The 72,089-nt window shown below is 37.0% G+C and overlaps 1 protein-coding gene and 1 long non-coding RNA gene across 8 annotated transcripts; both read left to right on the plus strand.

The window, feature by feature from the left end:
• Positions 1-4,893: 4,893 nt before the first annotated feature.
• Positions 4,894-31,156, plus strand: LOC113273093 (beta-galactosidase-like). The gene is made up of 5 exons (XM_026522862.1): positions 4,894-4,899; positions 5,314-5,349; positions 5,517-5,605; positions 5,724-5,829; positions 31,040-31,156. The coding sequence occupies exons 1-5, from the start codon at positions 4,894-4,896 to the stop codon at positions 31,154-31,156; spliced, it is 354 nt and encodes a 117-aa protein (XP_026378647.1).
• Positions 31,157-35,557: 4,401 nt separating this feature from the next.
• LOC113276523 lies at positions 35,558-40,564 on the plus strand. Of its 7 annotated transcripts, none has more exons than XR_003324443.1 (3): positions 35,558-35,761; positions 35,945-37,179; positions 37,830-40,564. It is a non-coding gene; the product is annotated as an uncharacterized LOC113276523 (long non-coding RNA). The 7 variants fall into 7 exon arrangements; XR_003324441.1 differs by having other exon boundaries at positions 37,463-40,562; XR_003324444.1 differs by having other exon boundaries at positions 35,945-36,773; positions 36,965-40,558.
• Positions 40,565-72,089: the final 31,525 nt, after the last annotated feature.

Below are 72,089 nucleotides of genomic sequence, written 5' to 3' on the forward strand. Positions count from 1 at the left end.
CCTGGCCGGGAATGGACTAACGTCGGAAATTTGGTAAGAACGATGAATCCATCCATTTACATGTAAAATTCCTTCGGAATATTCTCCGAAACCTTACACAAACACTATTCTGGCATATTATATGCATAACCTGACTCCGAGATCGAAACCTGGCCGGGAGTGAACTAGCATAAGTCGGAAACTTGGTAAGAACGATGAATTTATCCATTTACAGATAAGATTCCTTCGGAATATTCCCAAAACCTTAAACTAACCCTACTATGGCATATTGTACTCACACCCTGATTCCGGGATCGAATCTTGACTAGAAGTGGACTACTATAAGTCGGAAAATTGGTAAGAACGATGAATCCATACATTTACATGTAAGATTCCTTTGGAATATTCCCGAAACTTTAAACAAACCCTATTCTGACATATTATATGCATACCCTGGCTCCGAGATCGAAACTTGGCCGTGAATGGACAACTATAAGTCGGAAACTTGGTAAGAAGGAATAATCCATCCATTTACAGGTAATATTCCTTCAGTATATTCCCCTAAATTTAAAAGAAACAATATTCTAGCATATAGTATGCAAACCCTGTCTTCGTGATCGGAACCTGGCCGGGAGTGGACTACTATAAGTCAGAAATTTGGTAAGAACGATGAATCAATTCATTTACAGGTAAGATTCTTTCGGAATATTCCCAAAACCTTAAACAAACCTTATTCTGGCTTAGTGTATTCACACCCTTTTTATGAGATGGAAACCTGGACGGGAGTGGACTACTATAAGCCGGAAACTTGGTAAGAACGATGAATCCATCCATTTACAGGTAAGATTCCTTCAGAATATTCCACGAAACCTTAAACAAACCCTATTATGGCGTATTGTATGCATACCTTGGCTCCAAGATCGAAACCTGGCCGTGAGTGAACTACTATAAGTATGCAACTTGGAAAAAACGATGAATCCATCCATTTACAGGTAAAATTCATTCGGAATATTCTCCGAAACCTTAAAAAAAATCATATTTTTGCATATTGTATGCTTCGATGACTCCAAGATGGAAGCCTAGTCGAGAGTGGACTAATATAAGTCTGAAACTTGGTGAGAACGATGAATCCTTCCATTTACAGGTAATATTCCTTCGGAATATTCCCCGAAACTTTAAACAAACCCTATTCTGGCATATTGTATGCGTACCCTGGCTCCAAGATCGTAACCTGGCCGTGAGTGGACTACTCTAAGTCGGAAACTTGGTAAGAACGAAAATCCATCCATTTACAGGTAAAATTATGTTGATGTCATATTTATGAAGTTCAAAAGACAAGTTTTATACTCCGTAATCTAATTTTCTAATACTATGATCATCTGTTATGCGGACGGATTTACCTGAGAAGGTCCGAAACTCTTGTTTGCGTACCTAGTATGCGAAAGAATTTACCTGAGTTGGGTCCGGAACAACTGTTCGCGTACCTGGTTTATGAATAGACGGTCAAGACCAACATCCTGAACTGTTGTTCGCATACCTGGTTTGAGAACTCAGTGGTTATGTTCTAGAATCGGTCACGTATGTTCATCATACCAATGAACTAAAGCGTTTATGATATAACGAACGCATTCTTGAATAATATACTTTGTACAATCAAGAATCAAACCGATTTCGATTTAATTGGTTCATAAATATTTCTATGAACTGATAAAAAATTGATCAACTTCATTGAAACACAAATTGATTCATTTGATTATCATTCATGATTGATTGATCTTCATATTTGATCTAAATGTGTTATATGAATATGGCTACGCGAGAAGTGTTCATGTTCATGTGGCTAATTTCGATTAACTATTGTTCAGCCAACATAATATACACGTTTGGGTACAGTATATCCATATCTAAATATATGTATATTTCATTTGTGTGTAACAAGATAAGACCATCATACGGTGGAGATTGATTGCTTTATTTCTAATTAGTTAGGGTTTCATTTAACATTTTTTCACTGCAAATCCTTCATATTTACATGGATTTGTATTCTTGGAATCGGTTATACCGCACTTCCATACAAGTTTAGAATTGGTTCTCATGTATTCCAAGACTACTATGTGATTCATCAGATACCAAATCACATACATAGGTTCAATCGGTTCTACCGATCACTAAAATCGGTTATACCTAAATATGGAAACCCTTGTGATCGGTCACACAAGTTACTAGGACCGATCACCAACTATACATGGTATTGCTTATGATCGGTCACACCAGTTGTCAGGACCGGTTACACCAGTTACCAGGACTGGTTACCAATTACAAGGATCGGTCACATAACGCTCGTGATAGGTCACACCAATTACTAGGATCGGGCATACCAATTACAAGGATCGATCATACCATTACATAGTGATTACTTAGGATTGGTTACACCAATTAATAAAAACTAGTCATACTAAATCATAAGTCAAGCATTGTGATTAGTTATACCAATATACATAACATATGTTAAGATTGGTTCTACCATCTCACACATGTTGGTCATCCGAAGATATGCAATAAATATCCGGACCAATAAGCCTAATGATTTCCCTTTCGATTCAAGAAACAAGTTCATGAATGTACTTTCTTTAGACAAATGTAAAAAATTGTTTCCTAGGATGAAATCTTCTCCATAACCCATTCACATAATCATAACAATATATACAAGATTATGTTGATATCATATTTAGGAAGTTCGAAAGATAAGTGTTATACTCCGTAGTCTAATTCGCTAATACTATGATCATCTATTATGCGAACAAATTTACCTGAGAAGGTTCAGAACTTTTGTTTGCGTACCTAGTATGTGAAATAATTTACCTGAGTTGGTCCGGAACAGCTGTTCGCGTACCTGGTTTGCGAACGGCCGATCAAGGACAACATCCTGAACTGTTGTTCGTGTACCTGGTTTGGATACCTAGTATTTTTATAACTTGAGCCTAGAATTGTGATCTAAAGCTACTTCATGACCTGTATGACTAGTCGATTTTACTTCATAATCTACGAGACTAGTCGAAATTCAAACCAGAAGCACAAAGAGAAAGCACAAAAGCACAAAGAACTTACCTTGATCCGTCCAACAATTTTATACAAAACTAAATGACAACCATGTTTGCGACAAATATATCGGGTTTTATATTCATAACCAACTATCAACATGTTACGGGTGAGTTCAGTTTAAAAACCAAGGGTTCATCGGATACGGGCGAGTTCGGGTAAGTCGGGTGAGTTTTGTGCAGCTGTACAACAATAAAAAGAATTCGTATGACTAGATAGATATAGATTACAGCCGTTGATAAATTTTGATCGTACGGCTAATTTCTCTTCCTCAAAATTTTCACGAAAAAAATCAATTTTCCTCTCATACATCTTCCAAAATTCACTCATCTCCCGTTCCCGCTCCATTTCCCCTTTCCCCCCTAATTTTTCACCTTCCTGTTCTCTTTCCCCATCCCAATTTCTCTATTTGTCCATATCGCCCTTAGCTTTTTCAGATTGAGTTCAATTTTATTCTGGTTTTGTTCCCCCAAATTCCTCAATCTCTTCTAGAAATAACCTAAATCTCTTCAGCCAAATTCCTCTTGAATCTCTTCTAGAAACAACCTAAATCTCACAAGGGTTTGAAGATGACTCTATATTAGGGTTTATTTTGTAATTATTATTTGTTGTTTCCAGGTTAGGGTTTCTTTTATGGTCTATTTTCTTCCATTTGTTAGTAGCCTGAAAAATGTTTTTCTTTCTTGTTTAAATCTTTGTGAATAGATCTAAAAGTAGTTTTTTTTCGTCGATTTATTGGTACTAGTGAATCAGTATATTTTGAAGTTGCTTCTGTTGTATTTGGTCTAAATTTAGGGTTCTTATTATAGGTTTTGGTATGAAATTATGTCTTTGACACCAGGTCATTTGTTTTTGTTGTTTGAAAAAGGGTTGTTGTAATTACAACCAAAATTAGGGATTTCAAAATCCCGTTGGATTAATGATGTTGTCTTCTACATATTTGATTTCTGGGTTTTTCAAAAGGTTTTTTTCTTCTTCTCTTTCATATCTGCAGTAAGAAACCATAGTCTTCTACTTTTTAAAGTGTTTGTTGTGTTGTAATTATAGTAATTATGAAATTATTTGAGGGTTTATTTTGCAGATTCGAAGATATGATTATTAGGACTGACTTCTTCATGCTGTCATTCTGCAGATTAGATTTTAGCATCTCGACCCATAGCTAAACTCCTTGCTTGGAAAAAACTATGCAAGGGAACTATTAAGCTTGTTATAGAAGGTATATTATTTATTTCCTTCTTATTCATTACATGGTCCTGTTAATGGATTTTGATTATTTCATGTTAATGGTGATGGATTTTCAGGGTTTACTGTTGTGTTTTAGGGCTTTTATTGTGATGTATTTCTGTTTTGTTTCTTCGTACTAATAAAAATGTATTTTTAATTCAAAATTGGTATGTAATGTGTTCAGATTTTGTTATGGGTTCTGTTTTTGATCTTGTTTTTTGTTTATGATGAACAGTTTGACAACTTCTGCGTATGCTGCCACTCACCCCCCCCTATGGTTTTGGTGAGGGATACAAATGTTATGATTGCTGGTAAAGGTTGTTGTTTTCTGTGATTATGAAGATGTTGGAAAGGATCGAGCCTGAGCTCTTGAACAGGCTGGAGCTCGTGTAATTGTTTCTGAAATTGATCCAGTCTGTGCTCTTCAAGCTTGGATTGAAGGTCTTCAAGTCTTGATCTCAGAAGATGCCGGATTCGGAATGAAATTGGGCTGAAATTTCATTTACAAGGGACATTTAAGCTGAATCGATACTCGGTGCATACTTACTACCTAATTCTGTCTCTTATTGCTGATGATGTTTATGACATAATATGAAGGTGAATTTCCATTTCATTGTAAATTTTAAGCATGATTATGAGTTAATCTGTTCATGAACTATGATTTTGTTCTGTCTCTATATGGTCCCTTTTATCCCACTATATAAGGTGAAGTTGTTTTCATTTAAACCCATTTTCTGGAAAACCATGACCTAACAAAAGCTATATACGTTGTTTATATTTTCTAAATAAGATAAAGGCTTTAACACACTTTTGAAGATCCAAATTGGTAAGTGTATTATTAGGTTATGGTTGTAAGGGTTTAATCCTCTTGAGGATTGAACCCTTAGATTGTGTGGCTCCTTTTGATGAAGATTGATTGTGCAGCTCTTTTCCAGTTTAATCTGGAAACTAAATCTTAAAGCAGTTCTGGCTGATCTCTTATCTTCCTTTTTGTGTGTGTTTTGGTTGCAGAATGCCGAACTCTTGACACTGATTGAGGACAGTATTGTAAGTGACATTGAAGTTTTTTGAACGCTTTTGTAAATTAAAGGAATTGGGAAAAATATCTACTGTTACTGTCATGTTGAGCTTAATTTGGTTAATATCTTGTGGGAGTATTTCTTGAGAGTATCTATTTCTGTTGTTTCCAACTTAGCTTTGTTCACTTATGATAGATAAATGCTTTCAATGGTTTCTATTGTAATTATTTCACTCCCAACAAGAAATATGAGCCAAAGATGTGGACTCAAATTGGGACTGGCTGGTAAGCGACTCACCTATTAATCCTTAAGATAGATTTATGTATTGTGTTTCTGATCTTACCACCTATTTAAGAACTCAGAAGTTTATCATTAACTTATTAGGCTCTATTCTGTTTATAGGCTTACGGGTTTTGGGGTTGCAGTTCCTCGTAGACCTGCTAGAGATGTAGCTTTCTCTGTTGCCGAATTTATACAAACTGGTGGATCCTTCATGAACTATTACATTGTAAAGTTATGCCGTAGTTGCATTTTTTTATTTAAGTGTAGTTATAGTTCATGTTAGAGCATTGCTCGGTTGAACCCACCAAGTGTTGGTATGTCAAGTTTGGTTGTCATATTTTAGTGAATCAAAACTCATGTTAAGATTCTCTTGATTATGTACTAGAGTCAACTTTATATAGGTTAGCTTGAAAGTATTAGGATATGAGACATTACAAGTATTGCGAAGTCTTGAAGATGTGAAGAAGCAAGGATCTACAACGACAACAATCATCCTTCCACTTGAGGTTAGTGATATTTGACTTGAACTGTTTCATTCCCTAATGTATCTTTCAAGTCGTGCATATTGAAAACATAACTGCGAAGCATATTTGAAGTCTAGATATACATAGTATTAAGGAATACAATACGAGGTTTATTGCTTAACCATTAAACTTTGTAGATAAGACATCGCCATAATCATTTGAATGCTATTGTGATTATGTATGGGTATGAGGTGAGGATTTCATCATATGGAACAATGTTTACATGTGTTCTAAGGAAGTAAGTTCATAAACTTGTTTGTGGACCGAAAAGGAAATTGCCAGGTGTTATTGGTTTTGTTATTCATTGCATATCTTATGAACAACCAATATGTGTGATAGAGTATAACCGCTCACGACTTGTTGTGTTCTTGGTAGAACTATTCACAAAGGCCTGACTTATATATTGGTATAACTTTTATTAGTAAAACCGATCTTAAGTAATTACTTGTGGTATGATCAGATTTTGTATATCTGACCAATTTAAAGGAAAGGGGAACCGATCCTTGTAAGGGGTGCAGTACATCAAAGGGAACCGATCCTTGTATGGGGTGCATCAAGGTTTATAGCAGAAAGGGGAACCGATCCCATGGACATGTGCAACACGTTTTTAGGCAAAGGGGAACCGATCCTATGGACATGTGCAACACATATAAGTTAGATACCATATATATGTGGGGAACCGATCCTAGTATCTAGTCAACCGAATTTTTGGAAAGATAGTGTGACTATGCACAATACTCACATGGAGGTAGAACCGAAACTTGTTTTGGTAGAACCGTAAGCCCATGATTGTGATTGAATGTTGGTTTGATCAATCATATAGTTCTTGAAAGTCAGATGAACCAATTCTAAACTTGTTGGAAGTGTGGAAAATCGATTTCAAGGTTGTAAGTGTGAAAGAGAACTTACAAAGTTAAGATGTCGAGAAACTTTGAACACGTGCTGTGAATGTTTGTTTCTTTAATAGTTCAAAGATATTGCTTAACGGCTAAGGGAAGAGAATCCCAGGATCGAAACATAAGTAACTTCAGAATCTTTTAATTAAGGTTATTAATTTTATTTTGTAGGGAAATTACAGAATTAGTAATGTGCATTTATTAATTGGATTTTCCGAGAGATTTCGATCATTATTTTTGGACAGAGCATCTCCAGGAATTATGAAAACCGAATCTTTGCTTTAATGAATATCTTGAGAATATTTTCGGCTTTGAAAATTCCTTGGTGTCCAAACTTCCTTGTATATAAATACTCGAAGTTTGCCTTTTTAGCAAACTAATCCTTCGTAACAACATATTTACTCTTTTGTTGTTGTTACTGGTGTAGCCGCCTATTCGGAGAGGAGAGTAACCTAATTAGGCGAAATCTCTTACGACTGCTCAGTTTAAAGTCTTCTTTGGGATTGAGAAGCTCTAGCGTGTACCATTGGTGGGAAACTAGATAATTGCGTTTTAGCTTTTGTTTTCAATTGATTTGATTGACTAACGGCGGATGAAATCTGATTGCACCTAGTTTGTTTATTCTTGAGAATTTTCTCTTCTGATATAAGATTCACTCAAACTAGTTCAGAGTTTCGACATGGATATTTGGACTGTTGTTAGTTCTAAAGACGATCTTGTGATAATCCATTGTTAACAGACTCCGTTCTGTGCGTGATTGATCACAAGAGATTCAAGTGATTGTGTGCAGGTTTTTATTGAAGATTTAAGAAGATTTGAAGACAAAGAAGATATTGAAGATCTGACTTGGGGTTTATAATATTTGGTGTGCACAATACTTGTTTCGGTAAAAGAGGATCCAATTAATAATCGGTTTATCCTTGTGGTAAATTGGATTGACTAATTGAGTAGATCGGCATCAACACGATTCTTCAGATTAAAGGTGTTGTTGGCTTAATCTTAAATGATTACCTTTGGGTGATTGAACATAAGATAGATCCAAGGACCCTACGAAGGAGTTTATGTTGAGATAAACGGAAGAGCCTTTGTCCGACTCATATCACTTGGTTGAATAGAGTTGATACCAAATAGATTTGTTGTTCCTTTACTGTTTGGAATACGAACCAAAGGAATTGTTCCAAGTACGTGACTTATTTATAAGTTGGAGGCGTGGGAATACAGAAGGAACTAGGTGAACTATAGGGTTAGTCACTTGGTCTCAACTATACTAAGTTAGTGTAATTTTGTGTAGCGGCTTAATCCTGAGAGTATTCAACTGTGGACTAGGTCCCGGGTTTTTTTTGCATCTGCGGTTTCCTCGTTAACAAATCTTGCTGTGTCATTTACTTTTATATTCCGCATTATAATTGTTTTATTATAATTAAAGTAAATCACACAAACATAAATTCCTATTTACTTGATACGCAATCCTATCGTGTTTGGTTAAGTCCGAACCTTTGTATCAAGTAAACATACTTCGTTGTTGTATTGTCTCGATCTCATATCCATAGACGAGCACACGAAGTGTGAATCAATTAGTTGTATTGTCTCGACTCAGTCCATAGACAATCACTTTCGGAGAAAGGACTTATAGGTAGGAAAAGTTTTATCTTGAGGTATCGCATTTTCAATTGGTATCAGAGCAGGAAAACACGAAAAGATCTAACAATATGTGTTTGGTGCGATCCAACCTATAAGAATGAACTCGAGTTCTCATGAATCGACTTCAATTAACGTATTTTGATGGAACAAACTATCTATGGTGGAAATCTGTTATGAGATCTTTTCTTCAATCACGAGACTTCAATACTTGATTATTAGTCGTTGATGGTTATACTCTTCCAAAGAAATAAAATTCAGAAACTGAGCTCAAACGCTTAGAAGGGTTTTCGAACGAAGAAAAGGAACTTTCAAAGCAGAATTAAGATGGTTTGAATGCTATTATTCATGTTGTAAGTCGTGATTTACAACATCATGTGTCAACATGTCAGACTTCGAAAGAAGCTTGGGATAATCTTCAGATCGTATTCGAAGTAAATTCTTCAGAGAAAGAAGCTAGACTTCAAACCCTCACTTCCGAGTGGGAAAACCTTCGAATGAATGACAACGACACTTTTGAGGAGTTTCACATTAAACTCTATGAGATAATTAATGCTTCTTTCTCGTTAGGAAAAACTATTTCTGAAAAAAATATAATATGCAAGATTCTCAGATCGTTGCCATCAAGATACGATTCTAAGAAACATGCAATCATAGAAGCAAACGATCTTTCAACTCTCACACGAAGCACACTCGTTGGTAAGTTAAAGATCTTTGATCATGAATCATGGTCTATTCAAACCAAAGGAATCGCTTTTAAAGCAAAAGTTCCAAAAGCTCAAATGGAAAGGAATAGACAGTTGGATGATTCAAATGAACAGATTGCAGAAAATTCTGATGATGAAATTGAACAATCATTGTCATTAATTACTAGACAGTTTCGAGAGCTCTTGAAGAAAAGAAACAAGAGATTTGTTAATGATACTTATCGATCTTCTCGACCTCATGATCGAGTTCCTGTCAAAAAGGATCAGGAAGAAGATGATGAATATCAGCCGCAATGCTTCAAGTGTAAAGGGTTTGTTCATATCGCTAAAGACTATCCCAATCTTAAGAAATACACTAGAAGCAAGGCATTGGATGTAACTCTAGACGAGTCCTCCGATTCATATGATTCTGAAGAAGAGGAAACAACTGATGTTGCATTAGTTGTCAATCTTATTCCTTCCTCCTCCATTAATTATTTACCCATTTTAAAAATGGACATGTCTTCCAATGTTATTAAATCATCTAATGGTAAAGGGAGAAATAAGACAAGATGCAAAAACTGTCTTAAAAACAGAATTGCTAAAAGTTGCGTTTGCAATTTCAGTCCATCCCAAGATACTTCGTTGGTTCGAGGTAACAGAAAGAGATCTTTTCATACTATACTAGATCAAGAACACTCTGGTTGTTCAAAATTCCATAATGAGAGAAAATCTCATACTAATGCCACTTGATCGGTATTAGAATTCTTTCCTCATCTCGTGTGCCAAATTTTGAGTGAGGAAGAAGAAAATTCAAGGCACTTTTGTGTAGATTATGGAAATAATATCTAGTATTTGAAGATATTTGGTATATTTGTATTTTTGGAATATTATATTTTCGGTAGTATAAAAAATATAAAAAGATTCTTCTCTCATTATGATCTTTCGTTGTCCGAACTATGGGTCTGGATCAAATGGTTTCTCTGGAGAAGATGCAGGATCAGAAAGATCATCCTAAAACTAAGTCCTGATTATCTTTTGATATTAAGGGTAAAATCAGAAAGGGAGATTGGCTTAGCAAGAAGGAAAAAGAGAATACTCTGAATAAAGATCAGTGTATTGAGGCATTGTCATATTTTTGTGTTCAATCAAAGACAGAATTACATGCTCTTGCAGAATCCTTCACGAAAATTTCTCATATGCAAGAGATTCTGGTCAAGCAACAAGGTTTTCTACTTGAAGAAATTCAAAAGCTGAAAAGTAGTAATCCACCTTCATTCAGTTCTGACATGAAGGACTAGGTTGCAAGGAAAAATAGAGATCAATTTTTGATTTCTTTCATTGATTGTATTGGTCTATTATGAATAAAACTATTATGAATAAAATTATTTGATTAGTAATTTTTCTTGTGATAGTTTTCGGTTTACATAGCCTGTGCTTGTTGTATGTTTATGGGATGTTTGATTCCGATTTTACTACCTTAATATTCGATCTCATATATTGTGAACACTTATGTTTTGGGTGACTTTTTGATTTAGAGAGATTAAGTTCTAGCCCTAGTAGGTAGGATTTATCAAAGGATCATGAGGGGTTCTGGTAGAAACAATATGTGAAAAAGTCACAATATGTTGAATCGATTTTGGTTTAGCATAAAATCATATGTGTTTCGACGGTTTTCAACTTTTGCTTGCAATTGTTAAAACCGGTTTTCAACCTTTCTCTGGTAAAGGTTGAGGTGTGTTGTCATTCTTTTGTTTATGCATAAGGATGACAATGTGGTGATATTTCGATATCAATTCTCCCTGGACGAAGATGCTATCATATTGGAGAAGTGGATGCAAAATTTGAGGTAACAATCTTGTTAGTTAATTGTTTTCCTGTTTAAGAAAAGCCTGAGTTTATATTATATACATTTGTTGCTCTTTCTTAACAAAATTTCGGTTCAATTGATATTTATTCCATGATGTGTGTGTGGATGTGTGTTTCAGTTGGTTCCGGCTAAGAAAAACTATTGTTATCTTGCTTTATTGTGTGGTATCAATTGTTTAGGCTTACAAAATTTCGGTACAATTGATGTGTGTGTGATTCAGTTGGTTTCAGTTAAGAAAAACCATTATTATCTTGCTTTTGTATGGTATCAATTGTTTAGGCTTACAAAATTATGGTGAAATTGCAGTACTTTTAATGTCTATGTTGTTTCAATTGCTTCCGGTTGAGGTGAATAATTATGCAAGTTAATTTATTTTGGTTTGTAAGAATTATTTATGGCTTAACGAAATAATTTGTGTACGGGATGAGTTGTTTAGTCCAATTCGATTCCGGATAAGAAACTAAGTGTAGATGGTGGATTTTCGACAAAGGCTAAAATCGTAAAACCATAATTTTACATATTCCTGATCCAGCAATCAGATGAGTATTGAGGCTCATGTCTATTATCGAAGCATGAAAGCTCACGCCACAAGAGTCTCTGACTGAGTATACTTCTCTCAGAGCATACATGAATACGCAGTCTCTCAATTGAGGCAACGACATATTTCATGAATACTGAGCAATTTCAGTAATCACTTTTATATAGAATCGAACGATTGGACGGCTCCAAGACAGCTTGCCTGCTAGTATAGAGCGATAACGTCTTCAGGATGTAACAAGGTTTTCCCTGACTATATAAAAGACATGTGTATAGAATCATTATGATTGGACGGATCCTAGACAGCTTGCCTGCTAGTATAGAGCAATAACGTCTTCAGGATGCAACAAGGTTTTCCCTGACTATATAAAAGGTATATGACATTTCAACAAGCTCATATTTCTCTATTCTCAGATAATTAATGCTCCTAGACAGCATGCCTGCTAGTATAGAGCCATCAATATCTCTAATCGTTAACTGAATATTCAGCAATATTCTACGATTCTTCGTAATATTTCGTCACTTCAATTTGTGGTTCTTCCCAGTAGAATTTCACGGGTTAGTGATAAATATTCAACGTGCGGGCATCTGAGCAGCTATCGAGTAAGCCCTGACCAAAATGGTGTTAGTGTACTCAGCAATAATGCACGAACGAGCACCTAAATGCGCAAACGAGCATTCCATAACATGAAGGAACGATGAACCTATACAAAGTAGGAAGAAAATAATAAATAATAAAATATTAATCAAGGCGCTGGGGACTAGGCCCACCGGTCGGCCGGTCGTGCTGTGGCGAGTCCCATGTCCAATTTGATATTTTATCATATTTTTATTATTTCCCCTGACCTAATGAAAATCCCTTCATTTGAGCAAATATCCTTCGTCTCAAGGAAACTACCCAGTCTCATGGTGTTTCCTCGTATGAAATAAATAAAAAAATTTAGGAACGGTGTCGCGGGACCAAGTATACTGGCCGTCCGACCATGCCCTAGCCGTGGCCAGTCCCACACCTCATGACTCCTTATTATTTTATTATTTCCCTCATCACATGAAAATTCCCTGATTTCATGATATTTCCCTCAATTCATGAAATATTATAAATTAGGGAGAAAATGCACGGGACCCGGGCTCTCGTCCGGCCATGCTCTAGCCATGGCCGGTCCCACACGCCCATGTCTTATTATTTTAATATTATTTGTTTCCTCATCCCATGGAAACTATTTCGCTTCAAGGAAATTCCCTAGTTTCAGCAAACTCCTTGGATTCATGAAATTTCAGTCAAGTTCATCAAAAATAATATAAAATTAGGGAAACCCGTGGGACCGGGCCATAACCGACCAGTCACGCCCTAGCCGGTCCCAAACTACCCTTATTTTATCATTATTATTTTTTATGATTCCTTCATTTCATGGAAGCTCCTTAATTTCAACAAATTCCTTGGTTTCAACAAACTTCTTGATTTTTATGATATTTCCCTAAATCATGAAAATATTATAAATTAGGAAAAAATGCCTTGGGACCGACTCCTTGGATGGCTGGCCATGCCTTGGCCTAGACGGTCCCGCACCTCATGATTCCTTCATTATTTTATAATTTTATTCCTTCATCTCATGAAGTTTTACAGTTTCAACAAAATCCCCGATTTCTTCATATTTTCTCAAAATGTTGCTTAAACGCACACCGGAAAATATCGAAACTCTCAGGACTGAGACACGAACATTATGGTGACGCGGGCATGTCTCCTTGACCGACCAAGGCCGGCCCCGAGGCTTGCAAATAGCCGGTCCCACGTGTTTTAATAATTTTGACCTAATTTGCTCAATTGCTCATACTGGGTCCACAAACTCTTCCCAAACAACTGGGAGTTTGTTAAAACGACCATCAGCTGGTCCCATGACCACTAAAAGCCGATCTCATGATCCCTTGGTCGGTCCCTCATCTCTCCATAATCAGGTTCTACTACCTGACGCTCACACGAGCACTATTTGAAAAATGATTAAACCAACATTTAATCATCTTTTCACCAGGTCTTCAAGAGACTTTGGTATTTTACTCACTTGAGCACCTGGGCGCTACATGGTCGATTCATCATCCCATGTAGCCGGTCCCTCCTTCATTTCATGAATGATTTTGAATAAATCATCAATTTATCATCAATTCAGCAGTTGATCAAAATTAGGGTTTCGAATCCAAGGTTCATAATTCTAATAATTTTATGTTGATCCCATGATCAACACCCTAATTAATTATACTCGGTTCAGCTGCCAGTATTTTAAATTTATCTTGGTCCTGTTACCAATGATTCCTCAAACGAGCAACATCTGCTCACACCAAAGAATATTGATTCAACTATTAATATTCAACAATTCATCAAATGGGCAACATTTGCACAGATCAAGGGATATTGGTTCAACTATCAATATTCAACGACTCAGAACAATATTTGTTCATTTTAGCTATCAACATTTATTCGACAATGTATTTTTGTCTCAGCAGACATGTTCAATTCATGAGTCTCAGAACATTTGCAAATCACGTTCGACTCAGCAATACAAGGACTCATCGTCCCATAAAGTCAGCAACTGATTAACTAAATACATGTCTGCCTTGCAGACTCCACATTCATGAGACATCAATCGTGTCACATGGGGGGATATTAATTAGGGTTTTGGTCTGGCGGTCTACGGCACGTGTGTTCATACACACGATGAGAATGTGAGCAAGTCGTGCAATCAGCTGGAGGAGTTAGCAAAGTAGTGGGTGGAAAGTTAACCAAGTCTCCGTACGATGAGCAAATGGTTTCAACACGATTTTTCACTTACCCACTCTTTGACTCCCACAACTGTCACACTTCATGGGATCATGGTATTTTCAATTCAGCAATATATAAGTCTCTGAATCCTGATTGAAAAGACAAGAATTTATCGACAAGTTCATACAGACAATCTTTCGTCTACATGAACTCATCGTCTGAGCAATCACTCTCAACTGAGTAAATTCAATCATTCAGAACTTTCTTACGCAGAATAAACAACACACCTACAATCTCGATCACCATTCATCTCACACATTTCTCAGCTTCCCTCCTACAGATCAACCCATCCTCTCTTGTGACCGAATTGACTCTCGAACGGCCATTGTCTTGGTTTAGGCCGGAGTACTACAGATTGATCTCTCGAACTTAAAGCACTCCCTTCTTGCAGTGCATCTGTGTGAGGTTAAGCATTTGCTCGGTTCAAGGAGTCTCCGAACGGTCATCTCCTCAATTCCGTAAAAACCAGCAAATCGCTTTCCCCCATCTACATATTGGCGGCCACAGTGGGAGATTAATCTCTCGGTTGCAATCTCACATTTCCGCAAAATGGTTGATCTTAGGTCAGGTTCAGTTACAAATCCTAATACAAACAACGCTAGCACTAGCAACGACACTAATGATGATATTCAAGAAACCATTCCTGCTTCCAACAATGGTGGTGGCTTCACTCCTCATCAGACCAATACTGGAGCACATCGTCGTTTCCCTGAGGAAATCAGAGAAAACCCACATACCATGGCCGATCTCATGAAGGTGCAAGAGACTCTTGCCAAGAATCTGACTGACATGGCTGCAACACATAAGGATCCGTGCAATTATCTCAAAACTCTCACTGACAAGATGTCAGAGAAGACTCAAGAAAAGGGAAAAGGAAAAGAAACATCCTCAGATGCTGACCCTGAGATCGTTCCAGTTCATACAGTGGGTGAAAATGAAGTCCACAAAGCTGCAGACGATTCATCATCGAAGGAATCACCAAATTTCATTACTCGGGAAGATTTGGAACGCCTCTTGGAGGACCGTGGAAAATACAGGACACCACATGTCCATCGTCACCATCCTCCATACCCTGTTGCTACGCAAAAAATTCCTCTTACAAAAGGTTATACCTCTCCAACCTTCACTTTGTATGATGGAACAAGAAATGCTCGAGAGCATGTCTCTCGGTTTTTGAAAGCATTGGGCGAACATGGGCACAATCATATCGTCTGTCTGAAGGAATTTTCAAAATCCCTGAAAGGCAGGGCATATACCTGGTACAACAACATCGCGCCAGGAAGCATCACTAGTTGGGGAGAAATGATTAACGCCTTGTACAGAATGTACTTCTTCCTGTCAGAGCAAATTACTCTCTCTGATCTGGGAAGAATGTTTCAGAGGAGCAATGAACATCCCAATGACTATGTGAAAAGATTCAGAGTTCAAGCCTTGGATTGCCACGATCCAGATGTCACAGAGCAACAACTTGTATACTTATGCATCAACGGAACGATCCCGGTCTACAGAGCTTTACTGGAAAATCTCCGTTTCCATACTTTTTCAGAACTTCATGAAGCAGATAAGCGATCAGAAACTACCGCACCTGCTTTACTGGAAAGATCAAGCTACAAAAAATGAGAAACCACGAGAAACTCGAAGAAACAAACGTTTGATCAACAAACAGTACAACCTCCAACCTTCCACAAATGTTGTTGCAGAAGGGAGAAAATTGAATGCTGAGTCACAGCGCAAGCACGCTTCTCCAGCTCCTTTGAAAGCACCAAAGAAAGATAACCAATCTTGAAATGCACAAACCTTGACCCAATATGAATGAACGGGGAAATGATCGGACAGACTCAAGCTTCTCTCTTCTCATGAAAAAGTGATCGAGTTACTGGAAGTCTGGGTTCAAGATGGTGCAATCAAATTGTCGTTCATCAGGAGAGAGCCAACTGAAGAAGAAAGGGAGAATCCCAGGTACTGTCACCTTCATAGATTCATCAATTGTCCAACAAGCAACTCCAATATTTTGAAGCACATTTTCAAAGAGAAGGTTGATCCAAAATAGCTTTAACTGGGGACTGAAGGAGTACACAAGAATCCTCTCCCAATCATAACCTTTACACTCTCTGAACAACCTATCAAAGAGGCAGTTCAATCCTTCGTCGAACGTGAATTGCTCTATCTGTCGAAGGCACAAAGAAGAGACATGTTCACAGCACTGAACCACATCATGCCAAGAAGTCCATTCCGGAAATACTTCTTGAGACTCCGTTCACATACCAAGAGATGTACGACTGGGGACTGCTTACCACAGTCAATCTCAGAAGAAACGAATTCGGAAGAACGTTGATCGATGTTGGCACCGCCATCAGCAACATTCCACTGAAAACCATCGGATACATAGGCATCACTCGACAAGAAGATACTCATGCTCCCATCTCAATCAGAGACCTTGAAGGAACGCTCGGAAATACTTATGGCTACATCACTCTCAAAGTTAACATAAGTTCAACCTGGACAGAAACCAAGTTTCACATAATCAGGAAGATCTAGGATATGACATGTCCTTCATACGAGCGTGGATCCACGCTAAAAGATGGGTACTGACGAAGCGCCTTTGGTTGCACATCTCTCCAACGAAGAAAGTTCTGATCTAGAAGATTTGACGGATATTCCATCATCAGAGTACTTGGAGGAATTTCAAACTTTGACGAGGTTGAAGCAAGAACCTGCAAAAGATGCATAGACATTCATCAAGAGGTTCCACACTCAAGAAAGTATTATTCCATGTCTATGTCATTTATTTCCTCACATGCTATCCTAGCATGGATACTCAATTCTGCTATCAACTCCGCAAGACGTTATGAACGGTAGCTTCACCGCATTAGTATTTTTCCGAATCAAGCACTGAAACATTCATTACTGAGATTATGTCCAAACATGGCAAAGAACACTTTGGGCGTTTCTCCTGCAAGTCCATGTGTTCCACAAAATCAGAAAGCTCCGATATCTGCACAAGTGTAGAATCCCACTACCGCAACGAAAGGGATGCTGAATCAACAGAAGATACTCCAAGGCCGAGATGATCAAACCCCTAATACATTCGATGCTTAAGGAATGTACGATTCAACACTCAAGCATCTAAGAAGCATTCAAATTGTACTCCCAATCAAAGAGTACACCTTCGATAATGGCGCATCTGGCTTCAACACAAATATCTCTACGATGACACACTGATTCAATAATAGGGCGATAAAAGTGCAACTGAACTACAATCGATAAGTCTTCATTATCCCATGATAAGACTTCTGAAGCAGATGCAACATCATTCATCCATCGATGGCACAAACTCATTCAACATACACCAGGGACTTGATCTTATTGGAGAAATAAATTTTATTTCAATAAATGTTATCCATAAGTTATTGCGACCTGACGTGATTCCATGAAACTTCATCAACGGGCCTCTCTACATCACAATCCTTGCACGACCAAGGAACCTTTTCTCCTCACATCCAGTATGGAAACTGTTGCTGTTATCTTCCACAACAACATCGATTCCCTGACGAAGCCACTTCGCAGTAAAGTCATATCAGGAGAATTTGGGTTGAAATCCTAGAACATCTTCATCTTAGGAATGCTCAACTCACCAACTAGTTCGTGAATGTAAAAGGATCACTGGATGAAGGAGCAAAGGCTATATCGATAATCATGGTTCAAGCTTTTTTCGGTATCTAGAGCAACTCCAACCATAGTATCGACATCGACAAGGATATGTGGAGGAACTCCATTCATGGTCTCAGCATCAACAAGAATTTCTGGAGAAATTTCAATCGCGATCCAGCATCAACGACGGTCTCAGGGGAAACATCCTCATGACCAGCTTCATCAACTATCCGTTCTCTGAAGTGTTAATCGATGGATATGACTTCTCCAAGCACTAATCATTCATATCAAAGTGTGTAGCTATGAAATATGTTCACATGAAAGTTTTTCCGAAGCTTGCACAACAGGCGGGCACAATCCCAAGTCTTCTACAAGAAGTTCTCATCACCTCTACAAATGAGATACAACATACTTCAGCCCATAGGTTTACAAAAGAGTACCAATGAGTGAGGAATGGGACAATACTTCCTCAACGAAATATGTTCGTCTATGTCTCTCCTACAACATACCAAAAGGGCGCATCAATCAGACATACGGTCTGAAAGATATGACCTTTACCGTCAGGTCTACGAAATCTGAAAAATTTGTACGTGATTATTGATAGACACATTTTTGTGTCTGAATTGTCCTCAATGTCTCTATTTCTAGTGCTTGATCTTGTACTTATTATGGTGTTTTTATGTTTGTGTAGGTGTTTTTGGATAAATACACTTGTGTGGAAAAAGTTGCTCAAAAAGTGCTATTTGGACCCCCGAAGGACACATGTTATTCGGACTCTCGGTTTTGGACAAGGGGCACCTAACTGATAAGGGGCACCCCATGGAACCAACTGCTAATCGCACCCCATTACTGGTTAAGGGGGCTCCATCTTCTTCCTTAATTTGAAAAGAAAAAATTGGCGGGAAATTTGGTTTCAACGGTAAAGGATTTATTATCTTTAAGATAAGAATATCTTCTTGCCTTACAAACATGAAGTTTTGAAAAAAAAGGAAGTTATCTTGTATTAAACAAGAAAGATATCCTTAGAAGATTTATCTTGGATTTTATTCTGCGAATTAAAGAAGATATAGGTTTAGTAAAGAAATATATAGAATAAAGAGAAGGAAAAATTCTGAAGATATTTTTAATTAAAAAGAAGAAGATTTTGGAGTTATGGAAGAATATATTTGAGTGATGTGTATTTGTGTGTATAAATAGAGAGCTAGAGAGCACATTTGGAGAGCGTTTTTGGGAGAGAAAAGAAAATCATTGTTTTATCATTGTTTCTCCCATTTCATCTTTGTAAACACCCTTTGAGCAATAAAAATGAATTTTGAGCGTGTTGCCATGATGATGAGCTAATTCTCGCGCAACCAAGACAATGGATGAAGCTATCTATGCATTAATGATTGGTAACAATTTTATTTTCTCTAATTTACAATTTATAATTTATTCAATCACCGCTTTTGCGGAGTTCTAAATGTTCACATAATTTTCTTAATTACTTGTGATTCAATTTGATAGATTATACTTTGTTTAATTGATTGATAGTCTATTCTTAGGGAATACAATTAATATTTGGGAATATGTTTGATTATGTGTGAATTAAGAAATAAAGGACTTAAAGGATAGTTAGAGTTTTGAAACATATTTGGTATCGTTCATTCATGTGTAATAGTGGAATCTAGTGTCTTGGTTACTTTTAATATCTTGAAATCAATTTTGCAATAAGTTTTCTATTTTTAAGTTTTATAAGTCTAAAATCTTTTGCTTTCACAGGTCTCAACGATCTTATTACTACAACATCATTGAAAAACACATCAATTATAAATTACAAATGTGCACACTTCGTTGGCTGACTTCTACAACTCCAAATTGAGTGATTCTTTTATCATGTGATAACTCAGTCTCTTAGCTTCAAAAGTTTGGGTCAATCATCAAATTCCGACGTCGTATGAGGTTCCTACAACTTCCAGAGCATACAACATGCAGGCAGCAATTCTTGGACGGGATTCATAACTTCCACAGTCGTTCGGTGTCCACCAGGTCTTTCCATCAAATCCTTCATCAAGGTACCTCCAACTTCGACCACCTAGATCTTTGCGTCAATTTTTCTACCCGGGTCCTCTATCTAGGTCTTGCCGTAAGAAGAGAAAACGAAAGGGAGAGATTTAACAAAGTACCGGGGAATGACGGTCCACTGATCATGATGATTAGTTTCACAGTCCAAGACCCGTGGCATGATAGACGCATTTATGTGTCTAATATATCTCAATTGTATATAGTGTTAGTGCTCGATTCTATACTTATTTGGTTATTTTATTTATTTGTAGGTGTTTTTAGAAGAATAAGGATTTGCGGCGAAATTGGCTGAAAATGCGGCGTTTGGACCTCCGTTGATAGAGTGCCGGAAGCGCCCCAGAAGTGTACCGTAAGTACCCCAGAAATACCCCGGAGGAACCCCGGATAAAGTGCGGAAAATACCCCAGGGGACACTTGTTATACGGACCCTTGATTTTGGATAAGGGGTAACCTAATTACTAAGGGGTGACCCATTTCCAGGCAGCTGCTACAGGGACACCGGGACTGGTTAGGGGGTAACCCATCTTCAACATTTGAAACGTAAAATTTGGCGGGAAACTAGTTCTCACGCCTGGAAGATTTTCGATATAATTGTTTGGGTAGTTTTAAGGAGATTAAAGGGCTGGAAATGTTTGGGCTTATTCTATGGACTTATAGGAAGCTAACAGGGGTGATTTGAAGGACCAGAATTGATCGTGTGGAGCAAAACAGAGCCGTGAGTCATTACGGGTTCTGTTTGATTTTAGCTATAGAAGTTACGTGGCCAGAATATCTTGTATTGGATTGCTGCTCTATCTTAGGGAGTTTTACAACCAACAGCCGCGTAGAAGAGAGTTTGACAGGAAAAGAAATACCAGATAAAGACCGTGACCTGCAGAGAAAGAAAGAGATATTTCCTTGAGATTTAACCGTGAGGTTACATATAAATAGACTCGGATAGGTCAAAGAAAGGGGATCAAGAGGTTTGGGGTCGAGCAGAGACCAGAGAGAGGATAGAGGAGCGAAGAACGGGAGCTGCAGGAAGGAGGAGTTCTGCTGCTGCTGCCATTAAAGAGCACGAAGAACACGAAGAACAGACTCCACAAGACAGTCGTTTATCAACAGTGACGACTTGCTCCTGTGGGTCTTAAAACAACAGCGTCAACAGCAGCAGTGAGGTATCGTTATTTACAGCAGTGGTGTTTTATCGTTCTTCTCTGGACGCTTAAAAAGGGTCGTAGTTTCACTGTATTATATTTTTCACTCTTTCAATCATATTTTGAGCATCAAATATTTATTTTTAGAACATGATTATTATGAGTAGCTAAACCCCATTACTGGGATGATGGAGGAAACCATTCTTTATGCATGAGTAATTCTATTTAATTCTTTTATGACTATTTGCACTATTATGAGTTTTTTTATGATTTTTCTTGATTATTTGTGATTTTATCTGATGATGTATTCTTAGTCTAGGAACTCTTGATGCATCATGCTTATGATTTACATCTAATACTTTACAAAATCTATTTTTGGCAAAGAAAAGAGTCGATATTTGTTATCTTTATAAGCTATAATTGTCTAGAATTAATAGTTGATTCGCATGAGTATAAGAATTGGTGGAATCCTGAGTCCTAGTATCTCTTGATCCTGTGACAATTTTGTATATATTTTTGTTTTTAAATCTATTCAAGTCCGAGCATCGAATCCGTATTTACCGCAATCTTAATATTACAACATGGCACCAGACTCTCATGTGCTAGTCATTCATCATAAAAGGAATTCTACCACCAGGAAATGCAACCATGGTCATTACATCATCCCCTCTTGAGAGCAACCTTATTTATGGTCCCGTGACCAGGGTTTCAGAAGTGATGTTTCTACGACTGACAGAAAAAAGATGGCACTGCAAGCACCATGATCATGTATCAATCAAGGGGTCCTGATCTCAAATGAATCAATGACATTAAAATCCTTCACCAACCGTTCTAGACACAAGATAATGGCCTAAATACACAACATGAGTGTTTTACAACAGGCTCGCCTGAGATGATTTTACACTGTCACACACAAAGCAGCGATTTGGGAGAAATTGGTGAAGAAAATAGGGATGGGTCATATACAATTGTCTTCGTATGGATGTCCTCTACAACATATCCAAAATTCATAGCAATTGGAGAAGCGAGCAAAACGATGTGGCCAAAACATTGGACTACATACCAGCTGAAAAATTTCTGGAAGTCTCCTGGAAGTTTACTGTTTCGTCAATTTCACCCCTTAAACGTAATCAAAAGCCGAAAATCTTCTTTAATAAAGCTTGGAAATTTTCTGAGGATGAAGAAACATGGGTAGATCACGAAAATCCGACATCAGACGAAGATTCTACAATATTTTCACTGAAGACTTGACTTATGAATTTTCTGATGACGAATTATAACGAAATTCTTCATTCATATACATCTGAATCAGATTCTACGCCTTCCAAGCGAGATCAGACTTCATCTTCAGCCGCTAGTCTCATTTGCTGAAGTCGACGGCGTTTTGCTGATAAGCTGCAAGCCTTTCATCTTCAACTTTCATTCTCAGTAATAACTCATCTCGTCCCTGCTTCTCTTCTGCATCCGCTAAGGCTAAAAAAGCGTTGATTCCACCACGGACGACTCCCAGATGATCGAGAGACATACAATGCATCAGCTTTCCAGCGTCTCTGAAAGGTTGATTCACCTCGGCATGAACATCTGCAGAAGTCTTCATCTTTGACTTGATATTTCTGGAGCGTTCCCCGGAAGGGCCAGAAGAGTGGTTGTAACCAGAAGTCACCACTATTCGAGGCGAAAGACATGGAGTCATGGATATACCCATAACAAACGCGTAACAAAATGGTAACAATCCAACTCTTACCTATTTACAATTCCACTAGCTGTAGTGATTATAACGTCAGAATTTCGAAAACTTGCTCGTTCCCTCAAAACCTGCAAAGACGAGCAAAATTCATTATTCAAAATCATGACTTGATTTTCATAAAACCGTGAACAACCCACGTGAATTTTAACATCCACTGGTTTTTCAAAAACTAGACAGACGTCCATTCTACAATTGTGAAAACTCACATACAGACATTATTTCATCATGTATAATGGTCTACTTTCAACATTTGTTCAAAATCAAAACATGATTTTACAAAATATATAAATATTTAACGTGAAACTCACGTAAATTTGAAAAACATATCTATATATTTTTTCTCCCTCGCACGAGCATTTGTCTTTGAAGCGAGAGTATATTTTCAAAGATTTCTGAAAGCTCGAAGATAAAAATTTTTCATGAAAGCTCATAAACAAAATTTTATTACTAACATACACATGTCTATTTTAAAAAAAAAAAAACTTTTCTCTCGTACGAGCAAACGAGAGTTTATTCCACTTTGTGAAATCTCACATATTTAAAAAAAAATAAAATTTTGATTTTCGTGAAAGCTCATACACAAAATTTTATATCATCAAACTGAGGTCTATTTTGTTTGTTCCTTAAACTAACAAACGTGCGAGTGTCTGTTCCTAAGACAAGGATTTCTTTTCATGGGACCGGACCCGTGAATCCTAAATCGACCAAGGTCCCATCACCAAATCAGCAGTGCTACACCAATTTGCGCTCGATGCTCTATCATGCTACTGGGATCTTCGTTCAAGCCATGGTTCGTTCGCGCAATCGAAAATCCGGTAACATTCTATCTTACGACTAAGTTCAATTACTTATTTCGTTCGTAACTAGAAAATCACCATCTAGTGCTGACTGAGGAACATGACTGTCCCTCACTAAGCAGGGGACTTAATGTAGATGGTGGATTTTCGACAAAGGTTAAAATCGTAAAATCATAATTTTACATATTCCTGATCCAACAATCAGATGAGTATTGAGGCTCATGTCTATTATCGAAGCATGAAAGATCATGCCACAAGAGTCTCTGACTGAGTATACTTCTCTCAGAGCATACATGAATATGCAGTCTCTAAACTGAGGCAACGACATATTTCATGAATACTGAGCAATTTCAGTAATCACTTTTATATATAATCGAATGATTAGACGGTTCCTAGACAGCTTGCCTGCTAGTATAGAGCGATAACGTCTTCATAACAAGGTTTTCCCTGACTATATAAAAGACATGTGTATAGAATCATTATGATTGGACGGCTCCTAGACAGCTTGCCTGCTAGTATAGAGCAATAACGTCTTCAGGATGCAACAAGGTTTTCCCTGACTATATAAAAGAGATATGACGTTTTAGCAAGCTCATATTTCTCTATTCTCAGATAATTAATGCTCCTAGACATCATGCTTGCTAGTATAGAGCCATCAATTAATTATCTATAATCGTTAACAGAATATTCAGCAATATTCTACGATTCCTCGTAATATTTCGTCACTTCAATTTGTGGTTCTTCCCAGTAGAATTCCATGGGTTAGTGATAAATATTCAACGTGCGGGCATCTGAGCAGCTATCGAGTAAGCCCTGACCAAAATGGTGTTAGTGTACTCAGCAATAATGCACGAACGAGCACCTGAATGCGCAAACGAGCATTCCAAAACATGAAGGAACGATGAACCTATACAAAGTAGGAAGAAAATAATAAATAATAAAATATTAATCAAGGCGCTGAGGACTGGGCCCACCGGCCGGCCGGTCGTGCTATGCCGAGTCCCATGTCCAATTTGATATTTTATCATATTTTTATTATTTCCCCTGACCTAATGAAAATCCGTTCATTTGAGCAAATCTCCTTCGTCTCAAGGAAACTACCAAGTCTCATGGTGTTTCCTCGTATCAAAGAAATAATAAAATTTAGGAAAGGTGTCGCGGGACCAGGTCCACTAGCCGGCCAGCCATTCCCTAGCCGTGGCCGGTCCCCACACCTCATGGCTCCTTATTATTTTATTATTTCCCTCATCACATGAAAATTCCCTGATTTCATGATATTTCCCTCAATTCATGAAATAATATAAATTAGGGAGAAAACGAACGGGAACCGGGCTCTCGGACGGCCATGCTCTAGCCATGGCCGGTCCCACACACCCATGTCTTATTATTTTAATATTATTTGTTTCCTCATCCCATAGAAACTCTTTCATTTCAAGGAAATTCCCTAGTTTCAGTAAACTCCTTGGATTCATGAAATTTCAGCCAAGTTCATGAACAATAATATAAAATTAGGGAGACCCGTGGGACCGGGCCATAGCCGGCCAGTCATGCCCTATCCGGTCCCACACGCCCTTTATTTTATTATTATTATTTTTTATGATTCCCGCATCTCATGGAAACTCCTTAATTTCAACAAATTCCTTGGTTTCAACAAGCTTCTTGATTTTTATGATATTTCCCTAAAATCATGATAATATTATAAATTAGGAAAAAATGCCTTGGGACCGGCTCCTTGGCCGGACGGCCATGCCTTGGCCTATCCGGTCCCGCACCTCATGATTCCTTCATTATTTTATAATTTTATTCTTTCATCTCATGAAGTTTTACGGTTTCAGCAAAATCCCCGATTTCTTCATATTTTCTCAAAATGTTGCTTAAAAGCACACCGGAAAATATCGAAGCTCTCAGCACTGAGACACAAACATTATGGTGACGCGGGCATGTCTCCGTGACCAACCAAGTCCGGCCCTAAGGCTTTCAAATAGACGGTCCCACGTGTTTTAATAATTTTGACCTAATTTGCTCAATTGCTCATACTGGGTCCAAACTCTTCCCAAACAGCTGGGAGTTTGTTAAAACGACCATCAGCTGGTCCCATGACCACTAAAAGCCGATCTCATGATCCCTTGGTCGGTCCCTCATCTCTCCATAATCAGGTTCTACTACCTGACGCTCACACGAGCACTATTTGAAAAATGATTAAACCAACATTTAATCATCTTTTCACCAGATCTTCAAGAGACTTTGGTATTTTGCTCACTTGAGCATCTGGGCGCTACATGGTCGATTCATCATCCCATGTAGCCGGTCCCTCCTTCATTTCATGAATGATTTTGAATAAATCATCAATTTATCATCAATTCAGCAGTTGATCAAAATTAGGGTTTCTCATCCGAGGTTCATAATTCTAATAATTTTATGTTGATCCCATGATCAACACCCTAATTAATTATACTCGGTTCAGCTTCAAGTATTTTAAATTTATCTTGGTCCTGTTACCAATGATTCATCAAACGAGCAACATTTGTTCAAATGAGCAACATTTGCTCACACCAAAGAATATTGGTTAAACTATTAATATTCAACAATTCGTCAAATGGGAAACATATGCTCAGATGAGCAATATTTGCTCAGATCAAGGGATATTGGTTCAACTATCAATATTCAACGACTCAGAACAATATATGTTCATTTTAGCTATCAACATTTATTCGACAATGTATTTTTGTCTCAGCAGACATGTTCAATTCATGAGTCTCAGAACATTTGCAAATCACGTTCGACTCAGCAATACAAGGACTCATCGTCCCATAAAGTCAGCAACTGACTAACTAAATACACGTATGCCTTGCAGACTCCACGTTCACGAGACATCAATCGTGTCACATGTGGGGATATTGACTAGGGTTTTGGTCTGGCGGTATACGACACGTATGTTCATACACACGATGAGAATGTGAGCAAGTCGTGCAATCAGTTGGAGGAGTTAGCAAAGTAGTGGGTGGAAAGTTAACCAAGTCTCTGCACGATGAGCAACTGGTTTTAACACGATTTTCCACTTCCCCACTCTTTGACTCCCGCAACTGTCACACTTCATGGGATCATGGTATTTTCAATTCAGCAACATATAAGTCTCTGAATCCTGATTGAAAAGACAAGAATTTCTCGACAAGTTCATACAGACAATCTTTCGTCTACACGAACTCATCGTCTGAGCAATCACTCTCAACTGAGTAAATTCAATCATTCAGAACTTTCTTACGCAGAATAAACAACACACCTACAATCTCGATCACCATTCATCTCACACATTTCTCAGCTTCCCTCCTACAGATCAACCCATCCTCTCTTGTGACCGAATTGACTCTCGAACGGCCATTGTCTTGGTTTAGGTCGGAGTACTACAAATTTATCTCTCGAACTTAAAGCACTCCCTTCTTACAGTGCATCTGTATGAAGTTGAGCATTTGCTCGGTTCAAGGAGTCTCCGCATGGTCATCTCCTCAATTCCGTGAAAACCAGCAAATCATTTTTCCCCATCTACACTAAGTTAATTCTGATCTTAGTTTGTCTTATCAAAGTGAGGTTTCAGTTATCCAAGTCTAATCGAATACCTAAACAAGGAATGCTAGTTAACTAACCTAGTACTTATCTTGTTTAAAATTGAAAGATCTAAGTTTATGGATAATTAGAACCTGGTGAGAAAAATTGAGTTTATCTTTATCTTGGTCTTATCGAATTAAGCGGTTGTTTTTGAACAATCAGTTTAGCAAAGGGACTAATGTGCTTAGTTATTTTTGGTTTGCTAAACTAAATTTGAAAAATTGTTTTAGACAATTGTTTCCTTGGTAACATATCAAAATAAGACTACTTGTAGTTTCGGTTTTGATATTGGTTATCAGAACGTGATGTGTGGAACCCTCGTGCCTAACTCTACAAGTTTGCAAGTCTATTATGAGATTTCTAATATTCTTTTTGTGTTGTCCTTTATTTTTTCGTTTCTTTGTCATTTTTATGACAAAAAACGGGAGAAATATGTGGAGTAAACAGGTGATGTTGGCATTGATTTTATATTGATTGGCATCGCTAGGGAAAAGAACATTGGTACTTGAATGTTTTATCTAACGAAAGAGTGAAAGCACAGACTAAGGGGGAGTAACATGTCATATAAATTGGTATAACAAAGACGTGCGGATTGAATATATACCTATCTTCCTTAGGGGTAGTATTAACTTTGTTATTATAATATCAACAACGACATTTTCAAGGATTGAATGTAAGCAGTTTTACTGTTCTGTTGAATCGGGAATCAAGCGGATTGTAATGAATTCTTGTAATTTGTTTATCCATATGATGTAAGAGTGTTGTCACTAAAATTGACAAAGAGGGAGATTGTTAGAGCATTGCTCGGTTGAACCCACCAAGCGTTGGTATGTCAAGTTTGGTTGTCATATTCATTCCCTAACGTATCTTTCAAGTCGTGCATATTGAAAACATAACGGTGAAGCATATTTAAACTCTAGATAGGCATAGTATTAAGGAATACAATACGAGGTTTATTGCTTAACCATTAAACTTTGTAGATAAGACATCGCCATAATCATTTGAATGCTATTGTGATTATGTATGGGTATGAGGTGAGGATTTCATCCTATGGAACAATGTTTACATGTGTTCTAAGGAAGTAAGTTCATAAACTTGTTTGTGGACCGAAAAGGAAATTGCCAGGTGTTATTGGTTTTGTTATTCATTGCATATCTTATGAACAACCAATATGTGTGATAGAGTATAACCGCTCACAACTTGTTATGTTCTTGGTAGAACTATTCACAAAGGCCTGACTTATGTATTGGTATAACTTTTATTAGTAAACCGATCTTAAGTAATCACCTATGGTATGATCCGATTTTGTATGTCTGACCAATTAAAAGGAAAGGGGAACCGATCCTTGTAAGGAGTGCAGTACATCAAAGGGAACCGATCCTTGTATGGGGTGCAACAAGGTTTATAGCAGAAAGGGGAACCGATCCTATGGACATGTGGAACACATTTTTAGGCAAAGGGGAACCGATCCTATGGACATGTGCAACACATATAAGTTAGATACCATATATATATGGGGAACCGATCCTAGTACCTAGTCAACCGAATTTTTGGAAAGCTAGTGTGACTATGCACAATACTCACATGGAGGTAGAACCGAAACTTGTTTTGGTAGAACCGTAAACCCATGATTGTGATTGAATGTTGGTTTGATCAATCACATAGTTCTTGAAAGTCAGATGAACTAATTCTAAACTTGTTTGGAAGTGTGGCAAATCGGTTTCAAGGTTGTATGTGTGAAAGAGAACTTACAAAGTTAAGATGTCGAGAAACTTTGAACACGTCCTGTGAATGTTTATTTCTTTAATTATTCAAAGATATTCCTTAACGGCTAAGGGAAGAGAATCCCAAGATCGAAACATAAGTAAGTTAAGAATCTTTTAATTAAGTTTATTAATTTCATTTTGTAGGGAAATTACAGAATTAGTAATGTGCATTTACTAATTAGATTTTCCGAGAGATTTCGATCATTATTTTTGGACAGAGCATTTCCAGGAATTATGAAAACCGAATCTGTGCTTTAATGAATATCTTGAGAATATTTTCGGTTTTGGAAATTCCTTGGTGTCCAAACTTCCTTGTCTATAAATACTCGAAGTTTGCCTTTTTAGCAAACTAATCCTTCGTAATAACAGATTTACTCTTTTATTGTTGTTACTGGTGTAGCCGCCTATTCGGAGAGGAGAGTAACCTAATTAGGCGAAATCTCTTACAGCTGCTCAGTTTAAAGTCTTCTTTGGGATTGAGAAGCTCTAGCGTGTACCGTTGGTGGGAAACTAGATAATTGCAGTTTATCTTTTGTTTTCGATTGATTTGATTGACTAACGGTGGTTGAAATATGATTGCACCTGGTTTGTTTATTCTTGAGACTCTTCTCTTCTGATATAAGATTCACTCAAACTAGTTCAGAGTTTCGACATGGATCTTTAGACTGTTGTTAGTTCTAAAGACGATCTTGTGATAATCCATTGTTAACAGACTCCGTCCTGTGCGTGATTGATCACAAGAGATTCAAGTGATTGTGTGCAGGTTTTTATTGAATATTTAAAAAGATTTGAAGACAAAGAAGATATTGAAGATATGACTTGGGTTTTATAATCTTTGGTGTGCACAATACTTGTTTCGGTAAAGAGGATCCAATTAATAATCGGTTTATCCTTGTGGTAGATTGGATTGATTAATTGAGTAGATCGGCATCAACACGATTCTTCGGATTAAAGGTGTTGTTGGCTTAATCTTAAATGATTACCTTTGGGTGATTGAACATAAGATAGATCTAAGGACCTGACGAAGGAGTTTATGTTGAGATAAATGGAAGAGCCTTTGTCCGACTCATATCACTTGGTTGAATAGAGTTGATACCAAACAGATTTGTTGTTCCTTTACTGTTTGGAATATGAACCAAAGGAATTGTTCCAAGTACGTGACTTATTTATAAGTTGGAGGCGTGGGAATACAGAAGGAACTAGGTGAACAATAGGGTTAGTTACTTGGTCTCAATTATACGAAGTTAGTGTAATTTTGTGTAGCGGCTTAGTCCTGAGAGTATTAAATTATGGACTAGGTCCCGGGGTTTTTCCGCATTTGCGGTTTCCTCGTTAACAAAATCTTGCCGTGTCATTTACTTTTATATTCCGCATTATAATTGTTTTATTATAATTAAAGTAAATTACACAAACGTTAATTCCTATTTACTTGATAAGCAATCCTATTGTGTTTGGTTAAGTCCGAACCTTTGTATCAAGTAAACATACTTCGTTGTTGTATTATCTCGATCTTGTATCCATAGACGATCACACGAAATGTGAACCGTTTAGTTATATTGTCTCGACTCAGTCCATAGACAATCACTTTCGGAGAAATGACTTATAGGTAGGAAAAGTTTTAGCTTGAGGTATACTTGGATACCCTCGCCTTTTCAGTTCATAAGGTGCTTAGTTTCGTATTTAACTTCTTCTTTTTTGGTTTTATGCATCAGTTTTATGGAGGAGCCAATTTCGGGAGGACAACATGTGATCCTTTTATAACAACTAGTTATGACTACGATGCCCTAGTTGACGAATATGGTTTGTTAATCATAGGCTTTGATTATTAATTAATGTGCGTACCTGAACACTCATTCAAATATTCTACAATCACATTTGATACTAGATTCATGTAATTAGACTAGAACCTATATACTTGTTTGATAAAACATCGGCAGGATTAGAAATACTGACAATCCAAGTTACAAGTTCTTTGGGACTCTACATAAACTACTTTAGTATGAGGAAAAAGTTCTAGATTTGTTCCATACTAGGGAACCAAGATAACGGGAACAAAGGAAGGGATTTGCGTTTTCTCTATCCCAGTCGATTGCGACTTTCTGCATCCATAAGTAAAAAACAAAAACTAAAATGGTTATAAACATTCTAGGAAATGAACTTCTAATTTGAAAGATATCTCATGTTGTAGATTTTACATGGTGATATTTTATGTTAGTCTCATTAGCTGGACGATGCTGCTATATAAGAGCATGCCGTTACACATGCCGTTACAGTTCAGACAATGAGAATGAAGTTTAGATATCTTGATTGTGTTTCTTGGTTCTACATAACAGTAGCAGGTTTGGTAATTTATAAGTACCATCCTTTCTCTCTTATATGGGACTACCAAGGGAGCCCAAATACAGTCATTTGAGAGATCTTCATAAAGCGATCAAGCTTCGTGAACCAGCTTTAGTTTATTGCGAAGAACCGATATCCAACCCATCAAAATAGTTCTTGGGAGCAAGTAAGAGGTTGTTTCATCATTCTATGAACCTATAGCGATACCATAGCGAAGCGATGTCTATGCTTATATTTTCGCAAATGTTTATTGTTCAGGCCTATGTATTCAATCACCTGGCAGGAGGTTGTGCTGCATTCCTTGCAAACAATAATGCAAACTCCGATGTAACTGTTTCCTTCAGAGGCTTAAATGCGTAGGAAAGAAACCATAGCTTATATGCAGATTGTTGACAAAGAGAAATGCGAGAGCGAGGCGACGAAGCTACTCGAAGAAGGTCAGAAGCAGAAAACTGCAATGGAATTGCTTGAACTGTATTTACAATTTATGAAATGGATCCAATTTGTGCTCTTGAAGCTTGGATGGAAGGTCTTTCAAGTCTTGACCTTAGAAGATGCTATTTCAGAAGCTGAAATTTTACTACTACTACAGGTAACAAAGTCTTGACCTTGATTTAGCGGTACTCACTTGGTATTGATGATGATAAGTAATTTGTTTCATATTCTCTATATAAAAACAGAGTTTTTTCGAGCGTTGTGGTTAATCAGAGCTTCTGGTTGATTCTGGCCCCACCATAATATCTATTTTTTGGTAATTTTATAATATTTTTAGTTCACAATATATTTTGGACCAATCACAACAAACAAACGAATGACCTAAAATAACTAAATATAATAAAATCTATACATTGCCAAAAATGTTTAAAAAATCTAATACATTTAATCCTAACAATTAAATTCGTAAACAAATAAACAAAAAAAAGATTGTACAAACAAAATTAAAATAAATTAACACCAAAAAAATATTGTTGATCACGATTTCATCACAAAATTAAATCAATCACAAAATTATAACAAAAATGTCCAATGCCCGATTACAATTTTTGATAATTAAATTAATCTTAAAACTAACTCTAACTGCGATTACATTTACAATTCGAAAAAAGTAAGAACTTTGATCAAAGTTTATAAATCAATATACATGGAGTTGTGAATGCTTACCGGATCAAAAGGTGTTACCCGTTCCGCAAAAAAGCGGCCGTTAATCCTGTTCAATAGTTCGAAATAAAACCGTCAATAAAAAACATGGAAATAGCATAACATGATTTAAACAAAACTAAAAATGAGAAACCAAAAAACCTCGATAAAAAAGTATAATCGACCAAAACGAATATTGGTTTCAACTTTATTTTTCTTAATATTATTCATTTCACAAAAAATAATAAAAAATAGAAACGGTTTCCTTTATTTAACATGTAGAAGATACTCAATAATTTTTTAGGAAAAATATCTATAAAAAATAAATATAGTTGTCCAAAAATAATATTTATTTATTTATTTATCTTATAGGTAAATATGCTAAATATATTGTTCATTCCATTAGAGAAAAGATTATATTATGTGTGAAAAATAATATTTTTTTCCCAAATTTTGTTATAGCCATTTAATATACAGATCAAGAAATATATAACTATGTAAATATTTATATTATTTTTAAAGCAAGTATCTGCTTATAATTATACGAATATTTAAACAAATATTTATATATGTATTGATATATATATTATTTCCAAAGCAAAGTTGATTTCTTATGGCATTTTTGTGGGTTTGGTAACTCTATATAAAACATTCGTGCAAAACCAAAACTCTATGGTTTCCACGTTGCTTCTCTTTTTTATGGTTATTTTGTTCTCTTTCTTGCTATTTAGATTGTTTTTAATCCGGTCCACTGTTATTTTCTGTTTTGAATGTATTCTAGATCGTGCACCTGTTATAAATGTACGTTGAAGCGACGCATAAGTCAAAGAATTTAAAGGTATAAATTATTCTACAAATAGTTTTCTAAATTAAAAACAATAATTATCTTATGATTAGCATGTCTAAAGGTGCATACAATAGATTGTTTTTAATCTGATCCACTTTTGTTTTCTGTTTTGAATGTATCCTTGATTGTGCACCTGTTATAAATGTACGTTGGAGCGGCGCATAAGTCAAAGAATTTAAAGGTATAAATTATTCCGCGAATATTTTTTGTAAATGAAAAACAATAATTATTTTTTGATTAATATGTCTAAAAGATGCATAAAAACTTATTAATGTATATTCATATTGTCGTTGCTTCATGCTTATTGCTAGATCAAATAGTTTAGGTTTATTTAATCTCAACACAGATCATGTTCAATAATGATTCATTTTTTTTTCATTTTTAGTATGTTTTTTTGTTGCTGGTCGACTAATCAACAATTTTATGATTATTAAGGTTTGTTTAATCTCAACACAGATCATGGTCAATAATTATTTTTGTTTTTTTTCTTTTTCGTTTTCGTTTTTAGTATGTTTTTTTTGTTGTTGGTCGACTAACCAACAATTTTATGATTATTAAGGTAACAAAAGAGATCTTTGCACGGATTGGTGGTACTGATATAGTCAATAATTTTGTTTGCCTACGTATGGATCAATAAAATTGTTGTGCTACTACACGGTCTCAATGGTGGAATGAGCCGCCATATCCAAGCAGTTTTGGGTGGTGACAGATCGAGTCTGTCTTTTTATCTGTTTAGCGTGCTTTCTTTTTTTGTTTTCTCCTTCTCGTGAGGTTTGGCATGTTCCCCTAATTCTCTTTGCTTTTCTTTTTATTAATGAAATCTCCACGCGAGTCTCCAATAAAAAAAAGATCAATAAAATTGTTGGCGCACTCTCTTAGTTGTTTGGAGATCATGTCTAACGAAAAATGTGTCTCTTGGTTGTAAGATCGGTATTAATGAAAAAAATGTATCCAACTCAACTGTCAAGGCCTCAACCAAAATATCTACTGAAATGGTACCATTCTTTTTGGTTAAGTTCCGAAGCTTTCAAATACGAAAACAATGATTTTTTTTTACCGTACATAGGGGGATTGACGTTTTTTTTGGTAGTGTAATACTATTGTGATACCCAATGATTAGAATTTTTCCCTTTGGTGTGCAACAATGAGCTTTTTTCTAAAATCCCAAATACATTCATGCAAGCAATGCTAACCGCACTTTGTATACCGGATAACGAGATTCCACAAAATATAAGTCCAATAGCCAGAAAATTTATAAAAACTTTAATATTCCTTAAGAGTATATTTTTTCTTTAAGATCAAACATATTGGAGAAAAAAAAATGAAATCGATAAGTACTATTATTTATTTTCTTCGACGCATGAACCTTATCTGCATCATATCAAATACCATATAGTTGTACGTAGTTGTAGCATTGTAGCTCAATCTAACACAAATATTATAATAATTTGAAGTGTGAGTGTTTTAGGCTCTCATATGTATGAAGGAGCAATATTAGACTATAGTGTGGTTGCCGCTAGATATAGCACATTGGAGAATACAATTGTGTAGCTAGACGGTTTGGAGAATATACAAAGATAATTGTGGTATTAGAATGCAAGCTTCTTATCCTCTTAACAAACAAATTTTGATATAATCACCGTGCCTATTTCTATGCATGTAGAACCATTATATTTGTATTATATATCCACTCATTATGGGTATGACAATTGCCAAACATATATGTTTATATGTCAAATATCTATCTTACAAAATAAAATGGTTTTGGACTATCCGACGGTTTCAAATGTGCCTTTCTGACCGATCTACGGCTCTTATTCTTCTCAAAAGTGCCTCAAATGCAAAAGACAAATCTCCGATAAAAATGCACCCCCGTTCTAAGCCCTCATCCAACGATCCTAAATCTCCCCATTCAATTGTATTAATATCACCATTATTTCTCATTCATAGGTATTAAAGTTGGTTTATTAATCCCTTGGGAATTTGACGTTTCATCCTTCAATCACTCCCCAGAATGGCGTCGTCGAAGGTTTCTTCTTCGTTCGTTACACCGTAAAAAATACTTGCAGATGTTTTGCTATATAAATGCTCAATCAAATCTCTTGCCAGGGTTAGTACGTTTTCTCAAAAGTTAATTTGTCAAAATGATTCTTCTCATCATTTTTATTTGACCTGATTTAAATTTTTGGTTTTTTTCCATAATTTAATTTGTAAGCTGCAATTTTTTTGGAACTTTTTAGGTTTCCTGTGGTTAGATCTTTTTTCTTTAATGATATGATTTTTTTTGAAGCAGGTTGGCAATAGAGTTAGGGAAACAAATGATATATTAGGAAACCTCATCCACACCGGGCTCATTATTAAGGTTTTCGATTGGTATATTTTGGGTTTCTTTATCATCTTCCATTTAGAATTTCTTAATTTTTTGGATGTTATTTTGCAGATTTTGGTTGGTATATAAGAAAGGAGCTACCATCCATCTCAGTATTGATGCATATCATTTTTATCTGTTCTTTTAACTGTTCAACAATGGTTTGATTCATCATTTGTAATTGATTCCTACCTCTACTGAGGTTACTTTTGAAAAATACATATCTTTTAGGAAGTTCTTTCAATCCTGATCTGTTATAATTTTGGGATACTACTTATATTGTCATCGAAACAATGCCGCTAGGTTGTGAGTTTTCTCCTCCAGAAATCAGATTGCCAACCTTGCATTTCTTTTATTTTTCAATAAATTTGCAGGTAATTTGTGGCTGACTTTTTATCGGAGAGGTTCGGAAACAATCACTCTTTCAAATGCATATAAACTGTTTGATTTTTTTTTTAAAGTGATATCCTGTTTCGTACTATATTTTCAGCAACTGTTTTTCTCCTTTGGTGTTCTAAGTTTCTCATACAGTAGAAGGGAAGTAGGAATATGTGTTAAGTGTTGATGATCAATTAAGATGACATGATGGTATTGGATGAGGAGTCTTTGAGTAAGATGAGAAACTCTTGGAAATGGTTCCAACCTCTAGGTTTTTTGGCCTCAATGGGGGCATTGGAATCTTAATCTGTGTAGCACTATAAATGCCAGAAATGTTGGCAGAGGAATATATATGATAAAGGAAAAACGAAAATTGGTGAATACTACTACATAATATTTTGTGTATTTTATTGTGGTCTTCTCTTCATTGAGAGTTGAGACTATCATTCTTTTAAACAAATTAGTTATTTTGAATTTAATTTACTTTTCAAAAATGATATATTGTTGTCGATAATCTTTGTTGTGTTATATCTGTAATGACTCTTCTTATTTTATTATGATCATTAGCAGCACCAGAGGAGTGAATGGAGGAATCGGATGCGGCGACGGAGAAAATTAACCCTGTAAGAGTGTTTGGTAGGCCTTTTTTGGTATGTCCATTTGCATGATGTTCGTACATTGATCAGTGCGACGGGGGTAAAATCATTGGTCTTTGCATATAATGGGTCTCAGAACTAATTTGTGATTGTCCAAATCAAGTTGTGATTACCGTGGCAGCTGAGGTACACAATACTATGGTGGCTCTGATTCATTTAACTTTTATACGGTTATTTTATTGTTTCCAGGATGTTATGCTTACATGTGATGAACGTTTTTGAAGGTTTTATCGGTCCATTCCATATTTTTGTGAATCCATGATATGCCATTTGTTTGTAGCCAACAACTATTCTTCAGTAGCATCCTGAGTAGTGCTTTAATGATACATGGTTTTAATTTATACACAAATACTTTGAGTAAATTACATAATCTCTTACCTGAAAATAAATCTAATTTAATTTGTTACAGGAAATTATACTACATGAATCTGTGACTAAACTGAGAAACATAGTAGTGTGGTTCCATATGTTCAGTTATTAATGTCGCAAGCAGTAGAGGAATAAACACGAGATAAAAGAGAACAGACAGAAAAAACTTACGTTGTATGATATTTTTTTGGTTTTTCCTTCATGAATGCGCTGAGCAACAAAACTCAGGTGCTTCAAATAATTTCATGGTACCCTAACTCTTCAAATCTTGGTGGGAAGTTCTACTTAGTTTCCCTAGATTTTGTTTCACAATGTACCATCTATTTTATTATATATCATTTTTTCCCCATTATGGCTTTCATTTTTTCTTTGGTGCGACTGTTCCTAATATTTTTTTCATTGTGTAGCGTCCAACATTAGCAACGGACACCAAGGTGACAAAACTTAAATCAGCTTAGAGTTGTAGCCTAAGTTAAAGAGGCATCAACTAACAATTGAGAGTGCAGTAAGTCCGATCTCTTCTTTTTCAGTTGGATGGTTAGTTTACATAAACTCTGTCAACAGTGAGCTCATTTTGAGTTTCTTCCATGATAAATTTTACCTTAGATTTTTCAATAGGGTCATATATTTGATTTTTACCCTAAGGCTTATAGTTGTCATGACAATGTCTTATGTAGCAACAGGCTAAAGACAACGTGTTGATTGGTTTTTGTAAATTGAATTGATTGGCTAGGATTTAATCTAAGTTGTAGATAAATAAAATAACCCATAATTAATTGATTGATATTTGTACATGCCAATTCATATGTTGAATTGAGAACTTCATTAGCAACGGACACCAAGGTGACAAAACTTAAATCAGCTTAGAGTTGTAGCCTAAGTTAAAGAGGCATCAACTAACAATTGAGAGTGCAGTAAGTCCGATCTCTTCTTTTTCAGTTGGATGGTTAGTTTACATAAACTCTGTCAACAGTGAGCTCATTTTGAGTTTCTTCCATGATAAATTTTACCTTAGATTTTTCAATAGGGTCATATATTTGATTTTTACCCTAAGGCTTATAGTTGTCATGACAATGTCTTATGTAGCAACAGGCTAAAGACAACGTGTTGATTGGTTTTTGTAAATTGAATTGATTGGCTAGGATTTAATCTAAGTTGTAGATAAATAAAATAACCCATAATTAATTGATTGATATTTGTACATGCCAATTCATATGTTGAATTGAGAACTTCCTTACTCGAGCATTAGATTATGATGACACTCACAACTAATAGGACTGAAATAGTGTACTCAACACGCTGAGAATTTTTTAGAAGCAATGTTGGAAAACAAAAAGATAGTAAATTTAGAAGCAATGTTGGAAAACAAAAAGATAGTAAAAGTGGTTGATAAAAATATTAAAGTAGGTTCTTGGTATCACGTATTAGAGGTCATACACGACATATATCCAATCCGTGTTGGTTTTTGCTGTAGATATACAGTAACCCGACATGCAAAATTTGTTATGCGAAGAATATATTTCGGATTTGTATCTGCTCTCCAACCACGAACAACTTCATTTTATTTATAAAAAAAATACAACTTACGAATCCATACTCCATAGATATCAAAGGAAATGGTTCAATATTACCACAAGTAAATATTAATTGTGTGCTTTGAAGGAGTCTTTGAATGGATACTGGAGCTTTTGTTTACATTATGTTTAATAAAATTTCTAGCCTGGGTGTTGCTTAGCTATCATAAAGTTAAAAATTTGTTACATTAACACCGCGTTTGGATACACATCCAGAAGTAACTTTTTGACTTCTAGAAGTCAAAAAGCAAGAAGTCAGTTTGGATGCAGAATTTCAGAATAACTTCCAAAAGCAGAAAGGTCGACTTTTTATGAAGCAAAAAATATGGACTTCTGCTTCTGGAGAAGCACTTCTGACTTCTACTTCTGTATCCAAACAGGCTATAAGCAATCATTTGGAGGTTGCCAAGCTTTTAATAAAAAATTTTGTATCGAATTTGTTTTCCATGTCCATTTGTAGGTTGCTAAAAGGCGTCCTTATACTACCAAAAACGGTGGTCGACTATATTGGCATTGACGTGGAGGTTCTTAGGTTGCTCATTCCTCTTCATGATTACCAAGTTCTAAAAAAATTTAAGGTCAAAATAATGATGTTTCCCCGATGTCTTTAAGTTGTTGTTTAAGAGCGGTATTTCTGGGTACACATTTTCTAAGAAATAATTTGCAAGTATGCAACCAGTATTTTACATATTGCAGTTGAATAACCAAGCTGATATGTTTTTATAGGTCATGATGACAGATCTTTTGTCGTAGATAATATTGCATTGTGTGAATAACCAATTTTCTTCACAAGAATATCATCAATGGTCACAGAATTAGCACGGTTAAATCTTTTGTATACAACATAGTAATTGTGTGAAATCTGGTGAATGATAAGTCTGCAGGGGGATGTGGGGTTTTTGGCTGATAAGTAGCATGCCTTTTTGTTCTTCTTTTTTTTGGCAGGAGGCAGAATCTTGAAATTGCATAACAGAAGGGTGCCTTAGCTATTTAGTGTATGCCCTAAAGTTTGATATTGCTTAGCTTTTACTTGAATATTATCGGCTTTTGAGATAACCAGGGTCGTTTCTGCCTAAAAATGCAAATCTAGGATTGAATAATCTTGAAATTGCATAACAGAAGGGTTCCTTAGCTATTTAGTGTATTCCCTAAAGTTAGATATTGCTTAGCTTTTACTTGAATATTATCGGCTTTTGAGATAACCAGGGTCGTTTCTGCCTGAAAATGCAAATCTAGGATTGAATAATTATAGAACCTCTTGATGAAATGAATCTGGAGATTAATTTAGTAGGAAGTATCTTTGGATAAGTTTAATCTGTCAATCCACAGCTCCAAACAAACAGGGTTATTACAAAGTAAGGTTGACTCCGGCAGAACTTAGGGTGGGTTTTATAAAAGGGGAGGAATTTTATGTCACATGGATCCAAGAGACCATGTAATTTGGCATGTAATATTGACCAGTGTATTAACAAATTCTACTTCGTGACACATAATTTTGTTTTAGAATTGTCTTTTCTTAGAGGAAAAATTTATCAGTGTTTTTAAGCAAAAAAATTGATCAGCCACCCACAACCATATGACATGCTAAAAACATAATCTTTTTTTAGAAAATTCATCAAACCTAAGTCCGGGCCGTTACGCCACGGGTCATATGCTAATAACATATATACAAACATAAGGTATGGAGTCGGGCGATAGAGACTTCATCGCTCGATGGTCTTTCCATCTCCGAGTAATTTTATATATATGATATATAATTTCTCTTTCTCTACTACTTTTTAATTATTCTAATATACTTATATATTTAACGGGTCCCACTAAATATATTATAATACTAAAACTTTTATAAATACCCAACACACAAACATAAATATATATTTTATTAATTAGGGTCCCACCGAACATAATTAAATTTATATTTTTAATCAAAATTTGCCATATTTACCATATGGGGGAAACTTATTTTCCATGCCACATGGCATTTCAAACAAATTTTTTCGACATGGTGCATATGAATAGGCCTTATAAACCACTGACCATACGTATGTACTAAGCTTCACTATCACGCTCAAAACGTGGCTCATAAACTTAATCAAAATTGATGAATTTTCGGCGGGTTCATAGTCGTGACTCAAAAGGTACACTTTATTTATTCAAATGGATGAGAACTAGAAACAACACAAGGTTTAACCAATGCCTGATTATACTTGAGAGTAGAAGCTTTGATAAAAATGAAAATCTAACATACATTGGCATTTCAAATACATCGGATGGACCAACAAATTTGAAAATTATCTTCATCAAGAAGAATAATTCACGGGATGTGCGTCAATACATATCTATACATATCTGATAATACCAGATTATATACCGTATTGTTCACCAACCAGTGGCCTACAGGAATGTGATCAGTGAATAAAAATCTATTATGATTTGGTTTTAAATTTGTTTCCTTTGGACTAATTATTTAGAGTTTCTCTATTATTCTTTTGCTGAACTTTAGGTTGTTTTTTCTTAAGAATAAATTTGTTTGGTATTTTAGGAACTACACGTATGCGTGTATTGTTTTGGTAGTTGTTTTGATAGATTTTTTCTAAGTCACGAATTCATTAGTTCCAACTGCCAGCGTTATGGATGTTTTATGGAGTTAGCTAGCAATGATACCATTTGAAAAATCCTTGCAGGACAATCACCTTTCACATCAATTGTTGCTTAACAAGTTATTTAACAAATTAAGACCATTTTCTTAACCTTAAGTTGATGAATACTCACAATTCTCATGGTGCAATTCACCCTTTGCCCTGGCACTCTGTAAATGCATTGATCTCGCTGGGACCTATCACTCTTACCAAATATGCATAAACGTACATGTTCCAAATAATCGAGACCAAATATCTTTAAAATCCAAACAAAATATAAAAACTATTATCAGTAGTCAACAAAAATATATATGTCCAACCCTAATTATCTTCTTTATATGAACCACAAATCAGAGGTTTTAAAAATATGATGGTGCGCGTTTCGAAAGAAAACACATAATGGAGCTGAAAGAATTACGTTTTTATCTTCTTAAATTACTCGAGGAAAATGGTATGTTTTTTCCTTCTTAAACTGCTTAGGACAATTAAATCATGTAAGTAGAAAACAGTTCATGTAATGTAGCATCGAAAAGCTCTGTAAGAAGGTATCGAGAAATAGATATCCTAATAACTATTACCTTCATACCGATGTTTTTCAAGAAATACAATGATACATTTGCATAATATTGTGAAGGAGAACAATCTAGAAGATTTTTTGGCAATATTTAATGATTTGAGGATAATAAATATTTTTTTTCTATTTGTTGTTATTTTGGTTTCAACATGGAAACCAAGACAAAGAAAAAATGAAGAATATTTATGTCCAAGATAGCGATCGTTTCTTACAGGGATAAAGAAGAGGTGGAAAAATGTTTTACGACCAAGAAAAAGAGGATGTCAAAGAATGCTAAAAGAATTTCATTTTCAATGCATTGTCTCCCACAAAATTCATATATGTTTTAGTTCTTTTTTGTTTTATTTTCTTGCGCACCAACTTAAATATTAGCTTATTGCTTTTTACAATTTTTCTTTTTATAATTTTTAGGTTTTGGTAGAAATTAGTTTTAAACATGAGTCCAATATTCCACAAGTAAGAAATAAACCCATGCATCGCACGGGTGATAAACTAGTTCTCATAATTAGAGTCAAGTATTATATATGGAAGCCTACATCTGTGGATCAAGATGAGATTGTCTCATGGTTCATGCAGTGTTAGAATCTGGTGGCTCTTCTATATAAATTTTTGTACTCAACTGTGAAGTCCCCAGATCTCGTGAGAGTCATCAATTGAGAAAAACGATGCTTATCAATCTGTGGAAAGGTAATTTCGAGTCTATCTCTTTCTTGATTGTTAGAGTTTGGTGATGTTTTTTTCTTCTATAGATCCCAGATGTTCAAACTCTGATTGTGTCTGATGTCATGTAGTGATATTGATTGAAGGATGTTTTCATGGCCAAATTTAAACATTGGATAAGGTGATTATTAGAATAACTGGGTATATTTCAACTCTATTCAAACAATTGATAAACTTTTTAAACTGGATCTCAGGATCTGTAAGTTTGCAGAGGTTATTGTTAGTTATTGAAGACTAATTATTATTTCCTAAAGTTAGCCGTGGTTATTTAGGGAAGGAGTTTCCTAAAACGGCTAGAATTCTTGGTGGCCAAGTTTGTAACCTATATAAATAGGTAATTAGGCCTTGTAGAATTGTATTGCGTAGAAAACGATTAAGAGATCGGTGAGAGATTTCTTGCATAGCTTTTAGGGCTAAAGCTAGGGTTTCGTTGTGAGAGCATATTGGTGAGGAACAAGAGACAAGGTTATCATCTCGGGTAATTGTTGCGGTGTAACCAAGGGTTTGCTGGGATTCACACGACGTTGTAATCGTTTTTCTTCATAGTGGATTTGAGTTGGTGCGGCTCAAAGTGGAAGTAGACAATATATACACGTTGTAGTATTGGTCGAACCACTATAAATCTTGTGTCTTGTGAGTTGATTTATCTTTTTCGTATTTTCATAGTTGCTTGTGCTTGGTTTACTTATTATTCATCATAATATCTCAAGATCCGTTATTCCGCGGTTGTCAGTGATTCCCTAAGAAAATCCTGACAACTGGTATCATAGCTCGGGTTAGAGCTTTAGGGTTTATCATAGTACAATTGGAGTGGGAGTTATGGGTGATAATAACGAAAGTACGGTAGCTAGGGTTAAAGTTTTTAATGGTAAGAACTTTGCGTTTTGGAAGTTTCAGATGGAAGACTACCTATATGAGAAAGACCTTGCTGATCCATTGGGTGGAGTTGCGAAAAAGGGAGCACGCAAAGACGATGAATGGACAACTCTTGATCGCAAGTGTGTAGCCGTGATCCGTAGATGTCTAACGGAGGAAGTCTACAATAACGTACAAGAGGAAACTAGTACGAAGGATCTTATAGATAAACTTGAAAAGTTGTATCAAAAGTCATCAGCCTCGGGAAAGATTATGTTGTGTGAACAATTATTTAATCTGAAGATACAAGAAGGCGAAGCGATTTCGGCACATCTTGGGAAGTTTAAATCAATTATTTCTCAGCTTTCAAAAGTTAGTATTACTTTTGATGATGAAGTTCGAGCTTTAAGGTTATTGTCGTCATTGCCAAAGAGTTGGGAGACTGCAAGAACAACCATTAGTAATTCCGCAAGTGGCGAGAAGTTGAAGCTTGATCATGTGCATCAAAGGTTAATTGCTGAAGAGGAGAGAAGAATAGAACAAGGTAATGTTTAGAGGGAGCTTCTTTCCATGCGACAGGTGATAAGAGTATTATGATCTCTTATAAAGAAGGACACTTCAATCCCGGACTAGAGGTGTTGTTGAGTGTTGGGCGTGTAAGAAAATATGACACTTCAAGCGCGATTGTTCGGAAAACAAAGGTGCTAATAATTGTGGAAACAAAGGTAATCAAGAAGAGGTCAACGTAGTTGCAACTGCGGAACCGATGAAGGTCCTTGTTGATAACAAGAAGGTGATTACGGAAGGTTTTCTACTACTCTCTAAGGACAAGCAAGATGAGTCTTGGATTATAGACTCGGGAGCTTCTTTCCATGCGACAGGTGATAAGAGTATTATGATCTCTTATAAAGAAGGATACTATGGCCAAGTATTCTTAGGTGACGATGAAGCATGCGACATCATTGGTTTGGGTGATGTGATCTTCAAAGTCAACGGTTCGACATGGAAATTGAAGGATGTACGACACGTTCCAAATTTGAAGAAGAAATTGGTGTATGTGGGCCAAGTTTGTGATGATGATGTGAAGTTGTGCTTACGAAACACAATTAGAAAGTGAAGAAAGGAGATATGGTATTAGCTCGTGGATTTAGAATCGGTACTCTATACCGGACTTCGGATGGAACTACTTTAGCAGTGTCTAGTAGTGGTGAAGACACTAACTTATGGCATAAAAGATTAGGGCACATGAGCGGAGAAGAACATGAAGATTCTCTGTTCGGGAGGATATCTACCGAAGGTGAAGTCTGTTGATATGAGTTTTTGTGAAGACTGTGTACTTGGAAAGCAAAAACGGGTTAACTTCAGCAGAGGAGGAAGAGACTTGAGAAGAGAGAAACTTGATTTGGTTCATACTGATGTATGGGGGCCAATTGATGTTGCATCTCACAGCGGTTTCCAATATTATGTCACCTTTATTGATGATCACTCAAGAAAAGTGTGGCTTTACTTCATGAAGAATAAGTTCGAGGTGTATGAAGTGTTTAAGATGTGGAAAGATTTGGTTGAAACCGAAACTGGTCTGAAGTTGAAGTGTCTAAGGTCAGACAACGGTGGTGAGTATGACAAAACAGAATTCTTACAGTTATGTGCTATGAATGAAATTCGTTTGGAGAGGACAGTTCCAAGGATGCCACAGGAGAGTGGAGTAGCAAAACGTATGAATTGGACGTTGAATGCACGTGCAAGGTGCATGAGGTTGCAGTCTGGTTTGCCCGAGACCTTCTGGGCACATGCAACAGAGACAGCTGCTTATCTAATCAATAGGACACCTAGTAGTCCATTAGATATGAAGATACCAGAGGAGGTTTGGGCCGGAAAAAAGGTAAATCTTTCATATTTGAAAGTTTTTGGTTGTGTTGGTTACGTTCATCTTAGTCCCGGTGAGAGGTCTAAGATAGGTGCTCAAGCAAAGAAGTGTATATTTCTTGGTTACGGAAATGACACTTTTGGGTATAAAATTTGGGACTACGAGGGTCACAAAGTTATTAGAAGTAGAGACATCACTTTTAATGAGAATGAGCTGTACAAGGACAGGAATAAAACACAAGTTGAAGATGTCGGATCAAGCAACGTCGACAGGGAGTTGTATATCGATATTGATGATGTTTCTGGAAAAATTGTGGTACAAGAAAGGCACGGTGTTGTTGATGGCAGAGAAGTACAAGGTGAAGAGACTTTTGTTGCAGTGGGAGTTACTTCTATAGTTCCACAAGAAGTACGAGGATCATCAAGAACTCCAAAACCAAACCCAAGGTATGCTCTGAATTATCTATTACTTACGGATGGAGGTGAACTTGAAGATATTAAAGAAGCACTAGCGGCTGATGATTCAGGCAAGTGGAAACTTGCTATGGAAGATGAGATGAATTCACTTGAGGAGAATGGCACTTGGGTGTTAGTAAAATTACCAAGAGGGAAGAAGGAGTTTCATAACAAGTGGGTTTATTGGATGAAGTCTGAAGCAAATGGAGATATTCGCTACAAAGTGAGGTTGGTTGTGAAAGGTTTCCAGCAAAAACCTGGTGTTGATTACAACGAGATATTTTCTCTAATTGTGAAGATGACTACTATTCGAGTAGTGTTAAGTCTAGTGGCTTCTGAATGTCTCTACCTTGAACAGTTGGATGTAAAGACAACTTTTCTTCATGGTGACATAGATGAAGAAATTTACATGAAGCATCCAGAAGGATTCATAGTAAAAGGCAAGGAAGAGGTGGTGTGCAAGCTAAAGAAGAGTTTGTATGGTTTAAAACAAGCCATGAGACAGTGGTACAAGAAGTTTGATAACTTCATGCATAGAGGTGGTTACTCACGGTGTAATGCAGATCATTTTTGTTACTTCAAAAGGTGCGGTTCTGACTACATCATATTATTACTGTATGTGGATGATATGTTAGTTGCCGTAACATCTCTACAAAAAGTTGAGAATTTGAAGAAACAATTAGCAAGTGAGTTTGCTATGAAAGATCTTGGTGAAGCAAAGCAGATTCTTGGTATGAGGATCATAAGAGACAGAGCTAAGGGTGTACTTATGCTTAGTCAGGCTGAATATATTGAACGAGTGTTGAAAAGGTTCAATATGGAGAATGTTAAACCAGTTAGTTCTCCACTTGGAAGTCAAATTCGTCTTTCAAGTATGCAGTGTGCGAAGACAGATGAAGAAAAGGAGTACATGGCTAACGTACCATATTCTTCGGTTATTGGGAGTCTAATGTATGCTATGGTGTGCACGAGACTGGATATTTCACATGCAGTGGGAGTAGTGAGTAAATATGCAAGCAACCCAGGAAAACAACATTGGGAAGCTGTGAAGTGGCGTCTCAGGTATTTGAGAGGTAACACAAACGTACCATTGTGTTATGGAAAAGGTGGTTCTATATTGAGGGGTTATGTGGATGCAGACGTCGCATGTGAGGTAGATAAAAGGCGAAGTACGACCGGTTATGTTTATACTATGGGGTCAGCTGCAGTGAGTTGGAACTCACGGTTACAGAAGTTGGTAACATTGTTTACTACGAAAGCGGAGTACGTAGCAGTCACAGAAGCGAGCAAGGAGATGATTTGGTTACGAGGTTTGTTAGATGAGTTGGGAAAGGAACAACGATATAGTGTTCTGTTTAGCGACAGTCAAAGCACTATACATTTAGCCAACAACTCAGCCTATCATGCTAGGACAAAGCATATAGATATTCGTTATCATTTCATTCGGGATCTCTTAGAAGAAGTAGAGTTGAAGCTCGAGAAGATTCTTGGTTCGAAGAATCCGGCAGATATGTTTACCAAGGGAGTTACATCGGACAAGCTAAAGCTCTGCAAGGCTTTAGTTGGTTTATCATAATGAGGATCTGGGAGGGGATCCACACTGACATGAAGATATTTTAGCACCGTCAAATCCAAAGTTGAAGAAAAGGAGAATTTAAGACAATAAATGAGTCTTCAAAGTGGGAGATTGTTAGTTATTGAAGACTAATTATTATTTCCTAAAGTTAGCCGTGGTCACTTAGGGAAGGGGTTTCCTAAAACGGCTAGAATTCTTGGTGGCCAAGTTTGTAACCTATATAAATAGGTAATTAGGCCTTGTAGAATTGTATTGCGTAGAAAACGATTAATAGATCGGTGAGAGATTTCTTGCATAGATTTTAGGGCTAAATCTAGGGTTTCTTTGTGAGAGCATATTGGTGAGGAACAAGAGACAAGGTTATCGTCTCGGGTAATATTTGTGGTGTAACCAAGGGTTTGCTGGGATTCACACGACGTTGTAATCGTTTTTCTTCATAGTGGATTTGAGTTGGTACGGATCAAAGTGGACGTAGACAATATATACACGTTGTATGTATTGGTCGAACTACTATAAATCTTGTGTCTTGTGAGTTGATTTATATTTCTCGTATTATTATAGTTGATTTACATATCCTTCAAACGAGCGTGGATCCATGCTGAAAAAATGGGTACTTACAAAGCGCCTATGGTTACACATCTCTCCAACGAAGAAAGTTCCGATCCAGGAGGTTTGGTGGACGTTCCATCATCAGAGCACTTGGAAGAATTTCGAACTTTGACGAGGTTGAAACAAGAACCTGCAAAAGATGCATAAACATTCATCAAAAGGTCCTGTACTCAGGCAAGTCTCATTCCTCCCATGTCTATGTCATTTATTTCCTCATATGCTATTCTAGCATGGGGACTTAATTCTCTTAGCATCTCTGCTATTGCAAGACGCTATAAGTGGGTAATCTCACTTCATCAATATTTTACCAAGTGGTTGAATCTGACATTTCTCCGAATCGAGCATCTCACTGAAACATTCATTACTGAGATGATGTTCAAGAACGTCAAAGAACAATTTGGGAATTTCTCCATATCCTTGCTGGAGTGTTCATGTGTGCCGCAAAATCAGAAAGCTCTGATGTCTGCACAAGCGTCGAATCCCACTACCACGACTAAAGGAATGTCGAATCAACAGAAGATAGTTGGGACCCAAACGATCAAACCTAAGATATGCTCAAGGGATATGATGCTTCAACGCTCAAGAAGCCTTCAAATTGTACTCCCAATCAAAGAGTACACCTCCTACAACGACGCATCTGGCTTCAACACAAATATCTCGACGATGACACACTGATTTAACACCAGCGCAATCAAAGTGTAACAAAATTACAATCGATAATTATTTATTATCCCATGATAAGACATCTGAAGCAGATGCAACATCCATGGATGGCACAGACTCCTTCAACATACACTGGGGACTCGATCTTATTGGAATTTGGAATCTGATGTGATTCAATGAAACTTCATCAACGATACCTCTCTACATCACAAGCCTTGCACGACCAAGGAACTTTTTTTCCTCACATCCAGAATAGAGACTACCGCTGTTATCTGCCACAACAACATCGATTCATCCACTTCACAGTAAAGTCATATTCAGGAGAATTTGGGTTGAAATCCTAGAACATCTTCATCTTAGGAATGCTCAACTCACCAACTAGTTTGTGAATGTAAAAGGCTCACTGGATGAAGGAGCAAAGGCTATATCGATAATCATGGTTCTAGCCTTTTTCGGTCTCTGGAGAAACTCCAACTATAACATTGTCGTCAACAAGGATATGCGTACGAACTCCATTCATGATCTCAGCATCAACAAGAATTTCTGGAGAAATTTCAATCGAGATCTCAGCATTAACAACGGTCTCAAGAGCAACATCCACAAAACAAGGCTTCATCAACTAACGATTCTCTGAAGTATTGCTCGATGAAGCGGACTTCTCCAAGCACTAATGATTCATATCAAGGCGTGTATACGTGAAATATTTTCACATGAAAGTCTTTATGAATCTTGCACGATGGGCGCGCATAGTACCAAAGTCTTCTACAAGATGTTCTCATCACCTCTACAAATGAGATACGACATGCTCCAGGCCATGGGTTTACAAAAACGTACTAATGGGTGAGGAATGGGACAATACTTACTCAATTAAAGATGTTCGTCTATGTTTCTTCTACAACATACCAAAAGGGGGCATCAATCGGACATACGAGCTGAAAGATATGGCCTTTACCGTCAGGTGTACGGAATCTGAAAAATTTGTACGGGATTACAAATTACAAATGTGCACGCTTCGTTGGCTGACCTCTACAACCCCAAATTGAGTGATTCTTTTCTCATGAGATAACTCAGCCTCTTAGCTTCAAAATTTGGGGCCAAGCATCGAATTCTGACCTTGTATGAGGTCCCTACAGCTTCCAGCAACATGCAAGCAGCAATTCTTAGACGGGATTCATGACTTCCACAGTCGATCGGTGTCCACCAGGTCTTTTCACTAAGTAATTTATCAAGGTACCTCCTACTTCGACCACCTAGGTATTTACATCAATATTTCTACCTGGGTCCTCTATACAAATCTTGCCAGAAGAAGAGAAAACGAAAAGGAGAGATTCAACAAAATACTAGGGACTGACGGTCCACTGATCATGACGATCAGTTTCACAGTCCGAGACTCGTGGCACCAGACTCTCATGTGCTAATCATTCATCATAAAAGTAATGCTACCACCGGGACATGAAACCATGGTCATTACATCATCCCCTCTCGAGAGCAACCTCAGCTATGGTCCCGTGACCAGGGTTTCAGAAGTGATGTTTCTACGACTGACAGAAGTAAGATGGCAATGAAAGCACCATGCTCATGTATCAATCAAGGGGTCCTGATCTCAAACGAATCAATGACATTAAAATCCTTCACCAACCGTTCAAGACACAAGCGAATGGTCTAAAGACACAACATGAGTGTTTTACAGCAAGCTCGTCTGAGATGATTTTACACTGTCCTGTACAAACCGACAAGCTGGGAGTAATTGGTGAAGAATCTGGGGATGGTTCATATACCATTCTCTTCGTATGAATTTCCTCTACAACATATCCAAAATTCACAGCAATTTAAGAAACGAGCAAGGAGATGTGGCCAAAACATTGGACAACATACAATCTGAAAAATTCTGAAAGTCTCCTGGAAGTTTATTCTTTCGCCTTTTTCAGGACCTAAACATGTTCAAAACTCAAAGAACTTCTTTGAAAAAGCTTGTAAATTTTCTGGTCACGAAGATACATATGCAGACCACGAAAATCCGACGTCGGATGAAGATTCTACAATGTTTTTAATGAAAGACCAGCTTCTGAATTTTCTGATGACGAATTATGGCGAAATCCTTCGTTCATCCACATCTGAATCAGGATCTACACCATCAATCCAAATCCTGACTTCATTGTCAACTTATAGTCTCATTTGCTGAAGTCCGCGGTGCTTCTGCTGATAAGGGACGACTCACAGATGATCGAGAGACATACAAAATACCAGCTTTCCAGCGTCTCTGAAATGTTGATTCATCCATGAACATCTGCAAAAGTCTTCATATTTGACTTGATATTTCTGGAGCGTTCGCCGGAAGATCCAGAAGGGTGGTTGTAACCAGAAGTCACCACTATTTGAGGCGAAAGACATGGAGTCATGGATATACCGATAACAAACACGCAACAAAAATGGATTTTCTTTTCGGGCCCGACCCATGAATCCTAAACCAACCAAGGTTCCACCATCAAATCAGCGGTTCTACACCAATTTATGCTCGCTGGATGACGCTCAATTATGCCACTGGGGTTTGCGCTCAAACCATGGTTTGCTCATTCAGTCTAAATCTGGTAACATCTTATCTTATAAGTTCAATTACTTATTTTTGTCTGTACCTGGAAAATCACCATTCAATGATGACTGAGGAACATGACTGTCCCTCACTAAGCAGGGGACTTAATGTAGATGATGGATTTTTGACAAGGGCAAAATCGTAAAACCATAATTATACATACTCCGGATCCGGCAATCAGATAAGTATTGAGATTCATGTCTCTCAATAAAGCGTGAAAGATCATGCCTTAAAACCTCTGAGTGAGAAGGCCGTCTCTCAGAGTATATGTAGATGTGTAGTCTCCCAGCTAGTCCACGACATATTTCATGAATACTGAGCAATTTCAGTAATTATTTTTGTATAGAATCGAAAGATTGGATGGCTCATAGACAGCATGCCTGCTAGTATAGAGCAACAACATCTTCAGGATGCAACCAGGTTTTCCCTGACTATACAGGAGAAATATGGCACTCCAGCAAGTTCATATTGCTCAACTCTCAGATAATTAATGCTCCTAGATAGGAATCCCTGCTAGTATAGAGCCCTCAATTAATTATCTCTAATCGTAGCTGAATATTCAACTATATTCTACGATTCTTCGAATGTTTTAAAAGTTACTTCAATTTATGGTTTTCCCAGCAGAATTCCATGGGTTAATAATAAATATTCAATGTACAGGCATCTGAGAATTGAATAAGCCCTGACTAAAATGGTGCAAGTGTGTTTAGCAATAATGCACAGACCAACATTTGAATGTGCGAACGAGCATTTCAGAACATGAAGGAATGATGAACCTATGCAAAATATGAAGAAAAATAATAATAATAATAAAATATTTAGAAAGGCGCCAGGGGACTGGGTTCACCAGCCGGCCAGTCATGCCGTGACCAGTCCCGCACCTAATTTTATATTTTATCATATTTTATTATTTTTCTCCGATCTCATGAAAATCCTTTCATTTGAGCAAATCTCCTTCGTTTCAAGGAAATTCCCCAATCTCATGATATTTCCTTATGTCAAAGAAATAATAAAATTAGGAAAGGTGTCGCGGGAACGAGCACCAGCCGGCCGGCCATGCCCTCGCCGTGGCCGGTCCCACACCTCAGTTCCCCATTATTTTATTATTTCCCTCAATCCATGAAAATTCTCTGATTTCATGAATTTTCCCTAAACTCATGAAAATTATTATAAAATTAGGGAAACCGTGGGACCAGGGCTCTAGCCGTCCGGTCATGCCCTAGACGGTCCCACACGTCCCTTATTTTATTATTATTACTTGTTTTGCTTTCCTCATTCCATGAAAACTCTCCGATTTCAACAAAATACGTTGGTTTCAACAAATCTCTTTGATTTTATGAAAATTCCCTAAAATCATGAAAATTACATAAAATTGGGAAGAGTGCCCTGGGACCGTGCCCGTTGGCCGGCCGGCCATGCCTTGGCCATTTCCGGTCCTACACTCCATGATTCCCTATTTTATTATTATTTTATTTCTCTCATCTCATGGAAGTTCCCTAATTTCATAAAACTCTCCAGTTTCATGGAATTTCCCTCAAATCAGAGAAAATACATAAAATCACATAAAACTGGGAAAGTGTGGGCCTTGCTTGTCAGCCGGCCGGCCATGTCCTATCCGTGGTTGGTCCCAAAACTTGTAATTCCCTGTTTTATCTATTATTTTTCATCATCTCATGTATTTTTGCTAGTTTCAGCAAAACCCCGGATTCTGCATATTTTCTCAAAATGTTGCTCAAACGCACATCGGAAAATATTGAAACTCTCAGGACTGAGACAAGAACACTATGGTGACACGGGAACATCCCCTTGACCGACCAAGGGTGGCCCTAAGGCTTGCAAACAGCCGGTCCCACACGTTTTAATGATTTTAACCTAATTTGCTCAATTGCTCATATTAGGTTCAAACTCTTTTCAAACAATTGAGGGTTTGCTCAAGCGACCATCAATTGGTCCCACGGACACTAAGATACGGTCTCATGGCCTCTTGGTCGGTCCCTCACTTTTCATGACTAGGTTTTATTATCTGACGCTCACACGAGCATTATTTTAATAAATGATTAAACCAGCATTTAATCATTCTTTCACCAACTGGTCTTCTAGAGACTTTGGTATTTTGCTCATTCGAGCATCTGGACGTTACATGGTCGACTCATCATCCCCTGTAGCCGGTCCCTGCAATACCTGCTTCGCTGATTTTCAATAAATCGTTAATTTATTAAAATTAGGGTTTTGAGGAACTCTAATTTATATGGGTCAAAGTACCGTTCACGAATGAGTGTTTTTTTCATGAATTCTAAGTACAGTTCACGAGCTCTGGTATTAATAAAGCTAGCATATACTTGGATCAAAAAATGATTCATCTCTTGGTTGTCGGCTTGAGCTACCTACTTGTCTAGTTCTTCTATGTTCCATGGCAATAAGACTCCAAAAGAAGGTAGAGAAACTTACTTGGTTCGCGGACTGATGCTAATGGTGAACTACGTATAGGAACTTGAAACCACAAACCGTTTTCGACCCAAGATACAACGTCCTTTTCCGATTTCAAAGATATAAACACTTTAAAAAATGATTGAGAAATCAAGCAAGAAGAATGAAGAGGTATGCAAACTGTTGGTGTTTCTCTCAAGTTCTTGAACTGTGAAAGATGAAGATGAAAAGAACAAGGAAGAGGGTTTTTTTCCCTTTTTGGTGTTTAAAAAAACACTAGCCACGTTCGCGCACTGGACTCGTTCATGAGACGGTTCCTGAACCAACACGTGTGAACCGCTTGTGTGACCCCTAAGGACGTGTTTGGTATAAGGAGGACATTAGTCTAACAGTGACTGAACACCAAAAAACCATGAGAGAGCTTCTTTCCAACAACTCCTGCATCCCGAAGACCTGAGATGTTTCCAGAACATAATTATCATAGGACTATACAAGAGTATCATCAGAATCAAGATATTAAAGATCTGATATCCCTTTCTCCATCCTATCAGAGATTGTTCTCGAAAAAAGTTTTGACTGAACCTGTCTTGATAACAATTTTCAAGAATTAAGAGGTGACAAAATTTATTTGTAACAAGGTATTTATGTGACTGGGAATTAAACTCCTCTTGAGCAGAATCTTGCGGGCTAGAAGATCCCAGAGGAGGAGCACAACTCTCATTGATAATTGAATCAATGTCAACCTTTACATAAATATTATTTGTCATAGCTTGGTTTAGCCTTTCAAGAGATTCTTGCTCATTCTGGAGAAACATGTCAATATCAGAAGACAGACTTTCAAGTTTCTTTTCAATTTCAGAAAAGATTTCAAGGGATTTTGTACATGGCGGAGGTATAGATAGATTTTCTTCTATAGATTTTAAAAAATCAGATATGGAAGAGAATTCTGAAATCCTTGGATCTGGTGGTGCATTTATTGAGATAGCACTACTGTCCATAGAGTCAGATCGCTACAAACACGGACTTTTGAGGTCCTGAACGTGTTTGCCTGCTATGATACCAATTGAAAAAGCGGGGGTCTAACAACACCACCCAATATTTCGCTTAGCAATCTGTATGGACTAACTCCGAAATACTTTCTAGAGAATCAACTAGACAGTCAGACTCAATCTAGGTAAAAGTATCTCAAGGAGTTAATATCTCTCTCTTGTTTTGATTTACTCGATCTAATAAAAATCAATGAGTCTTTAATCAAACACAAGGAATAACTTGGATGGTACCAAAGACGAATATCCAAGGATCAATCAATGACAATCAACAACCAAAGGTTGGATTACTCTAATTGATGATCTAACGCACAACCTGTATTATTTCAATTGTAAAGATAAAACAATATAATGCGGAACCTGAAATAACACAAACAACAGAAATTTTGTTAACGAGGAAACCACAAATGCAGAAAATCCCCCGGACCTAGTCCAGATTGAACACACACTGTATTAATCCGCTACAGACACTAGCCTACTCCAAGCTAACTTCGGACTGGACTGTAGTTGAACCCCAATCAGTCTCCCACTGATCCAAGGTACAGTTGTACTCCCTACGCCACTGATCCCAGCATAATACTGTGCACTTTATTCCCTTAGCTGATCTCACCCACAACTAAGAGTTGCTACGACCCAAAATCACAGGCTTTGACAATACACAAATCCGTCTCACACAGACAAGTCTATCAAAGGATCAATATGTCTCCCACAGAAAAACCCTAAAGTTTTTGTTCCGTCTTTTGATAATAATCAAGGTGAACAGGATCCAATTGATAATCCGGTCTTATATTCCCGAAGAACAGCCTAGATAAATCAATCACCTTACAACAATCTTAATCGTATGGTAACGAAACAAGATGTTGCGCAATCACAAACAATAAGACGAAGATGTTTGTGACTACTTTTTATATATTGCCTATCGGAGATATTAATCTCAAGCCAATCAATCTGATTGTACTCGTACGATAGAAGATGCAAGATCAGATTGCACAACTACGATAAAAGTAGTATCGGTCTAGCTTCACAATCCCAATGAAGTCTTTAAGTCGTTAACTTGGTTTTAGAAGAAGAAAACCAAAGGTTAAAGGATAAACGACTCTAGCACGCAAACTAGTATCACACGTGAAGTGTGGGGATTAGTTTTGCAGAGTTGCTAGATGTCCCCTTATATAGTCTTTCAAATCAGGGTTTCACCTTGGTCACAAAGAAAACAATATCCACCACTAGATGAAAACCTGATTTAGATTCAAGTTAATATTTCTCAACCGTTAGATCGAAAACTTAGCTTGTAATACACAAATGAAATGCACGCTTCTAGGTTTGTTAACTGTAACCAAACGTGTACATTGTTGGTTCAACAATAGTTAACCAAAAGGTTAGCCATATGAGAATTTCATACCAACCATATTCTTCTTCACCATAACTAGTTCAAATGACTCAATTGAACTAGTTAGAGAGTTGTTCAATTGCAAGGAAATCTTATGTACTACACAAGACACAATTGAAGCAAAGATGATTTGATTCACTCGAATCAGTTCATGAACTTTATATCCACGGTTTGCAAATTGCATTCCTTAGTATTTATAAATTTAAGTTTAGAAATCATCTTCAGATATATAACCTTCTTAAGTTCGCACACTAGGTTCGCGGACTTAAGCAACCGGGCAGAGTTTACAAACTCCAGCAGAAAATCTCGGCAAGAACTTTTCGTCGGTTCGCGGACTGGTACTCACGCAACAAGTTTTTAAACTCTAGCAGAATTTTTCGGGATGAGAAATTCGGCAGTTCGCGGACTTGGCAACAAACCATTCTTCCGGTTTCTCTTGATCAACACAGTTCGCAAACTTTGGTTCAAGGGATAGGACTTATGCACATATGTGTTTCCACAACAATACTTATATCCATCATTGGTTATATAATCTAAACTCTCATTCCAACCATTGAAACATTCTTAGAGGACGTTATATAGTTGTTACACCATTTCTCGTCAAAGCAATTTTCAAAGTGATTGAAACATATCATGACTTTCGTCACTAGGTAAAGATAAACATGGTCGAAGCGAAACGCTTACCAACACATATTTAGAGATATAGATAGGCGAGGTATACTCGGCTCGAAAAACAAAATGTGTATAATCTAAGTCTATATATAGCATACGACTTTTTGTCTCAAGAAGTAGGAGATAGAGTAGATAGACTTTTGAGTGACAGATAAGTTCAAGTCTTCACATAACTTTTTGTCGAGAAGTTCCACCGGTTCCTTGAGTAATTCTTCTTCTTGTATGATGAATTTCCATGAAGTTCATGAGCTCAACTACACTTTCTATCCTAGTCCGACACTCATCTATAGTAGACTAGAAATCAAGACTTATAGTTTTGATCACTAACATTGACAAACATGCCTGACATAACAACGCATGCGAGTTCGACCGAGCAATGCTCTAACAGAATTGAAGAACATGGCTTGGGTCTGTTTTTGAGGAGTTTCGAGTTGGGTATTGTGTTGTTATTGGAATTCCTGAGTCTGTATCTCAGGTGATGAAGATGTATGTTGTTTGTGAATGTTATAGATGTTAGTACTGCTGATGGTATGGGTTGCAGTTCATGAGATTGGTGTTGATGATGTTGAACTGGTGGATGTTATTGAGAAGTACTAGAGTTTCAGTTGCAAATCAGTGGTGTTGGTGGTTTAATGCAGTGGTGTGTCTGTGTATTCTAAATTGAAATAGCAGAGCTGTAATGAGGCCTCAAGGTTAAGGATGAACAAGGAGTTTAGAAAGTACTTGTGGTTTGGTGATGATTGAAGGTTTACTTGAAATGATAATGATTTTGTTAATAAAGTTTAATTGTAGGTGGTAATGGGTTGGAATGGCAGTGTGGTCGAAGATTAGGTTTGTGTTGTGAAGTTGCAGTTGAGAATAAGTCTAAACTAAGAAGTAAGAGGAAGTTGAATTGAGATTATGATTGCACTTGGTGAAGGGTACGGCTGAGATGGAAATGAACTCAGTTAAAGTAGTATATGATTTTATTGGAACTCTTAGGGTTTGTTTGTGTTGATAAGATGTATAGGCTGAAGTTGTTTGTAATGATGTTTTGGTAATGGCCTTAGTGAAAGCCTGCAATTGCAGATCAAGGTGAGGTTTAATTACAGTTGAATTGAATTCTAGAATTCTGTTAGAGTGAATATTTATGTAATGGTCAATTTGGATAGAATCGAGTTAGTAAAACTGAACAATAAAGAGTTTTCTTGTTGAACTTGTGTTAGAGTTCTTTCTGTATCAATGGTTGTTTCCATTAATTTGCCCTGAATCCTTTTACCAGTCAGATGTCTGACTGATTCGACTCACCTGACTTGGTGTTTGTGACTAAGTTAACTTATTAACTAGACTTGACCAGACCTGACTCAGTAAATCTTGACTGAGTTGAATCCTTTGACTTCGTTGACTAGTTGACCTGACCTTGACATGTTGACCGGGACTTGACCATTGACCCTGGATTTGACCTTGGACGGACGTGGACTGTTAGTTGACCTATTTGACCATTAGTGAACATTAGATGGACCTGACATTAGATTAATGGGATGGTTTAATGGACTTGGGCTTAGGTTTAGTTTTCCTATTTTGATGTATTGGACCCTTATGGTCTGATTTAGCTTTTGGTTCATTCTACAAAATTATCGATGTTCATAAGACTTAGCTAATGGACTATAGAACCAACCTAATTCAATTAGTAAATCTTAGCTATGCTAAAGACAGAGAAAGAAAAGGTTTAAAGTCATGAAAAGGTGTAAATACTTGTATGAGCCTTTTGGCTAATATCTTAGAGTACTTGTGTGATTAACAAGTGGATCGTGGATCTAGGCGTGGCTTGTCATCAAAAGAGGTGGGAACCTTGTAACCTTCTTGTAATCATTAAGCTTTCCTTTATCTGCGGGCATGATGAGACTTTACTATCTTTGTGCATGATTACGTGTACTTTGATGTACTATTCCTGTATCTGTATCCACAATGTTTGTTGTGATCTGTTTTTGTATGATATGTATTGTGAGATTTCCCTGCAAGGAGTGATTGTGTTTCCCCACGGCTCCCTGCTAAGTTAAGTAAGGCGGATGCTCTTCGTCGGCAATATTATTTAGTAAGGCGGATGCTCTTCCGTTTAAATATTACTTAGTAGGGCGGATGCTTGTTAGGATTTGGGAAAACCCTATTTAGATAACCGCAATCGCACGGTGTCTAACTAGTAGACAGATGCAAGTACGGGTCGAACCACAGGGAGCGGTGGAAATACGTAATCAATATCTCTAATGGACTAACAAATGAAGATGTTTTTGGATTTTTGAAAGAATAATAACAGAAAAAAAACTAAAGTAACAAAATGAATCCAATGAGAGAACCGGTAACCAGGGTTTTATTGGTATCCACCACTATTTCTATTCAATTACTGAAATGAAACATAATTCATGAGTATTTAATTATCATTCGTTCTATCGACATCACCTATTACATTTATTAGAATCGCAAATATCACTGGGACACCCTAAGCAAGACACATCAAAAGATTAAAGCAAAGCATGCACCATCAAATTGCGCTAGCGAGAAATTTTACGAAACTAAATTTAGATCCTCAAACAATACCTGGCTATTCTAAGCATACCCAATCAAAGGATTTAACCCAAGCATGGAATATCAAATAAGTAGACAAATATATTTTCGATCCTAACAATGATGCGCAAAGGTTATACAAAACCGATGAAGTGACAACCCATATTTCTATTAATCAATAAATAAAATCATGAAATTAATTTATTCAAATCAAAATAGCCTCAAAACCATATATATTTCCAATCAAAATGGTCTAATGCTCAAAAAGTGGTTTCAACTACCAAACCCTAGTTACAAAGAAATTAGAACATAGCTATGGGTTTATCAAAACCCATCATAATAATAATCAAGGGAGAAAAGATTAAACCCAATAAAATTGTGTCACGCAACCCTTTCAGCCCCTTCTCCTTCTCACCTCCAGAACCAAACTCCCAAAACGGCCTCCTGGCTCAAGTCTGCGTAGCTTTTTTTATTTATACTGCTGCGAGATTCCAAAACAAACCTAACGGAATTCTGCCTCATGGCTAATGGGCCCAATCCACCGATCTAATCAAGACACCCAGGTCCAAAGCACCTATCTCCACTTTATTCCTCCAAGTCACCAGTATAGCGTACTCAAATCCGTTATGCCACTTGAACTAAAAACGAACTCCGTCCATCTGGCCATTATCATCAGTCAATACAAATCCCTGGAGAGAACCTTTGCAGACCATTGAACCACCCATTACTGCTTATCTTTCCAGAGACCTGAACTACTTCAATCGTCTCCTTTGTTCTCTGTCCGTCTGGCACTCGACATCTTCTTGTTCACTGGCAGCAACAGCTCAGCCTGAGCACCTATCCTTCACTTGCTGCTGCCACTCCACCAACTGTCTTCACAGCTATGTTCATAGCCATGAACATGACTGACTGCAGCCATCTCCACCAACTGCCATCATTTACTTCTACCATGCACTTCTTTTCTCCAACGACCTTACAATGAATAGCAGCAACCAGTTACAGAGTATTCAACCCACTACTGTCATGACTCATGAGTACTGCAGTCACGAAAATAGCATCAGACTCGTAGCAATACCATCGTCCTCTCCGTTTAACAACCAACTGACAACAACAACACCTCTCGCAGCATAATCAAACCAGCCTTATTCCTCAGCCATTCAACTGCTCTTCTTTTCTTGACCGACAAGCCACCACCGACTGCACAAGTTCAACTCCTAGCTTCCGATGGCAAGAACTCCAACAGTAGATCTTGATACTTTCCTTAATGCTGAATACGATCACTACTGGCCTCAATCAACTCCAGCCAAAGCACCTTCGATTGTGTCGATGCAGGGGACTCGAAAACAATCACCACTTCCACAAGCTGTGTCAACAAACTAATACTTATTTGCGATCAACACCCGTCACGCGGAATAGATCTCTCATGACCTGTTGTTGCCATAAGAAACTGGAGAGAATCACCACTGCATGTAATCACATTTGAGGTCCACAACAACCTCCAACTCATCACCGGCAACACCAATTCCGGTTCATCTTCATTCCCGTTTAAGGATCCAAAGTTCATTTGTTGTTGTCGTGCAACTAAAGCTCGAAATCACTTCTTTCCCAAGCACGACACAACACATCACTTATTTCGCAAGCACGACACAACACCATTTCCTTTCTTCCTGGTCGAACAGTTGGGTGAAGAAATAAAATTCCTTGTTTGACCTGTTAAGGTGCTGGCCGTGAAATGTGGCATATTAACAAAGCAGGTGGAATTGCAAGTGACTTTGCTCAATTTGGTGACAAAGCCCATTTAGCTCCAACTTTAGCCGTTTATTTTTCGAATGATCCAGATGAGCTTGTACTTTCTACAAAAGCACTAAAATAATGCGATTAGTCAAAATGTCGAGTCCTTACTAATATAAATATGGGTATAAAATGTAGAATTAACGTGCTTATCAACACCCCACACTTATATTTTGCTAGTCCCGAGCAAAGCCAGAACGAAAATATACCCGCTCCACAGCTGGATAAAATTGTCTGCTAAACAACAAGACGAAACCACTAAACAGCAAGACGGATCCACTAAACAGTGGATAAAGATGTCTGCTAAACAGTTAGACAGAAAGACCTGCTAAACAGCTGATCATATCATGCAATTTTTTTTTCCAAAGACCCGCTCAACAGCTGGTCATATGATGTTTTTTTTTTTGTATTTTTTTTGATGAAAATTCCTAACGAAAATGCCACTCCCCCACACTTAAACTTTACATTGTCCTCAATGTAATTGAGTCATCCAACGTAAAAATTAAGATGGGAAATTCCTAAAATGATATGAAAAAAGTAAACAAATAAAAGATAGAGTAAATGGAACAAATCTGATGGGTTGACTCCCATGAAGCAAAAGGTATTTGTTTCCCTACTTGTGCCAGCAAAGAATCTAAAACAGGGTGCTGATGCACCAAAGTAAGCTGCAAGGCATATATGTAAAGCCTGAAAAGTTAGGGATAAATCCAACATATCAGGTCAGCTGCGAATTTGAACCTGCAAACACTATAAACTTCCAAAAAGATGGGTAAATCCATTCCCAAAAGAAAACAGTCCTTAGTCGAGATAAATAAATCACTCACATGGACAACAAACATAGAATGTATATTATTTTTTTATTCGGGAAGCACACTCTAAATCAGGTTCTAAACAGCTGAAATACATTCGGTCGACACATTATCTTCACTACAAATCATATGAAGCAATGTATTGACAATGCAAAAAGGTACGGGAGTATCAAACTCAACACAATGGTTTAAACCTGTATCTAATGTTTCAAGTTTATCAAAATCAGTAACTCCTAAATCTGGTTCTAAGTCCGCGGAAATAACTTTCGTTGTTGAGTTCTCTTGATTAACCATTGGAGGGCACAATGCATTGATAATATCAATAGGCATAGAGTCATCAGAATCTGCAGTATGAGAAAAGCAAACAAATAAAGGTTCAAAATCAGCAGTGCAAGTTACCTGACCAGTATCAATCGGTTCCACACTCACACAAGTATTCAGAGAACCACTAGATGTATCAGCGGAACATGGGCTCAATGGGGCAATAATATCATGAATAACCGACTCATCATTATCTGCAACTGGATTCTCACTATTCAAATTACTAGAAGGTATCTCATGATGAACGTCTACTGTCCCTAAGTCGTTAGACTCAACATAGTATCTTCTGTATAAACAGATTCCTCTAAATCATCATCTGCATATAGTTCTTGGCATGCTAGATTATTAACATTTATTCCAAACTAAGCGTTTTGTGTTTGTGATACTTCTCATATATCGTTAAAGGCGTTTCTTCCCTTACCACATGTGGAGCAAAAACTCCATAATGTTACCCATGCATATATTCACCAAGCGTCATCTCAGATGAAGTTTCCTGATAATTTGAATTTCTACGCTTATATTCTGCAAGTGTCATCTTAGATGACGTCTTCTGAGAAGCACTCATCATCCTTAAAAAGGTACCTGAAATAAAATTCTAAAACACAAACAAGTCAAATGGAAAAAGATATCCTAAAGTAAAATAAAAATACTGTACAAAAATTTAAAAAAAAAAGAAAAGAAAAAAACTAGTTAATTACAGGATAAAAAATACTAATTATAATATTCCACGGCCGCTTCCCCGGCAGCGGCGCCAAAAATTAATAGAATTTGGGAAAACCCTATTTAGATAACCGCAATCGCACGGTGTCTAACTAGTAGACAGAGGCAAGTACGGGTCGAACCCACAAGGAGCGGTGAAAATACGTAATCAATATCTCTAATGGACTAACAAATGAAGATGTTTTTGGATTTTTGAAAGAATAATAACAGAAAAAAAAAACTAAAGTAACAAAATGAATCCAATGGGAGAATCGGTAACCAGGGTTTTATTGGTATCCACCACTATTTATATTCAATTACTGAAATGAAACATAATTCATGAATATTTAATTATCATTCGTTCTATCGACATCACCTATTACATTTATTAGAATCAAAAATATCACTGGGACACCCTAAGCATGACACATCAAAACATTAAACCAAAGCATGCACCATCAAATTACGTTAGCGAGAAATTTTACGAAACTAAATTTAGATCCTGAAACAATACCTGACTATTCTAAGCATACCCAATCAAAGGATTTAACCCAAGCATGGAATATCAAATAAGTAGACACATATATTTTCGATCCTAACAATGATGTGCAAAGGTTATACAAAACCGGTGAAGCGACAACCTATATTTCGATTAATCAATAAATAAGATCATGGAATTAATTTATTCAAATAAAAATAGCCTCAAAACCATATATATTTCCAATCAAAGTGCTCTAATGCTCAAAAGTGGTTTCAACTATCAAACCCTAGTTACAAAAAATTAGAACATAGCTATGGGTTTCTCAAAGCCCATAAAAATAATAATCAAGGGAGAAAAAATTAAACCCAGTAAAGTTGTGTCACGCAACCCTTTCAGCCCCTTCTCCTTCTCTCGTTGTTGTGCTCTTCGCCTTCACGGCTTTGCGTCACCTCCAGAACCAAACTCCCAAAACGGCCTCCTGGCTCAAGTCTGCGTAGCTTTTTTTATTTATACTGCTGCGAGAGTCCAAAACAAAACCTAACGGAATTCTGCCTCATGACTAATGGGCCCAATCCACCGATCAAATCAAGCCACCCAGGTCCAAAGCACCTATCTCCACTTTATTCCTCCAAGTCACCAGTATAGCGTACTCAAATCCGTTATGCCACTTGAACTAAAAATGAACTCCGTCCATCTGGCCATTATCACCAGTCAATACAAGTCCCTGGAGAGAACCTTTGCATACCATTGAACCACCCATTACTGCTTATCTTTCCCGACACCTGAACTACTTCAATCGGCTCCTTTGTTCTCTGTCCGTCTGGCTCTCGGCATCTTCTTGTTCACTGGCAGCAACAGCTCAGCCTGAGCACCTATCCTTCACTTGTTGCCTCCAACTCCACCAACTGTCTTCACAGCTCTGTTCATAACCATGAACATGAATGACTGCAGCCATCTCCACCAACTGTCATCATTTATTTCCGCCATGCACTTCTTTTCTCCATCGACCTTACAATGAATAGCAGCAACCAGTTACAGAGTATTCAACCGACTACTGTCATGACTCATGAATACTGCAGTCACGAAAATAACATCAGACTCGTTGCAATCCCATCGTCCTCTCCGTTTAACAACCAACTGACAGCAGCAACACCTCTCGCAGCATAATCAAACCAGCCTTATTCCTCATCCATTCAACTGCTCTTCTTTTCTTGACCGACAAGCCACCATCGACTGCACAAGTTCAACTCCTAGTCTCCGATGGAAAGAACTCCGACAGTAGATCTTGATACTTTCCTTAATGCTGAATACAATCACTACTGGCCTCAATCAGCTCCAGCCAAAGCACCTTCGATTGTGTAAATGCAGGGGACTCGAAAACAATCACCACTGCCACCAGCCGTGTCAACAAACTAATACCTCTTTGAGATCAACGCTCGTCACCCGGAATAGATCTCTCATGACCTGTTGTTTCCGTAAGAAACTGGAGAGAATCACCACTGCATGTAATCACATTTGAGGTCCACAGCAACCTCCAATTCATCACCGGCAACACCAATTCCGGTTCATCTTCATTCCCATTCAAGACTCCAAAGTTCATTTGTTGCTGTCGTGCAATTAAATCTCAAAATCACTTCTTTCCCAAGTACGACACAACACATATCACTTATTTCCCAAGCACGACACAACACCATTTCCTTTCTTCCTGGTCGAACAGTTGGGTGAAGAAATAAAATTCCTTGTTTGACCTGTTAAGGTGCTGGCCGTGAAATGTGGCATATTAACCAAGCAGATGGCATTGCTAGGGACTTTGCTCAATTTGGTGACAAAGCCCATTTAGCTCCAACTTTAGCCGTTTATTTTCCGAATGATCCGGATGAGCTTGTATTTTCTACAAAAGCACTAAAATAATGTGATTAGTCAAAATTTCGAGTCCTAACTAATATAAATATGCGTATAAAATGTAGCACTAACGTGCTTATCAATGCTCTGCCGTCTGAATATTATTTTCTTTTAATTTTATTGTCTTATGCTCTTCAGTTTGAATATTACATAGTATGGCGGATGCCCTTCTGTTTTGATATTATATATATTATTTTATTTTGGGGAAATCTCTTGTGTGCATATTACACTTGGTTGTCTAACTTTATGATCTTGATGGTAATATTCCGAATCATGGTTTGTATGGGCAGTCTGTGTGGATGATGTTATTATTATTGATTAGGGTTGTTCTCGCGTCGTCTTCTCCAATGATTTTGGTGAGGTTAGGATAACACTTGCTTCTTGTTGCATGATTTGCTGAATGCTTAGATTCATTACTCTTTCTTTCAATTACTGTTATTCTAGAGCTGTGAATCATGTTAGTGATTACTTCAGAGTTATATGTTTTCCACTGGGCACCCTTTCGGGATTATGTGCGCACTTGTTCCCGCTCCAGTTTCAGTAATAAGAAGAAATGGAGCGCGCGAAGATACCCGTTTTCGTAGATTAGTGCTCTACCAAATCTAGTGTTGTCGTGTATCTTTTATTATATGTATTCTTTCTTTATTCTGTAAAACAACACATTTATATACTTATATAACATTAGAGACTTTCAAACATACTGTATCAGAGAGTTTGGGTTCGTTTGTTAGCACTTTGTGTGGATATGGTTCTTAAGATCAATAATATGGATTTGATGCTTCAATTAGGTTGTAATCCTATTAGCTAATCAGGTTTAGTATTTGGGGCGTCACATCAACCAAATGATGTCGAGAAATAAAGTTGCCCTAAAAAGATATTATGACCATAGAATTTAATTACTTGGTTATTTAAACCAGAGTGATATTTTGCTTGTCCTATGAACCCAGGAATTCAAATACAAAATGACCAATTTTATAGATGGATGATATATTACGGCAGGTGTACAAGAGGAAGAGTTGTTTTTATGTTTTACTTAGATTGTGCCTAGTTTGCAGAATGTGTCAAAACAACAAAAACAACCTTGTTAAGCTTCTCTTTGCGGTCGAGGTTGTCAAACATTGGTGTTAATCTTTTTTTTTTTTCTTTTGAAAGAAACGCTGAAAAGAAATTTCATTAAGGCACAAAGCCAGCAAAGAAAAGTTACATGACTCTTTTTTCACTCTTTAATCTAGACCAAACACACAGAGGAAGTTCAGAGCTCCATTTCCTAGCACAGTTATTATTTCTAGCATACTCAACAAGTAGATCAGCTACTTGGTTGCAATTACTATTCCTAAAACACACTTGCAAATTACCTAAACACTTAACTAGATGTTGACATTCTCTGATAACATTAGCATCCTCCCATCTGGTAGTAATTTGAGTACCACTTATACTTTCCATAACCTCTTTGTTGTCTCCTTCCACAATGGCATTCTGCAACTGAAACTGGGTGATCCAATGTAGAGCTTTTAGAACATCCACTGCTTCAGCTTGAGCTACATCTCTATCTCTTTCTGCAAAATTCCAGGATTCCACCATCCTCCCTGTAAAATCTCTGATACTAGAGCAATACCAGCAGTAAAATGATCAGGCAAAATAGAAGCATCAATGTTAATTTTTAGTTTTCCTATAGGAGGTGGGATCCATTTATTGTTATTGCAGCCAGCCTCATTTCTGTGATTTAAGTTTCTAGCAACTTGCTCTGTGTCAGCACTGGGATTTATAGGAATTTTATTTTCAGTGCAAAAAGTTAGAATCCTGTGTTTTAAGCTTGAGCTTGTGCATCTGCTGTTGCTGAAGATTAGCTCACATCTGGACTTCCATATAAACCACATAGTGATAGTTATAAGATTAATTCTTTCTCTTTTGTTGAAGCAGATGTTGTTATCTGGGTTAGTGCAGCTTCTTAACCACTGTTGAATATCAGTGATATTGTTGAGATCTTGGATGATCTCTGGAGCAACAACATTCCAAACATTTCTGTCATAGCTATATTTAATCAGTAGGTGGGTGATGTATTCTTCATCTGAGTTGCATCTTTGGCATTGCACTTGCTGAGAATGGTTGTATCTAGCATATCTTTCATTTACAGGGACTATATCATGAGTAACTTTCCACAAAAATAATTGACACTTATGAGGAATCTGAAGATGCCATAAACTAATCCAGAACTTTGCTTCTTCCTCCTTACTTGTCAGGTTTTGATTCTTTTGACATAGAATGACATTGTAGGTGGAGTTAACTGTGAATTGACCACTTCTGTTTAGGGACCAAACAATCTTATCCTCTTGCTGCATTGAAGGTCTAATATGTAAAATTTTCTCCATTTGGTCCTGAGTGAAATAATTCTGAAGTAAATCTAAATTCCAACTCCGGGTATGAGAAACAATTAGCTCATTCACTCTCATATAGTAAGGATATTATTCATAAATGGAGAAGTTTTGTTGAACTTGATGAGCAGTGAACCCTTCAATCCAGTTGTCCCTGAAAGCATAAACATTCTTCCCATTTCCAATCATCCCTATATGAAATTGTTTTACCCAATTGATACCAGTACATATGCCTTTCCACATCTCATTTCCATTACTTGAAACATCATCTTGCAATTTATCTTTTTTTTTTAAATGTTTTGCTTTCAGAACTTCAGCCCATTTCTTGTCTTTTTCTTGTATCAATCTCTAGGCTAGTTTGGTTACCATGGCTTCATTAAAGACTTTCAAATTTTTGAATTCCAGACCTCCCCATATTTTTGGAATGCTAACACTTTCCCAAGACTTGAAGTATCCTCCTTTTCCTTGTTTCTTGTTCCACCAATATTTTCTTTGCATAGCTTCTAGATTGTTTATGTTTTGTTGAGGCGGGATGAAACAACTCATCTGAAACTGAGCCATAGAATTGGTAACAGATTGTATTTAAGTGCTCCTCCCAGCTTGATTAGTTATCCCAACTTGCCATTGAATAAGTCTTTTCTGCATTTTCTCTTGTATATTACTGATACACTTCGTTTTCTTTCTACCAATAAAGAGATTGATTCCAAGATATTTCTCTTCCATTAGCATTACATTCATGTTCAGAATATTGCAGATTTGTTGTTTAGCTTCCTCATCTAATTTTTTGTTGAAGTGAATGCTTGACTTATTCAAATTCACCATTTGGACAGAGACTCTACAAAATTTGTTGATGATGTCTTTAAGATTGTTGATGGAGTTCACATTAGCTGAGGAGAACAAGATGCGGGTCATCTGCAAAGAACAAGTGGGAGATTTGAGGGCTTTTCTTGGCTGGGTAGATAGGATTTATGATTCCATTGTCCACTGAGGCTTGAATCATTCTGCTGAATCCTTCCATGCATATGATGAATATATAAGGAGATAGACTATCTCCTTATCTTAGACCTCTTGTTGGCTGAATAGTTTCAATTGGTGACCCATTTAGGAGAATAGAGATAGTTGTAGTGGTGATACATTGGTTTACCAAATGACACCAATTGTTTAAGAAGCCTAATCTTTTGAGAATGTTGATGATGAATTTCCACTCCATTCTGTCAAATGCTTCGGACATATCCAGTTTATTGCAACTACTCCATTGCTGTTTTGAGTAGTTTTCATGTACAGTATGACTTCATGAGCAATGCTTGTGTTGTCTATTATGTTCCTCCCAGGGACATAAGCAGCTTTCCATGGTGAAATTAATTTGTGGAGAAGAGGTTTCATCCTGTTTGTCATGGTTTTTGAGATAATCTGGTAAGAAATATTGCATAAGCTTATGGTCTGAAGTCTGCAGGGTTTTGAACACGATTATTTTTTGGTATGAGAGTTTGAAAGGTGTGGTTGAGTTCTTTGAGGAGTTTTCCTTTCTTGAAGAATTCTTGAACCATTTTTACAATATCACCAACAACTATTTCCCAATTTTGCTGATAGAAGCCTGCCTGAAATCCATTTAGGTCTGGAGCTGACCATGATCTTATCTGAAACACATTGTTCTTGATTTCTTGTTCAGTTGGAACTGTTGTTAGCTCCATATTTTCTGTCTCTGAAATACAAGGAGTAATAATATTCAAGACTTCATTGTCATCATCAGGTTGATTAGAAGTAGCTATTTATTGGAAGTGTTCTTTGAGAATAACGGCAATTTCTTCTCTTTTGTACTTCCATTCCCCTTGTTTGTTTTGCAGAACATCTATTTGGTTGCACCTTCTTCTGTAATTGGCTTGGGCATGAAACACTTTAGAGTTCTTGTCCTCATACTTGATCACATTTTCTCTGGATTGTTGATAAGCAATTCTGTTCTTGACCTCATACAGATTCTTTAGTTGTTGTTGAAGTCTTTGATGCTCTTGGTTGTCTATCACCTGCTGATTCAAGTAATGTTGTATTTGATCTTGTGTTTATTTTATTTTCATATTTGTATCTACATACTCTTTGATTCTCCACTCTTTAAGGCCTTTTTTGGTAGCTCTGACTTTGCTTGTCAACTTGAAGGCTTCAGATCCTTGAGTATTGCATCTCCATCTTCTTTTGATTCCTTCTTTACAAGTTTTGTTTGCCAGCCAGTGTTCATAGAATCTGTAAGGTTTTCTTAGGTTTTCTTATTGAGGATTAGTGATTAGAAGGATTGGAGCATGGTCTGAACCAGAGGGGATAAGGTTTTTTAGAGTGGCATTTGGGAATAAGTGCATCCAAGTGGGTAAGCATAATGCTCTTTCAAATCTTGTTCTGACTTGATTTATTTGATCTCTATGATTTGACCATGTAAAAGGGCATCCTGTAAATGGAACATCCATAAGGCCTAAAGATGTAACGGTGTTAACAACAATTAGGTGAGATTGAGTTGGGTTAATTGAGTAGCTTTGTCTTTCATAGCTATATAATGTGGAGTTAAAGTCTCCCATTATGACCCATGGCATGCTCATATTTCTTCCCATTTCTTGAGTAAAGCTCCATTGAACCTGTCTATCATTTTCATATGAAAAACTATACAGACAGGTTAGAAACCACTCCTTGTTAGCTTCATTATTTTTTATAATAACATTAACCATATATTTAGAGCTATGAATGAACTCTAAATTCATGCCATCTTTCCATAATAAAGCTAGACCACCAACTCTAACTCTATATTCGTTGCACCAAATATTTGGATATTTCATATGGTTTAGAAGATAAAAAGCTTTTTTCTCAGTTGACTTAGTTTCAGAAAGAAAAATAATATCTAGACTGTAATTGAAAATGCAGTTTTTGAGATGATCTCTATCTAGTTTGTTTCCTAGTCCATGAAGATTCCAAGCTAGAATTCTCATCTTTTGTTTGAAAAAGAAACAATCTCTGCTTAAAAGAGTGGAAAGATAAATGGAATTGAAAGAAAGTTGGTTTAGAGAGTATACCACTAAGTTTCCTTGTCATGCATTTGAACCTTGGTTGTTGTTGATATATTTGTCCCAGTCTCCTTCTTCTTGTGCTGACATTTGAAAGTCATTGTCCATGTGCTGCTGGATAGATTCAACCTCCTCATATCCCTCAATCATCTGGTTAGAGCTGACTCTTGAGATTTCATTCTCTCTTGTTCTCTTGAATCTTCTGAATATTCCACTTCAACTGCCTTGACCTCTATTTCCATGAGTAGCAGCATTTGAGTTTTCCTCTTCTTGAACAGGCTCAGTGAACATAGAGTGACAATATTGTCCATCCTCTGGTCTGACAAAAAGCACCATTTTGGACTTTCTACTTTTGTTACTCTTCTTTGGTGAAATTATGGTTGGGGCATCATCAATGTTCCAATATTCATTCCTTGTCATGTCATAAGGAATCTTGTCAAGAAACCTGAACAGATTCTGAGATAAATCTCTGACATCCTTAGCTTTGTTTCTACATTCATCATTATTGTGATCAATGATGAAGCATGCTGGGCACAGTTGATGCGGTTGTTTCTGATAGTAGAAAGGAATCCATTGAGTGCAGTCAGCCACATTTTGAACTAAAACTCCTCTGATGAGTGACTTGGATATATCAATTTCGATTAAAGCTCCAAAATCATTTGAATCAACTGGTTTTGCATCTTCAGGATCCAGTTCTTTGACTTCACCTAAAATCTTCCCCATTTCATTAGCCACGTACACATTGAGAAACTCCCGTGGTAAGTCTCTGAAGATGACCCAAAATTGTTGTTTATCAAAAGCAATGTCTCTATACTTTTAAGTTGGATTCCAAGGTTTTAAAATCCACATGAATCCATCCAGACACCATGGCGCTTCAGATAAAACCCAACTCCAATCTTCTTTGGACTCAAAGGTGACTGTGAACAAGTTTTTTCTTTTCTTTCTTAGCTCAAAGTTACCAATCTTGTTTCCCCACATCAACCTAACTTGTTTTTCCAGCAAAACCTCCACTCATGGAGTTATGAGTGATGACTTTTCCTATAATGCTACTTCCAT

Source organism: Papaver somniferum, chromosome 4 (genome assembly GCF_003573695.1).
Source record: "Papaver somniferum cultivar HN1 chromosome 4, ASM357369v1, whole genome shotgun sequence".
Taxonomy (NCBI): Eukaryota; Viridiplantae; Streptophyta; class Magnoliopsida; order Ranunculales; family Papaveraceae; genus Papaver; species Papaver somniferum.

Bases quoted from the DNA above. Each gene is read 5' to 3' on its own strand.
- LOC113273093 (XM_026522862.1), top strand. The intron at 5,350-5,516 runs GTAAGTGACATT...CACTTATGATAG, and splicing joins CACTGATTGAGGACAGTATT to ATAAATGCTTTCAATGGTTT. The intron at 5,606-5,723 runs GTAAGCGACTCA...TTCTGTTTATAG, and splicing joins ACTCAAATTGGGACTGGCTG to GCTTACGGGTTTTGGGGTTG.